This window comes from Hyla sarda, chromosome 12, assembly GCF_029499605.1.
Source record: "Hyla sarda isolate aHylSar1 chromosome 12, aHylSar1.hap1, whole genome shotgun sequence".
Taxonomy (NCBI): Eukaryota; Metazoa; Chordata; class Amphibia; order Anura; family Hylidae; genus Hyla; species Hyla sarda.
This window is the reverse complement of record NC_079200.1, coordinates 10705734-10777822: the sequence shown is the minus strand read 5'-3', so window position 1 is coordinate 10777822 and position 72089 is coordinate 10705734. Positions and strand designations below refer to the sequence as shown.

The 72089-nt window shown below is 43.4% G+C and overlaps 1 long non-coding RNA gene across 2 annotated transcripts; it reads left to right on the top strand.

Moving 5' to 3' along the window:
* Window positions 1–31822: 31822 nt before the first annotated feature.
* Window positions 31823–50887, top strand: LOC130296847 (uncharacterized). Of its 2 annotated transcripts, none has more exons than XR_008849307.1 (3): window positions 31823–31870; window positions 43384–43550; window positions 50389–50887. It is a non-coding gene; the product is annotated as an uncharacterized LOC130296847 (long non-coding RNA). The 2 variants fall into 2 exon arrangements; XR_008849308.1 differs by lacking the exon at window positions 31823–31870 and adding an exon at window positions 36902–36966.
* Window positions 50888–72089: the final 21202 nt, after the last annotated feature.

The following is a 72089-nucleotide window of genomic DNA, read 5'->3' as shown; positions in this document are numbered from 1 at the left end:
CCTGTTAGCCAATTTTTTTAAAGGGGTGTGGTTATGCACCAAAGGGGTGTGGTTATGCACCAAGGCCCTGATTTACTATTGTAAACCCGACATGTTTTGTCCAGTTGTGTGCCAGACGCATTGCGCCCGAAATTCTGTCTGCGCCAGAATAGAAAAAAAACGACTAACTCTCCATTTTACTGAGAAAACCCAAAAAAGGGGCATGACCGACGGGGGAAGTGGGTGTGGTCACCAAAAAGGGCGTGTGGCCCCGACATTTTCACAAAAACCCAACATATTTACTAAGGTTTCCGCAGAAAATGTGGTAGATTTGAGCTGAGAAAAACCCAACAGATCAGAGCAGGTGTAAAAAAAGCAAAATGTAGGGAAACCTTAGTAAATACCATGAAAAAAATTGTAGGGAATTAAAACCCAGTTAATTGTGGTGCACAAAGTCTCCCAGTTAATACCAAGTATACCTGGTATTTAATGATGTGCTATTTGCCCCAAATTTTCTAAAGACTAAACACACTTCTGAAAATGAGGGGCAGTTAACACTCTTTGAGGCACAATGACACAAGTTTTTGGATATTCCCCCTTGCACTAACAGATGCTGTCCATTGGTCGGCTGATTCTTGGTTCGTCAACGGTTTAGCTAAGAATATTTTTTTATTGAAGTTATTTCCGATTTCGATTGCTATTGTTTGCTTTGGCCAGCACTTTAAAAATAAAAGAATATTAATAAAAACTGACAATAATGGTGTAATTCATGCTGTCATCTAAATCTGATGTGTTAGTTAAGATCTTATGTCATTTCATTGTATCTTTCTCTAACTATATGGTTTAAAGCTGTTTATTTAGAAGGTTCTAAAATTTCTTAATCTCACCAGTAGTTTGCGACGTTCCAGAACTTCATGCCAGATGCCAATCCAATAGGGATTCCTTGCGCGCCTCATCTTTGGAATTTGGTTTGGAAGTAGTTCCACATTATATAATAAACTCTGGAGGTCTGTCAAAATGGGCAGTGTAGAAAAAAATTGGTAAATTCAGACACATGAATTACTTTCACCTAGACGTATGGTTAGCGCTGGTGTTTGTTGGTTTCTTAATTGGTAAAATCTTTTTATTCTGCTCTACTCCATCTAAACAACTAGCGGGTGTTTCTTTGGCCAGTGTTTTGCCTTTCTTCCTGGTGGGGTCAGTTTTAAAGGTTAACAGGAAATTGGCTGTTAGTGGGAATTGCATAGTGTTTTGGACTCGTTTAGACTTGCATAGTGTTTTGGAAATGTTTAGATATTCTGGGTTTAGATTAGTTGCCCATATCTAGTCACTCTAGTCAGAATTGGTGAGGCAACAGAGGTTGCATCTCTGGGCTTACAAGAGAATATGTATTGGCAGATGCCATTATAGTAGATATACAATTTATATTTGTCTGGTTTAGTTGTTTAGTAATATTATTTTATCTTTCTTTCAGGTGTCTGGAAACTTACTGCTTGGATTTTAGGTCACTCTTTCGTTTACTGGGCCTGGAAGAGAGGGCAATCTCAGATTTGCACCATTAACTTATCTTTGGACAATGAACGTTCTAATGTTTTTATGTTTGGTTACAAAGGTTTGAGATGAAAGGGGTTTTCATTATTAATTGTGTAGGAAGCAATGATGTCAACCTGTGTACCCATAGGTCTGATGATTGATAGATTTTTAAGATTAGGAAATCAGAAGGGGAGGGGTCCAGTTAAAGAGAAGTAAAAGGAAACCAATGGGAAATTAGATACTTTTTTTTAAATCATCTGATAAGTAACAGAAATGCTAAGGAGAAGTCGCCTAGATCCAGCTCTGAATTGACCCATGGCTCACAGTTCGCTGTACTAGAGGCTGAGGGTGCTGGAAATCAAAACGAAGGATTGCAGACCACCTCACCAGCAATGCTGGATGAAATACTATAAGAGGTTCAACAAAGTAATATCACCCTGAAAGACCTAATCACACAAATGAGTACAGTATCCACAAACATTATGCCGATCAGAATGGATCTTGCTTACAAGTAAAAGAGATCGAGAGTAAAATCCCCCAGTTAGAAGAGAAGATCGGCAATGCCTTGAGCCTGACGAGTAAAACCATACAAGATAAAAATTATTTTATTATATTATGTAATAATTGCTTCCTATGGTTCCAAGATGACTTGGGAAATAATGATTTACATTAGTTTTTAGGGAGCTGGATTAAGGAGCAAATTGTTCCTAACCCCCTTTCTAATTTATTTGACATAGAAAGAGCCCACCATCTGTATTGGCATAAGTTGTTTGCTGTAGAGATCGGGATGTCATTCTGCGGTATGCCAGGGAGAGTGAGGAATTACAGAGTTGAGATATCCTTCTTCTCTGACTTTTCTAAATAGACACAAATGCAGAGGGCGCCAATCAAGGAAATTAAGAAGCGCATGGCCAGGGCTGGTATCAATTTCTTGTCGATTTGCCATGAAAAAATGAGGATTATTTTTAAAGACACTGTAATATTTATGTTTCCATCACTACAGGAAGTGTCTAAGTGGATGGGGGGGGGGGGGAATTTTGGATAAAATATTTAATTGTTTGTTTTAGGAATGAGGGAGTGGGGTTTAGTTTGGTGACCCAGTTAAGAGTCCCAAATGGACAGGGACAATTGAAGGAAAAGGATTTGTTTAGGTTTATTTTGTTTTGCATTTTACTTTCTCTCTTATGATATAAAGCATTGTCCGAATTTTCACATGAGATGTTAGGAGATTGAAGAAAGGACAAAACGTTGTGCAATATTTTATTGTGTGAATAGACGCCTTTCAGCCGTGGTGTGTTTGATCAAGAAAATTTTGGTAAAACCGGTTAATTTAATCATGAAAAAAATGGGCATAACATATTCATTTGGCTCGAATTTTTCAGCTGGTGTCTCCTTTTGATACATGACAAAATTTTATTTTTGTTGAAAAAAGTTGAAAATGGATTATCGTTAGACATAGATTCGGGTTCCACTATGGTTCACTAGAAAGTGATTCTCGTATTCCCCTATAATGCCACTCCATCCCGAGAGCGATTCAAGAGCAATAAGTAGAATTTATGAATAAAAATAGTCTCAGTTATAGATCAAGGGAAACTTAACTTGTATAATGAATGTAGATCTAGACCAGTTGTTAATTAATATGGAAATTTGTAATGAAGTTAGATATGATTAGAAATCCATGTCTGATCATTCCCCCATGGTCCTGGTCATTGAAGCCAGATAGTAGGAAGAACATCAACCCTCATTGGTTTTACATCTTAGAAGATATTGATAAAATTAAGATCAAAATGGAAGAATTCTGGAGAATTTATAAAGGCACCAAGGATATTAGGATAGTACGGGACACTTTAAAAGCTTGTCTGTGTGTCCTGTTGTATAAAGAAATTAATAGACAAAGAAAAATCCTTCAAATAGAAGAAGAGGAGTTGGGAAAGGGAATAGAAAAAATAAAGGACAGTTTAGGGATGGACCCAAATATGGAGGAAAAGATGTAGAATAGACTTTTTTTTCTCAGGGAGTCGAAAAATATCTTGAAGGTGGCAAACCTAATAAATTGTTTTGAGGATAATTAGCAACCAAAAGAGCAGAAATTATATTAAATCTATAAAAGACTTATCAGAAGCTAAGGGAGATTGAGAAGGAAATAAGGGGAGCTTTTTTAAATATTTTTTTTTCAACAAATTCTCTGTTTTACAGGGCTGACAGGGCTGCTTCTCCAGATGGATGCCCCATCTTTACAGGTGAGGCCCCTTTTGGGAACCAGATCAAACTGTCAAGTAACTTTCAGCCAATGGTAAACCATGTGACCTTTATGCATTTTGCCCGTCTGCCAGGAGGGAAATTGACTCCGTGAGACAAAAGGGCAACCGATTGTTACATCTAAATATGACTGGTACACAATTTCAGGCCCTCTATTCATTGATCCACAACCTAGTGGTGAAACCTATTGACAAGGGGGTAAGATTGTGATGGGGCTAAGAGACAAGTACAAAACACATCAACCTATCAAACACTCACTAGGGACCCTAAGGGTATGTTCACACTGAGGACTTGGAGAGGAATTCTGCTCACTTTTTCCTCTCCAAATCATTCAGCAGTAAAATTCCCATTGTACAGAATTTCTGCCCCTCAGTTCACACTGAGAAATTTCCTCAAGCAGAGTCTGTGAATAATCTCTCTCTCAGAAAAATGCAAAATTTTCACGAAAAATGAGTGTAAACGCGATTTCCGTGGGAATTCCGCGCAAAATCGCTGCTAATTCTGCGCGAAATCGTTGCTAATTCTGAGCGGAAAAAAAATGTATTCCTCAGTGTGAACATACCCTTAGAGGGAGATTGAAGGTAAATTTACATCCACATTAGAGGAGGAACAAGCTCAAGGTCTCATCAGCAAGCATTTGAGTGATTGTTTATTTGTGACCTACCCTATAACTCCAACTCTATTTTGCTTTTCAAGATACACATTAACCTGTTATAAAGTGGCTTAACCACGTAGTCTGTCCCCTCTAGGTTTTCATGTAAGTCTTTCTGTTAAAGAAATAAAAATTAGTGTGAAGAGTTTGTGTCCCTTTTGCCGGCTGTGAAGGATTTCCCAGCTAAGGCCAACAAAGGGCAGGAAAGATCATGGAAGGACAGATCGGAGGAGGACAGATCAGAGGAGGACAGGCATCATCCCGTCCCCAGGTCTTTTAATAACTGGTCACAGGATTTCTTCATCTATGCTACTGTCATGGGTGAAAAGCACCCCTAGAAATACCCCCGGTTTGTTCCAACATGTGGAAATTATTTTAGACACACAAAAAATTGGGTGGTTTTGGCTGGTTATCTTATGATGAAAAGTTTAGACAAGAATTGGAAGTTTTTCACATCCTTAAACAAGGAATAAAATATGTAGGTTAAATCTACTGTTAGCTCAAAAACAGCTGGCCATCCAAAAATACTGAAAACTCTCCTGGGCTTTGAAAAAGGGTACTTGTTTTACATTTAATGTCGATGGCCAAATAATTGCAAATATAAGCATGAGTGCTCATTTTGTGGAGGGGTGCACCTTATGTCCCACTGCTTCAATATTGTGTGTCCAGCCCTCCACCAGGGAGGTTACAAAAAGCATTGACACCGGTATGGCTGGAGATAATGCAGCTGTGGCTCGCCCGTTACCCAGACAGGACGAAGGTAGTGCCCATAAAAGACGATCATTGGAGGCTGGTTATCAACCTCACATTCCTAAACAGGAACATGCTGAAAAAGAAATTCAAGATGGAAACAATCAGGTCTGTCATCACCCTTTTACAGCAAGGGGATTACAAGGCAACAGTAGACTTGAAGCATGCTTATCTTCATGTTCGGTCCTGCTATCCTATCAGGAATGAAACTTCACTTCCAGTTCACCTCTGCCCTTCGGGCAGGTAACCTTGGTTCTGGTAACCTTGGCAGCCTCTCAGAAACCAGGGCGCCTTCTTTATCCACTTACTTGGATGACTGCCTAATCAAGATTGCATCCAGCCACGCTCTTCATTAACATCTAGTCTTAACTATTGTAGTACTAGAGAGGCACGGGTTTATCCTCAACCACAAGAAATCTCATCTAATTCGAGCAACACAATGCCAATTCAAGGGTACACCATAGATTCACTCCAAATAAGAATATTCCTTTCAAAAGAAAGAATCAACAAGATCAGGATGGAGATATCCGCCATATGGGATTGTCACACAGTCTCCATGAGATCAGCAATGTCAGCTCTGCAGTTGGACAATGTCTGAACAGTTTTATATATATATGAACAAACAGGGAGGAACCAGGTTGACTCATCTGTCAGAGGAATATCACCTACTGATGTCCAGGGCAGAGGAACAACTTCTGGATCTCTGCACAGTCTATATCAGAGGTCGTTTAACTAACACAGCGGATTGGCTCTACAGGTGTCAATTGAACACTTCTACATCCGGACATCTTTCATATAATGACTGAGAGGTTTGGGTGCCCGGAAATTGATGAAATGGCAACCAAGGAGAAGAGGCAGGTGAAACACTTTTGGCTCAATATTTCAGTAAGATCATCCAGATTTCCTAGACGACCTGTCCATATCCTGATTCAGAGGATCCTTAAGAAGACACTAGAGGACCAAACCACAAAAAAAGCTATTCTGACCTTCTGGCCCGGAAGTTCGTGGTTTCCACTCATGAGAGCTGTCGTTATTAGAAGATTCCTCTACAGCCAGACATCCTAATGCTGACAGTAAAACAGAAGACTCTGTAGCCGTCACATCAGGACTCCAACACAATCGGTAAGTACTTTATCTCAGCTGTTGTCGTCCAGACTGCATCCCATGCCTGAGCGCATAAAGACACCCAAGCCTGGTTACAGGACAGGGAGTTACTAGACATATGGCGATGTAAACATGACATCGAAAAATACTACTTATTATTCAATACCTAATAATGTATATACACAAATAGACTATTTTTTTTCACCCATACACAAATACTGATTCAACAAACGGTGAAAGCTAGGAGAAAATGTTATGCAAATATTGAAAAACTACTCAACAATATTAAAATATGGGAAAAGGAGCAAAAAACAAATACAAACAAACTTGAAACATTACTTAAAACTGGGAGAACACTGAGTAAATCTTACAAAACTCCTTCAACAAGCAGTAAATAATTATCAAAATAAGAAAAAAGACCCAATAGATTAATGACAAATACAATCAAAGGACCAAGAAATAACACAATGCCCTATTTAGAAGCACCAGGAGAACAAATATTGTACAATAGGACAAAGAGGATGTGCTCAATACTTAATGCTTGTTAAAAATGCCATCTCAATAGTGAATAACCCACAACCAATAAAATAACATCCATTGTTGCGGATTATACTGGACTTGAAAAAGAGAAGAGTATTCCACATGTGCAAGAAATAAATGAGCTACAAGTAGTTACTCCGGCCTCGTTTTTACCAGAGATTTATGGCATCCTCCGGGGAGATGTCGCAAAGGAAATGACATTACACAACACAAGAGTATTCATCGTGTGTTCAATAATTACAGTAATGGGCCTAGGATCCCCTGTGGAGGACAAAATAACAAAGTCGAAGCCCTTAAGGTTCATGATCAGAAACTCCAAGTATCCAGGGGTGCCTGAAAAAGAAAAAGACAAACCCAATTGGGACCAAGTAAGCCAGAAAATATAAGGATGCTGATGTGTAGATGTGCAGTTGTCTCACTGCCGTTACTCACGGCTAGCAGGCCATCTTGGGTATACCTGGAAAAAGAAATATGCCCCACAACTATACTATACAGCCCTAAATGTTGAGCCTATAAAAAAAAAAGAGAGAGGGACGGAGGGGAATAGTCTCCCTTGTTATGAGGCTACTCACAGTCTCTGACGTCTGGTGGAAGGTTACACATACAGAGGTGCTCACCTGCAGTGTCAGGAAGACGCATGTGCCGGCTGTGCACGCTGTGTGTGCGTGTGTATGAAGGCTTCTGTCCTCACATCCCCCCGCTAGAGTTGCGCGTCACTCAGCTGTGCCCCTCAGTGATACCTCAAGGGGGCACGGCCATCTTATCAGTGATCAGCTAAAGTGTCTGCCGGCACAGGGGTACAGATCTAATGTAAAACATATGGTGATTGTGAATGTGTAACGTATAAAAGAGGTTTATGAGTGGAGAAGAGCGAAGTAAGTAAGAGATTAAGAGAATGAGTGTCTCTGAGGTGTAATTAATGATGATATGATCAGAACAAAAAATATAATAAATCATTTAGGTCAATGGGTCAAATAGATCCTAGGTTGCTAAACATGATAAAAAATAAAAGATACATAAAATTAAAGTCCCTGATAGATATATGAGTGAACCCCTAGAAAACAGGGATTATATGATTACATATTATGTACAGGGGCCAATGGCACAATTCAAGGCGACAACAGTAAGAAGTCCAACCGAGATACTGCACTACAGGGACATGGATACCCTGAATAAGAGATAATACTTAAATCAGTATATGATGTAGCCGCGCAACATTCCCAAAACCCCACAGGGAATCCCTAAAGGGGTAGTGAGGGGGGTTAATCTGGACCTAAATGACCTAGCCTGGCCCTATAATGATCTATTATCAGGACCTAGTGCTAGGCAGGGTGAGACGCCCTAAAAAGATGGCCTGCTCCAGAACCTCCTTTATACCCTCATGTCCTGGATTTACTGGTGACTCTAGCTCAGAACGACCCACTTAGGAGGTTCTATAGCTTCCTATATATCTCCAATAAGTGTGAGCCGTGAGAAAAAGGGAGGAAGTTATCCTAGGTTATCACAATATTTTTATTATTACAAAGTTGCTTTATAACTGTTATCTCGGCTATAGGTAAATTGTTTCTTACCTTAGACAAGGGGGGGGGAGAGGGTAAGAGCCCCAATATCACGTTATACAAGATCCAGAAAAACATCCATGCTATTCTAGTATCCTAGTAAGAAAATAAATATTCTCCCTATCCTTTTGGGAGACATATGGTAGAAAAGCTAAAACTTAAAGGAATTGACAGTAGGGCATCACCAGAACATGGGAAACCTGACCAAAAAGGATTGACAGACTGAAAGCTCTTGATTCTTCGGGTGGTGGTTCATGGCCGTTCTTGGTTGTTAAAGTGGTTTGCCTCAATAATTCTGATAACAAACAGCACTCCTTCTGCTAACTAGTTACACGACCTCATGCAGATTTTTCTTGTGTTTCATACAGGATTGTGAATTTTGGCGTATCGAATGTGATCACTGTGGGCTGTATCAGTTTTCATTTGGGACTAAATCACGGCTGCCCAGTGTATGTATCTTAATAGGATCTTATTACAGGCTCGGTACAACACCCTAGTGATTGCAGCAATTCATGCATTGTGACTGTAATCTTCTTTCCCTTATGAGGGATGAGAGAATTTTTTTTTCTGTTGGTATCATTTTTTACATATAGCTATTAAAGGTTAAGTCTTAGGAGGGCACAGGTTTCCTTTGCATTGTTAACATCACTGACTCGCCTTCCCTTCCTCTCTTGACAGCTCCATGCTTCAGCCCTATAACCACTTCGTTCGTGAGCACCTTCGCACTCCGGGCAGATATATGGAATATCATTCGTTCAAACTTTGTGGAGACCAGTGGTCATGGTCTACAACCCGCACGACCTCTTATCCTCCCTAAAAAGCTTTTTGCTTTCTCCTCTCCAGCAGTTTAAGCGGTTTCTCAAATTTACCAACTTCCCATGGTGGAGACTGCACAGAATCCTTCTCCGTTTGTGGCGGCTTGGGAGAAGGAACTTCAGACTACTCACTGAAGGTCGGACTGGGCTGCGGCCTTTACATTTATTTCAGTTGCATTTCTCACTAACTTGGTTCATCCACGCTACCTCCTACTTTGTCAACAAACATGTATTTACCAGGCAACATTTCTTTTTAACATACGATTTCAGTACATTACTTTTTTTTGTTTTTTTTTAACTAGCGATATGTCACCTGTTCATTTCTCTTTCTTATACTTTCAAGTTTTCGGTCTCCTTCATGCCACAAGAAGCTAAGTATAAAATACTTTCTAGATGGTATAGAGTACTTGTTGTGCTGCATGGAATGTACCCAGCTGCTTCTGACCTCTGCTTGCGTTTCGGTGGTGCTCCCTCCTTCCCATCAGGGCTTCTGTGGTGGCTCAAATCAAAGCTATCTCATGAGTTGAATATCTTAATGATCCCAAAGACGCTCCTGCTGCCTGTTCTCCCCATGTACCGCACGGCTCCCTCTAGAGTACTGGCACATTTTCTTTTGATGGCATACACACAAATTTCATCATCCACAAGCCGTAGCAGATAGCTTCATGGAGTACTATTCTACACTTTATAACCTGTCTATGGACAGTTCCACTCCACAACCGTGTGATTGGGATATTAGTGTTTTTCTAAGTCACATAAACCTACTACATCTCTATGTAGTAGCAAAGTATTACATTTCTACCTCTGGGTAAATCACTTGGACCCGATGGGCTTACTAATTCTTACTACAAAGAGTTTACTCACACCCTTCTCTCTCATTGTAGCTTTTTTTAAAGAAAAATGCTGTCCACTGATGTTATGCCCAGAGATAGTCAAGAGGCCCTTTTTGTAACCCTTTGGAAGCCGGGGAAGTCTCCTGATACCCCCAGCAACTTTAGGCCAATTTCACTTTTAAATGCTAATCTTAAAATATATGCAAAACTTCTAACATTCCAGCTGGACCCTCTTATCACATATTTAGTAGACCACGACTAATTTGGATTTGTTAAAGGGTATTAGGCCCATGAAAATACAAGAAGAGTGGTGAACTTGCTACATCACATGGACAGCCAGAGAATCCTGACGGTTTTTCTGTCCCTAGACAACAATAAAATGTTTGACTGTATCCACTAGTCATTTGCCTTCTTAGTGCCCCATGAGATGGATTACCCTAGTACGATATTGGGAGCATGGCCCTATATTCTGCCCCTAATGCTTAAGTGTTTACCAACGGTACCTCATCGCAGACTTTTTCCTTAAGAAATGGTAACTACCAAGTACCAGGGCTCACTCACTCTTCACCCTTACATTTGTGCTCTGCCCTAGCCCTACGAAGTCACCCAACAATACAGGGCTTACAGATTGACCATACTCAACTCATTTCCTTCTATGCACACAATGTAATATTAACCCAGCACAGTCTCTGGTGGATTCGCTTTACCTGATTGATAAATTCAGTGCAGTCTCATATTACAAATTAAATTCAGTCAAGTTGCAGATCCTTCCAGTTCACCTAGACCCACATTATATGAGATTTCTGCAGTCCCATTTCCGATTAGAGTGGAGAGAGGACTGTATCGCTGTTATGGAACTAAAACTGTCATGCTCTTTCTCCAAGCTTTTTGAGAATCATTACTCACTATTCCTAAAGGACTTTAGAAAATACATTGATAGGCTGGGAAGATACAAAATATGGACACGGGAAAGTATATGTGTGCTTTGAAGGGCCGCTGGGGGCTCATTTAAAGGCGGAGGTCCGTGAAAAGATTTGGAAAGGGGAATATGTAGAGATGTTTTTTCTTTTGCCCCTTGAAAAATGTAATTTGGTTCAGGTGAAGCCGGAGGATTAAAAGCGTAAGGAGGAGGAGGAACGGCGGCGGTACCGATTGATACCGCGGACGTTTTCCAACTGGCTTCCGGCGTTTGCGATCCTGGCCAGTGTGATTGGAGAGAAGGCGCCGGAACATTGTTCCGGTCTTTTTTGTTATCTCGAGGCATATAGAGTGTACGGTGGGACTGCTTGGCTGCGCTATGACGAGCAGTTTCGGCAGTGCATGGCGGTCAGGCCGTCCCTGCGGTGGGATCACAAAGATATCAGTCTTTGGATGAAGCTTATGGCGGCGGGGCAGCAGCCCTTTCGGGAGGGCGCCGGGGGTTCCGGTGTGGGATCCGGGCAGTTGGCAGGGGGAGCTAAGGGACTGTGGTGGCAATTCAACGAGGGGTCGTGTAAGTTTGGAACAGAGTGCCGTTTCAAACACGAGTGTTCCGGGTGCGGAGGAGCCCATGGGCTTGCCCGGTGTTTCAAAAGGGGTCTGGGAAAAGGTGGAGATTCTGACCAGAAAGGGGGAGACCCTGGTCATGGTGGAAAGAATGGCGCCTTTCCTCGACAGGTACCAAAATAGGGAAGTGGCGGCGCTCTTGAGGGAAGGTTTGTCCTGGGGTTTTTGGATTTCAATGTTACGGCGGAGCCGGTGAAAGAGGGGGGTGCGGAACTTGGTTTCCACGCGGGCTCAGCCTGGGCTGGTGCTGGAAAAACTGGGTAAAGAGGTGGCGTTGGGGCAGATGGTAGGTCCGTTTGATTCTCCTCCTTTGCCTGGGTTGCGGGTTTCCCCTTTGGACCTTGTGCCAAAGAAGGAGCCGAACAAGTTTTGCCTACCCTGTCCTACCCTGAAGGGGGGTTGATGAATGATGGGATTGACCCGGATCTGCTCCGTGTCTTTCACTTCCTTTGATGAGGCGCTGGTTTGGGTGAGGCGCTGGTTTGGGTGCGGCGGTATGGCCGGGGCACGCTGTTAGCGAAAACGGACATTGGGGCCGCATTTCGGTTGCTGCCAGTTCATCCGGACAGTTTTCCGCTGTTGGGTTGTTGTTGTGAGGGTCGATTTTTGTTGACCTTTGTTTGCCTATGGGATGTTCCATTTCTTGCGCATATTTTGAACACCTCAGCACGTTTTTGGAATGGGTGGTGCCCCAGGAGGCGCAGGTTCATTCTGTGCTCCACTATCTGGACGATTTTTTGTTTTTGAGTCCAGCGGGGTCAAGGGTTTGTGCGATCTTGTTGCAAGCAATGGAAAGCATAGCTCAGTGATTCGGGGTTCCCTTGGCTCCGGAAAAACAGAGGGGTCGGCGACGACGGTTAGTTTTTTGGGGATTGTTATCGACACGGTGGCCATGGAGTGTCGGCTGCCTGCCGATAAGTTAGCGGTTTTACAGGGTGAGATTGACCGGGCATGCAAAGTGTGCAAGCTGAGGCTACAGGGGTCCAGTCCTTGTTGGGCCATCTTAACTTTGCTTGTCGCATCATGCCTATGGGGAGGGTGCTCTGCTGGCATCTGGCGGCTGCTACTGGGGGTGTGCGCAGGCCGCACCATTTTGTGCGCCTCTCGACTGAGTTGCAGAAAGATTTGGGGGTCTGGAGAGACTTCTTGAGCAGGTTTAACGGGCGGTCAGTGGTGTTTGAGCGTCCGATCTCTAGTGGAGACTTGGAGCTGTACACCGATGCTGCTGGGAGCTGTGGGTTTGGGGCGTACTTCCAGGGGGGTTTGGTGTGCACGGACATAGCCTGAGGAGTGGAAGGCGGCTGGGTTGTTTAGGAATTTGGCGCTCCTGGAACTGTTCCCCATAGTGGTTGCGGTGGAGGTATGGGGGGAGGAGTTTGGGAACCAGCAGGTGTGCTTTCAATGTGATAATTTGGGAGTGGTGCAGGCCATTAATGCACAGACAGCTAGCTCCCCTCCGGTAGTCACGTTACTGCGCAGGCTGGTGTTGAAAGGGTTGGAGTTGAATGCTCATTTAGTGGCGCAGCATGTGCCGGGGATTCAGAACTCTGTCACTGACGCTATTTCTCATTTCCAGTAGGACAGGTTTCGAGAGTTGGTTTCGAGAGTTGGCTCCAGAGGTGGAGGATCGAGGGCTCCCTTGTCCAGAGTGGCTGTGGCAGCTGGTGTGACCTTGGCAATGAGCTTGGTTCAGCGGTCTGTGAGTGGGGCTTCTTGGACAGCGTATAGTCGTTGGTGGGTGGACTGGGAGGCTATGCTGGGTCAGGAACGGGATTGGGAGGCGGCAGTGTTATATTATGTGGGGTGGGCGATTAGTGAGGGCGTCTCGCCCTCGGGCATTAGCCGCCGGATGGCGGCTCTTGCTTTTTGGTTCCAGTTTCGGGAATTGAGTGATGTTACGAAGTCCTTTTTGGTCAGGTGGGCGTTGCGGGGTTTCCGCAAAGGGGCGGTATGCCGGGACTCGCGGAGGTCAGTCTTTTTCCCTGCTGGAACGGCTGGGGGGCATTCTGGCATCAGTGTTTTTCAGGGTATGAGGTGCGGTTATTTCGGCTGGCTTTTGCGCGGCTTTTGCGCTAGCCTTTTTTGGGGCTTTTGCGCTAGCCTTTTTTGGGGCTTTTCGGGTCTCTGAACTGGTGGCGCCCAGTCACTCGGTGTCGGGGGGTTTGTTGCGGGCTGATGTACGGCTAGAGGCGGGGGTGTTGGAATGCTGGGTGCGCAGGTCTAAGACAGATCAGCAGGGTAAAGGGGTGCTGGTGCGGCTGGTGGAGCATGGGGTTTCGGCCATGTGGCCGGTAGCGTGCTTCCGGGAATTTATGTTGGTGCGTCCTGGGGTTGAGGGCCCTTTGCTGCTGCATGAGGATGGGAGCTTCCTTTCCCGTTTTCAGTTTGTTGGGGTGTTTCGGAAGTGCTTGTGGGAGGTGGATTGTGAGGCAAGTACCTTTAGCTCGCATTCATTCCATATTGGGGCGGCTACGGAAGAGTCCCGTTGGGGCCTGACTCCTGAGGCCATTAGACGAATTGGGCGGTGGGAGTCTGAACGTTTTAGGCTGTATGTTCGTCTACAATTGCTGTAAAATTATTTTGTTGCTATTTTTCTGTTCTTCTTTTGTTACAGGTGTGGGATTCTGTTTAATCTGGATTGTGGAGCATTCCTACGTGGTTGGGGGTGGGGTTCATGCTGCTGTTTGGCCGAATGGGCGTCAATTGGGGTTCTCCCGAGCTGAGGCGCAGGTGCGGTGGTTGGGCAAAGGGGGAATGTTGTGGGTGGGGCTCTTGCCTCACATTTACTCTTTTGTCCACTTAGACAGGGCCCCGGATGTTCTGGTGCTGCACGTAGGGGGTAATGGGTTTGAGGAGGGGGACCTGGGTTTGAGGAGGTCCAGGGATGTTATGAGGGACATAAAACTGGTCTTAGGAGAGATCAGGTTTCCTTTGCAGTGATAATATCTCTGCCCTAATTCCTCTCCGTGGTTTTCTTGACGGCTCTGTGCTTGGGCCCTACAACCACTTAGTTCTCGAGCACCTTCACACTCCGGCCAGATATACTGAATACTTTTAACAGAAAATTTGTCATGCTCTTTCTCTGGGCTTTTTGAGAATCATTATACACTACTCCAAAAAATGGAATAGGCTGGGAAGATATGAAATATGGACAGGCAGGATAGAATCCTTTGAAATGCTGATTTTGCCAAAACTATTATAGTAATATGTAACCCTTCCACTACAATTACCTAACCTCTACTATTCACAGCCTAAATCCATGTTGTCTAGTTTTGTATGGAAAAATTCTAAGCACAAAGTTTCCCATGATATAGCCATAAATTCCTATATTTTACAGCATTGAGTAAATTCCTTTAATTTCGCTAAATTCCTTTCTAAAACAGATTTCATAATCCACAAAATAACAATTCCCATCCCACCCTAACCCACCCCTAAGGAAGCAAAGCGGAGGGGGGGAGTCAACTAGATAAATCTTGACTGAATCTTGAGACTAACTCTTCTTTCTGGTCGACCAACCAGACCACACCTTTTTATGCTATGCCTCTTGTCGAGAGTTACCCTTGGCCTTTAAGTATTCATATTTTTTTCCACTAACTTTAGCCATTCCTCCACCCTTGAACATTTATACAGAGAGCCAACCCCTCAAGATTAGCAGCTTAGCACAAAAAGTCAATTTCAGGTGCACTTCTCATCAAGACCCCTCCACTCAACCTCCTGAGCACAACCCCCCACACTCCTGATTTCTACATCCTGGCCAGGGTCACCTCCGTGTATGGACCTCTTCAAGGACAGAGCCTGCAGATAGAGCTGCTGCGTCTCCTCTCGTACATATTTCAACCCTGATACCCTGGGCTTTTGCACATTTTTATGGTATTGGTGATGATTTTACAGTGTTCCCTGGTGACCTTTTCTTCTCTAGGTATTGCTGGATTAGAGACCTGTGGGACAGAGGGTCAGGACTGTAACTAGAAGATCAATAAACCTTTTTCCCACCAAAACTGTCCTTACACACAGAATAATCTGGATAAAAGAAAATGTATGTAATAACTGGTTCTGTCCGCACCCGTAGGGTTAATGCTGTTTAGCCTTGTTGTTTATTCTGGTTGCTGTGGCTGGTCAGCTGACCATGCTGAGATCACACCTGTATAGCTGGCTATTTAAACCTGCAGTGTGCTTCTAGTCCTTGCCAGTAAAAGAACTTGTCTTTGAGTAACTAGCATTATTTGTCTCTAAATCTTGATATTGATCTTGTCTTTGACCTTTCTTCTGCTTTTGTGTATCAGTATCTCGCTATCTCCAGTTGCTGACTCGCCTAGTTTGACTCCAATTTGACAGTGTTTGTTAAGTTTTACTTTTGTTAGTTTTGTGTGCCTCCAGCTGTTTCCCGTATTGTATTTTATTGTTTTGACTCTGTCTGTCCCTGCACGCATATAGGAAGGGACCATCTTTGTGGTTGTGGACCCATTGTTTAGGATGAGTACGCAAGTAGGCAGGGACAAGTGAGTGTGGGCAAAATTAGTGCTGCACTCCATCCCTGCCCAACTTGACAATTTATATATTTTCTCCAACATCCCCAAACCCTATTCCAGTAACCAGAGATTATTTGGCAGATCCAAATGATTTAAGAAAAATCTGCTTCATCATATGAGCATCTGGACATATGGCCTCTGTAGTATAGCCAGATGCAACCAGACTCTTTGGAGGAAGATAAGTATTAAACAAGATCCTCAACTGCGTCAACCTGAAGTTGCTATTATTAGAGATAGTATTTTCATTCCTCAGTATATCCCGCCACTGATATATTCACCAATGCCACCAATTTTAGTTTCCAACTGCAGTCTAAACTTCGAATTACTAAACCTAGCAGTTTCACAACATAAGGACTTATAGATGTAAATTATGCATTGACCCCCCCCCCCCCCCCCCACTTCTCCCTTGTGTATCTGGTCAATTATATAGCGCTCCTGGATCTCAAATATCTTTTTCTTCTCAGTGCTAAAAAATGCCTAAGCCACTAGACATCTTGAAAATTGATAAAATATGATAATTTTAATCAAATATATTTTACATAGGTTCAAAGTCATCAGACTACCATTGTGTACTATTTGTGAGATATAATGAATCCCCCTTTCTTGTCCAAAAGGACCAGTCTGGGATCGTCAAAAATTCCATGAACATTTTATTGTTCCATAATCGGTTAAATACCGTAATCCCCACAAATTAAGTATTTTCATAAAATGTGTCTATTCTTAAATGGGCACAGTCAGATCCCAAAACTTTTTCTATGTTCTTACTGATGAAAATTAAAGTTGCCGGTCACATAAGAGCTCTGCTCTTTGCATATATCGCATGCGCCTACTAAGTGCTCATGTGATCATTTAGTTTTATAAAAATATTTTGTGTAATACATTTTTTTGTTTACATTCAGAAAAGGGGTGGGCGATTTTTAATCTATTTATATTTATTAATTGGGATGGATCAATACTGATCACGATACCTAAAGCAGTTGTGGTATATGTTCATACTAATCGGACCACTGGCAGCGAGATTACGGCAGTCAAATGAGTCTCCAACCAGCTCTGCCGATCTACTCCTATGGTCTGCCTTCTGGCTGTGTCCTTAAGGGGTTAAGGAAAACAGAAAAACCTTGAAAGTTTTCTACAATACACACAACCCTCCAGGCCAGATCCACATTTATCGTCTTATAATTAACAAACGGGTAGAACTATCCAGACAGGACACTTTAGTTCAGAAAGTGGAATGTGGCTGACATGCTGTCTATCAACACCTGAAAGGTATAAACCGGGGAAGAAACATCTTGAAAAGCAATTTGGAGCCGGAGCGTTCCGCTGGCAGAACACTTTGACAGATCTGAATTGAGGTGTTCAGATAAACAGCAAGAATAGTCTGTAATCACAAAATAACCCGGACGGCATCTGAGCCGCAGACTCCGCGTCCTGTCTCTTTTTGTCTTACACTTTCATTACACCTGGATGGAAAATCTTTAAAGGACTCATCGATCTGTAACCTTTAAATGTTCAATCTCTTAGCAAACGACGGCGATGTAACCTTTCATACCAAAGAAAGTGTGTAAAAAGTGTCGCAAAAACTTACTGTGGTCTTTTGTAGAGTCCAATATAAAACTCATGTGAGGAACGTTATAACTCAAGAAGGCAGGGATTTTTTTATTCATTTTTGCACTTTCATTTTTCCTTCTCGCTTCTAAAAGCCATAACACTTTTCATTTTCCAATTTAAGACCCAAATGAGCGTTCATTTTTGCACCACTACGATTACAATGATATTCAATTTAGGTTTATGGGATCACTCATTTTACCCCCAAATCTATAATAAAACCAAAAAATATTAAGGTCTCAGTCTGTGTTCCCTTGGAAATTTCACGTTAGTGTAAATGTTGCGTTTCATTCTTTAAAGCATGTTCTGAACCAAAATATAGTTTCTGCAAGTCATACAAGGTATTTGGAAGTTCTGAGGGGTCTCTGCCATCATCCACAGAGGGTTCGATCAATCAATCGAGTGATCCCTCTTGGCCAGTCTATGTAACGTCTGGCTTTGGCTGTACACAAAGAGTTAAATTACTCCAGTTGGGCTGGAGCTGCTGGGAGCTCACCTGTGTCATCTGGGTGTGGTTTTGAGCTCTGCTACCTATCAGGAAGGAAGCTAGGCCAGCATCCGTGAAAGGTTATACCTTAGCTGACACCCCCTTCTTACTGAATACCTGCTTGTTTATTGATCTTTGGCTTTTACCTTGACTCTTCTCTTGCTCTGCGTTTCTGTACTCCACTATCTCCTGGTAACGACCTTGGATAGACTGATATTGAATTGACCGTGTGTGTCTTAGTGTATCTGTTAATTTGTGTGCCTCCAGCTATCCCCCGACTCTGTCCGTATTGTTTTTTATTTTGATAATGCTACCCCAGCACTTAGCAGGGAGGTTTTGTCATTGTGGTTGTCGATCCGGCCAGGGAATAAGTAGGGACAGCGACCGTGTAACGACGGCGGTTGGCGACCACCATCGTGTACCATCTACTTCTGCCTACCTTAGCCGAACAGCTCTCCCTCCTCGTTGCGACTTCAGAATGTGGCTCCCGCACGGACTCATTTAGCATCTGTCTCTGGCACACCTAGTAGGGGCCGCAAGAAGCCTGTCTCTTTAATGGTTTAATGGTTCACTCCCTCTACAATCCCTGTTCAGCAGTACCTATTTAAGGACACTCTGCCCTGCCTTCCGTGCCAGAGCAAAATTGTTATTTTCCATAGCGAATTTCTGCTGCTTATCTGCTGACTCCGTGTGTCAGACTGTTGACCCCTGGTACTTTCCTGTCTCTCTCCTGGTACAGACCTCAGACTGCTAGACTACACCTTTGCCTGCTATTGTGCTAAAAACACCACCAGCACATGTGCTACTCAGCTATGCTATTCCCTGCTCCAGCTCTGTTATACCATCTGCCTGGTCAGCTTCTACTGGCCCTGCTGCTGTGATACTCCACCCAGCTTTAGCTAGCCCCAGCCACCTGCAAAAACAGATCCTTTCCTTTAAGAATTCTCTGGCCTGCTTTGGCCAGCTGCCTCTTCACCGGAACCACTTATGTGTAGTGACCTAGTATCTCCCTGCAGCGAAGAACAGTTTCCCCACCAGGAGCGGGATAAAGGGTGAAGACCTGGGAGATACTTAGACTCCGCTCGCGAGTCTGACCCAAAGCGAAACCGGTAAGTGGCACAGCGTGTCCACACCCGTTGGGGCATTACAGGCTGTGGGTGCGTTAGGGCTTCACTGTTCCCGTACGTGACAGTCTACGTGCACAATATTCCATATCAGAACAGTCAATTCAATGAAAATTGTAATTAGAACCTCTGTAAACTAACAATTAAAACCAAAAGGGTGAGACCACGGGGACCATCAAAAATAATCTAAAATAGGAAGCATGATGAGGAGGGAGTTTGAGGCCACAACACCAAGGATATGATAACCATACACTTCCCTGTAGGGCTATATGTAGTGGGACTACCTCTGCTCTCTCAGGGACCCTCACCATAAAAAGGGCAATCCCTTGTGATCAGGCCCCTCACTCCTCCTGTTTGAATATTTTTGTGTGTAATATTGTAATGTCTGAAACTTGTCTTTCTTTGTATCCTCAAAATTGTAAAATGTTGAAGAATCTGTTGGTGCGATAGAAACAAATATTATTATTATTCCCTATACCATAATATTGTTATTCCACATACCCTATAACATATTATTATTCCAAATACCCTATTACCATATATCCTATTATATGAGGATATGGGGAAACTATGTACATCTATTAGTGTTATTCGCCACACCAGTTATCTATTATGTGATGTGGTGGATTTATATGTGTTTTAATCTTTGCATTCATTGCTTTTATATATTGTATTGTATAAATTGCCCTTAATCTCTCTGCCATCATTCTAAAATAATACATCAAACCTGCAGGTGAACACAATATTATAACTTTATTACTTATCTATATCCTTTACATTAGATACATAACCAAATATCATCTGTAGTTTATACTGTCACCTTAGCTGTATCTTTTATAGAGATACATCTCCAATACGGTCTATACACCTTTAGTTACGGGCCAGCTGTATCATCAGCACAGGCCCTTGTACTTTTATATGTTTTATTGTATGTATTTTTTATTCCCCTTTAACACGAGCTCTGACTAGATCCATATACAGTAGGCCTAGAGATTGTACGCAGTTTCTAAATTTTAAATACTAGAAAGTTTGTTGTTCTGTATGCACGCCCTGAAACTTGCTGAGTGCGGTTTATACAACAATAAATAGACACTTGTGATATAAGTTATCACTTCCTGATTGGTGGATCCGGACACCTCACACAATGCAGTCGACATGTCAGACACTCAGCAAACAATAGTAAATCCTCCCAGTTATTCTACATTTGTTGCTTTTTTTGTAGCTAGGAAAATTTGTCATTTTTATAAAAAATCTATTTCATACAAATTGGTTAAAAAAATATAAATACATATTTTGAAAAATCTGCTGATATTTTCTCTGTTTAAGACTTCTGTAACTGTCATTTTTTTTTACATTGACAACAACGGGACACCTTATGGGACACCTTATTATAAGAGAATTTGCCAATTTTTAACCACAGTTTTCAGGGCATTTTTTTGCAACTAAAAAATACATGAGATGCTGGCGGAAAAAAAAAGGGAAAAAAGTGATAAAGGAGAAATGCAAAGAATGAATGCGAGGAAGAGTGAAAATGCGATGTGTGGAGCGGAAAAGTGAGTGTGAGCAAGAGAAAGGGAAACCTATTGATATGTATATGTGATAAAATACACAAAAACAGCAAAATATCACCAGGGTATATAATTGGGGTATATACACTGGAGATCAAAATAGAGAACAACACACAATTTCCTAAATGTCAAGGTCATAGTGTAGTCCTATGTGAATATATCCTAACATGAGTAAGATAGCAGTATTTTAAGCTTATTTTATAAATTTTATTTATGATAAAGCACAGAATAAAAATGTAAATGAGATCATTGAAAAAGAACACTGATCAAAATTAGAGAACACTTCAGATATCTGCAGGTAATTGGTGTTAATCTGGCAACTTGCCATAGCAAGAACATTTAGACGATTTTGTAATTATTATTATTATTTGGTAATTCTGTGATTTCTAGAATATTGCATCTTTACAACATCACAAACGTCGCCCTCGAAAGACAAATGTAAGCGAGGACAGGATAATGCAGAGAATCTCCATGGGTAATCATTTCAACACTGCAGCTGGAGTTGCTCACCAGTTCAGCACTAAACAGGGTAAGGAACTGTCTCGTCATACAGTGTCTCGACATTTAAGAGCATTTGGACTGAAAGCCCACTCTGCAGTGACCAAACCTCTCATTAGCAGAAAGAATCAAAAGGCTAGACTCACCTGAGGAGCATGTTGTGTGGACAGAGAAGTGGTCCAGAGTTCATTTTAGTGATGAAAGCAAGTTTAATTCATTTGGGTCTGATGGAAAACATTATGTTGGTCGACAAACTGGGGAAAGACTGAACCCAAAATGTGTAAAGAAGTCAGTGAAAGGTGGAGAAGGAAGTGTCATGGTTTGAGGAATGTTTTCTGCAGCAGGAGTTGGACCTCTCACTGCAGAGTGTATGAAAGTGTGTATCAGAACCTTCTTCAACAACACATGGTTCCTTCCTTGCGTTCATCACTCAATCAGCCAGCAATTTTCATGAAGGACAATGCCCCCTGTCACACAGCCAAACGGGTAAAGCAGTTCCATGAAACTGAAAACATTGAAACAATGAAATGGCTGCAAAGAGTCCTGATCTAAACCCAATAGAAAACCTCCAGAAAATCCTTTGTGACCGTTATGGCCCAGAAACCCACAACACAGAATTGTGGTTGAGACTGGAAGAATGGACCAACATCACACCAGAGCAGTGTGAGAGACTAGTGATGTCCTGTGGGGGTGCAGATGTGCTGAAGTTATTCAAAGCAAAGGCCTGTATACTTCCTACTGATTGGTGACTGTTGTAAGTCTCAGAAAATTTACTTAGAATCTTTCTCTATGCTACAGTCATTGCTGTTCTCTAATTATGATCATCACATAATAAAGGTTTTATGTTGATATACTTTGGTTATTTTGTAAAACACTGTTCTGATGGCATGGTGTGCCGCTTACAAAAAATCCTTCAAATGATGATCAATGTAGATTACATTATTTCCGAAAAAATCAGGTGTTCATACATACTGGATTCCCTCCCTTGAATAAAGCAATCCTCGCACTGTTGTCTTTAGTTCTGTGTGCACACGCCCTGAGTTCTTTGGTTTACATTTACAGAAAACATTTTTTGCCATTCCTCATGCAAAAAATACTTAATTTTCAGTATTTTTTTCTGACATTAGGTAATTTTTTTAGCCTTTAAGTTTTAAGGTCCTAGTATTTTCCACTTTCCAAAAATAAAATTTGATATCGCTGTGTGTGCATAAATGTACAAACTATTAAAATATAACATTACTGATCATGTACAGTTAACGGCGTAAACAAAGTGCACATCACATCCAAGGAAAAATGAAATAAAAAAGTCACATATATGAAAAAGTGGCACTGATAAAAACTACAGATCACAGCACACAAAAAAATGACCCTCATACAACCGCGTATACAGGAAAAAAAAGAAAGTTATAGGGTCAGAAGTGTTACCATGGGGATTGTTTTAATCATACTGACCCACAGAATAAACAGAACATGTCAGTTTTATCGTAAAGTGCACGGTGTAAGACAAAACCCTCCAAATTTGCAAAATGGCGGTTTTCTTTTTTTAAACTTCCACAAAATATTTATATGATTTTGCCGTATTTTATGATAAAATGAAAGGTGTTGTTGTGCAGTACAATTGGTTGCACAAAAATAGGCACTCATATGGGTCTGGGGTGGAAAAATAAAAGACATGTCTCTTAGAAGGCGAGGAAGAAAAAGCGAAAAATGCAAAAAATGCATTTAGCAATTTAGTGTTATTATTTGACTATAAATGGTCTCATTTCCGTTTGTGATCGTCCTCGGGTCTGGGCATCTCATCTCTTCACAACCTACAGATACCGACTGACTGTTTTTGACTCAACACTTCAGCACATGGTTCGGCCTTTCTCGGTGCACTTTTTGCGGTATTACAACTTAGCACAATTTACCTAGATGGGGTGAGCGACAATATTTAGCGTTTCCATGCACCAGTTATCTATTGTTGATGTAGTGGATTTATATGTGCTTTAATCTTTCTGCCATCATTGTAATATAACCCCACACCTGCAGGTGAACACAATATTATAACATTATTACTTATCTATATCCTTTACATTAGATACATAACCAAATGTCATCTGTAGTTAATACTTTCACCTCAGCTGTATCTTTTATAGAGATACATCTATAAAACGCTCTATACGCCTCCAGTTACAGGCCAGCTGTATCCTCAGCACATGCCCCTATACTTTTTATGTTATATTATATATTTATGTATTTCTTATCCCTCTTTGACGCAACTTCTGACTAGATCCAAATAAGGTGGGCCTAGAGACTCTGCCAATTTATTAATGTTTATATACTAAAACATGTTTGTTTATATGTATACACGCCCTGAAACGTATTGTGTGTGGTTTATACAATAAATTATAAGTTATCCCTTCCAGACTTGTGACTCGCACCATATATCCGGCCTTCTCACTCTGGACATCCGCATCATCATGAATATAGAAAGAATAGGGGTGGGGGTGGATTTAAAACACTTTTGTACTTTTTTTGGATATAGGTATGCGGATGGAATAATAAAAGAGTTATGGCTCTTACAAGGCGAGGAGGTAAAATTGAAAATGCAATAATGCATTTAGTGGTTTAGTGTTATTATTATATTATTTGATTATGAATGATCCTCACACTGTTGTCTTTGGTTCTGTGTGTACACGGTCTGAGCTCTTTGGTTTATATTTACAGCCCCCAAAAAATTTTTTAAAGGCTTAAACTTTCGGTCATTTTTTTCTGCCACTTAGTGCTTTTTTTCAAGTTTTTATTTGGATGTTTTTGTTTTGACGCTACAACGTATGCTAGTATTTAATTTGCAAATCATTCACTTTCTATGGTCTGAAAATGTACAAAAAGATTTAAAAAAAATGTTGTTTTCTTTATGTGCAAATGGCTGAAAACTGCAGGAAAACTGCTTTATTTTACAGCCATAGAATCACAGCCATAAAACTTTGCTGAACAACAATAACAAGCGGTGTTTCAGCTGAAAACATGATGTGAGACATTTGAAAAATAAAAGGTATATTTATTAAGGGACATTTATCAATGTTTGCTTATGTATTCTTTATAGTAATTTTTTCCTTACTTTTTTTTTTTGCTTATGTGCGACTTATTTATCATCTGGTTTCAGCCTGTTGATAATTTTCTTTCACATAAGCAATTTTTCCTTTTTTACTTTGGTAGTAGCTTTTTCTGCTCCATGTTTGTCAATTTTGTCAATTTTTAACCCTGTTGCGACTTTTTTTTGCGCAGTCGCAGTTAATAAATACCTGACTACCCGTAGTCCATTTTAAAATTATTACTACGTAGTTAATTTTTGGAAAACTTGCTTTTCTCCCTTTCCAGTCAAAATGTTGCACGAAAAATCGCGTAGTCGCAGTTGCGACAATTTTGCGACAATTATAGTAAAGAAAACCTGACTAAACCCGTTGATAAATGTCCATAATTATGTTTATTTTCCAGGGAAAAAAAACTCCATACTTTTAGGGCTGGACATGTGGGGACATAAATAAAGTAATATTTCTAAAAAAAAATAAAAATAAATAAAGCTTTTTTAAATGTGAATATGCACCCCCACAAAAATATCCAAATTCCTCCTTTCTCCATTTACAATACAATAGAAAATAAAATATAGTGTACAGCCCCATATACAGTAAAACAAAAAAATATTTACTCAGAATAGGGCACTTTTATACAGACTAATTTTGTTTAGAAAGCTTGTTTTTTGTTTTTGTTTTATTTAAGTAATGAAATAATAGTAAAGCGTGTAACCATGGGGATCATTGTCGCACAGAATAAAGTGAACCTGTCAGTTTTATCATAGAGCGCACTGTGTAAGCACAAAAAAAACCAAGAAAAACTGCAAAATTGTGGTTTTCTTTACCATTTCCACACAAAATATTCTATCGCTTTTGTCGCACATCTTATGGTAAAATGAAAGGTGTTTTTGCAAAGTACAATTGGTTGCGCAAAAAACAAGCCCTCATATGGGTCTGTGGGAGGAAAAATAAATGACTTATGGCTCTTAGAAGACGAGGAGCAAAAAGCAAAAAACGCTAAAATGCATTTAGCAATTTAGTGTTGTTGTTGTTATTATTATATTATTCGACTATAAATGGTCTCATTTCCGCATGTGATCGGCCTCGGGTCTGGAGCGTCTGATCTCTTCACAACTTACAGACACCGACTGTTTTTGACTTAACACTTCAGCATGTGGTTCGGCCTTTGTCCGTGCACGTTTTGCGAGGAAAAAAATGAAAATGCAATGATGTATTTGTTAGAGTTATTATTCTATTATTTGACTATAATTGTCTCATTCCTGTATGTGATCAGCCTTGGTGTCTGATCTCTTCACCGCCTACGGATTCCAGAGATTAGCGGCGTTTTTCACCTCCTTTTCACCTGAAACTACTTCAGCACATGGTTCTGCCTTTTTCTGCGCACTTTTTGTGGTATTACAGCTTACTGCCATTTTTGTAGATGGGTTTGAGCAGCAATATTTAGGATTTTCATGCACAGAGGTGCCGCCAACCGTAAAGGAGCTTCAGGGGTATGCTGGGAGTTGTAGTTCTCTGAGGATGCTGTAATTACATGAGGAGATTCTTGGGTTTTCGGAATATGATGTTAAGTTATTGCAGGTCTGTAGGTAGAGAACACTGAGCACAGTACTGGTCCTGTCACTTCATAACATCACCCTATTATCTCCCTGATCTATTTCACCCTATTATCTCCCTATCCTCTAGACACTATATGCTGTGTACACGGCCCCCGGTTACATGAGCGCTCAGTACAGATCTCTGTACAATTAGATCGTCTTCTCCTATGAATATTAGGTCGCTCTCTCCCTTATACAATGCCCATTAGTTGTTCTTGGTAAAATGGCGCCATTTCCCCCCCTCACACAGCGGAGGAGCCGCCACACACGTCTGTCCCTTGCGGCTCCTAATTAACAACTGCGCAAGAAGAGAATGGCGCCCGTCACGTGATCCTAAGACTCGCCCCTTCCTCCTCCCGGCCCCGCCCCTCCCCTCGGCTCCCATTGGTCCGGTGAGTAATAGGTAGAAGAATATGTCTGTAGTTGTACTGTCTATACATAATCTATTCTCTATGGTCTTTATAGCTATTATCTATCTGTAATATATATATTATCTATTATCTACCCTCTATCTATATATCTTTCTCTCTATCTATCTATATATCTTTCTATCTACCTCATATCTTCCTATGGCAGTGCTTTCCAAACAGTGTGCCTTTTTATGTCCGGGCATGCTGGGACTTGTAGTTTTGCTGGAGCTGGAGACACACTGTTTGGAAAGCACTGCCATAGGTAGATATGAGGTAGATATATATATATACTATAGAAAACAGAGCCCAGTGGGGCCTAAATTGCTGTGAAAAAAGTGTAAAGAAATCTCCCCCTTTTTTCAAATAAAATAATGTGAACAAAATAAACTTTTGTGGTGCTTACCTATCTATCTCATATCTATCTATCTTCTATATATGTCATATCTATCTATCTTCTATCTATCTCATATCTATCTATCTTCTATATATGTCATATCTATCTATCTTCTATCTATCTCATATCTATCTATCTTCTATCTATCTCATATCTATCTATCTTCTATATATGTCATATCTATCTATCTTCTATCTATCTCATATCTATCTATCTTCTATATATGTCATATCTATCTATCTTCTATCTATCTCATATCTATCTATCTTCTATATATGTCATATCTATCTATCTTCTATCTATCTCATATCTATCTATCTATCTATCTCATATCTATCTATCTTCTATCTATCTCATATCTATCTATCTTCTATATATCTCATATCTATCTATCTATCTATCTATTTCATATCTATCTATCTTCTATATATCTCATATCTATCTATCTATCTCATATCTATCTATCTTCTATATATCTCATATCTATCTATCTATCTCATATCTATCTATCTTCTATCTATCTCATATCTATCTATCTTCTATATATCTCATATCTATCTATCTATCTATCTATCTATTTCATATCTATCTATCTTCTATCTATCTCATATCTATCTATCTCATATCTATCTTCTATCTATCTCATATCTATCTATCTTCTATCTATGTCATATCTATCTATCTTCTATCTATGTCATATCTATCTATCTCCTATCTATGTCATATCTATCTTCTATCTATGTCATATCTATCTTCTATCTATGTCATATCTATCTCCTATCTATGTCATATCTATCTATCTTCTATCTATGTCATATCTATCTATCTTCTATCTATCTCATATCTATCTATCTTATATCTATGTCATATCTATCTCATATCTATGTATCTCATATCTATCTATCTATCTCATATCTATGTATCTCATATCTATCTATCTATCTCATATCTATCTATCTCTCATATCTATCTATCTATCTCATATCTATCTCATATTTATCTATCTCATCTATCTTCTATCTATCTCATATCTATCTATCTCATATCTATCTTCTATCTATCTCATATCTATCTATCTTCTATCTATGTCATATCTATCTATCTTCTATCTATGTCATATCTATCTATCTCCTATCTATGTCATATCTATCTTCTATCTATGTCTTATCTATCTTCTATCTATGTCATATCTATCTCCTATCTATGTCATATCTATCTATCTTCTATCTATGTCATATGTATCTATCTTCTATCTATCTCATATCTATCTATCTTATATCTATGTCATATCTATCTCATATCTATGTATCTCATATCTATCTATCTCATATCTATGTATCTCATATCTATCTATCTATCTCATATCTATCTATCTCTCATATCTATCTATCTATCTCATATCTATCTCATATTTATCTATCTCATCTATCTATCTATCTATCTCATATCTATCTATCTATCTCATATCTTTCTATCTATCTCATATCTATATCTATCTCATATCTTTCTATCTATCTCATATCTTTCTATCTATCTCATATCTATCTATCTCATATCTATCTATCTCATATCTATCTCATATTTATCTATCTCATCTATCTATCTATCTCATATCTATCTATCTCATATCTTTCTATCTATCTCATATCTCTCTATCTCATATCTATCTATCTCATATCTATCTCATATTTATCTATCTCATCTATCTATCTATCTCCTATCTATCTATCTCATATCTATCTATCTCATATCTCTCATATCTATCTATCTATCTCATATCTCTCATATCTATCTATCTCATATTTATCGATCTATCTCATATCTATCTATCTATCTCATCTATCTATCTCATATCTATCTATCTCATATCTATCTATCTATCTCATATCTATCTATCTATCTCATATCTATCTCATATCTCTCATATCTATCTATCTATCTATCTATCTCATATCTCTCATATCTATCTATCTCATATTTATCTATCTATCTCATATCTTTCTATCTATCTCATATCTATCTCATATCTATCTATCTCATATCTATCTCATATTTATCTATCTCATCTATCTATCTATCTATCTCATATCTATCTATCTATCTCATATCTATCTATCTATCTCATATCTATCTATCTCATATCTCTCATATCTATCTATCTCATATCTCTCATATCTATCTATCTCATATCTCTCATATCTATCTATCTCATATTTATCTATCTATCTCATATCTATCTATCTCATATCTCTCATATCTATCTATCTATCTCATATCTCTCATATCTATCTATCTCATATTTATCGATCTATCTCATATCTATCTATCTATCTATCTATCTCATCTATCTATCTCATATCTATCTATCTCATATCTATCTATCTATCTCATATCTATCTATCTATCTCATATCTCTCATATCTATCTATCTATCTCATATCTCTCATATCTATCTATCTCATATTTATCTATCTATCTCATATCTTTCTATCTATCTCATATCTATCTCATATCTATCTATCTCATATCTATCTCATATTTATCTATCTCATCTATCTATCTATCTATCTCATATCTATCTATCTATCTCATATCTATCTATCTATCTCATATCTATCTATCTCATATCTCTCATATCTATCTATCTCATATCTCTCATATCTATCTATCTCATATCTCTCATATCTATCTATCTGATATCTCTCATATCTATCTCATATCTATCTATCTATCTCATATCTATCTATCTCATATCTATCTATCTATCTCATATCTATCTATCTCATATCTATCTCATATCTCTCTATCTATCTCATATCTATCTATCTGTCTCATATCTATCTATCTCATATCTATCTGTCTAACTGAAAAACCCAGAGAAGCAGCACAGCCGATTCTGCAGATATGTAGGTGGCCGCAATCCAAAACAGCCTTGGTCCAGGGCTACTTAGATACAAAAAAACAAAGAGAATTGCAGCACTTCAAGCAAGATTTCAAGGTGAAAAACAACTGATCTTTATTCCATCCAAAGTGCAACATTTCATCCAATGCAACTATTTTCAGGCCTGATGCTTGAAAATTATAGACTGAAACTATTCACTTTGGATGGAATCTACCTATCTATCTCTCATATCTATCTATCTATCTCATATCTATCTATCTCTCATATCTATCTATCTATCTCATATCTATCTATCTCTCATATCTATCTATCTATCTCATATCTATCTATCTCATATCTATCTCTCATATCTATTTATCTCTCATATCTATCTATCTATCTCATATCTATCTATCTCATATCTATCTATCTCTCATATCTATCTATCTATCTCATATCTATCTATCTCATATCTATCTCTCATATCTATTTATCTCTCATATCTATCTATCTCATATCTATCTATCTATCTCATATCTATCTCATATCTATCTATCTATCTCATATCTATCTCATATCTATCTCATATCTATCTCTCATATCTATCTATCTATCTCATATCTATCTATCTATCTCATATATCTATCTATCTCATATCTATCTATCTCATATCTCCTATCTCATATCTATCTATCTCATATCTATCTATCTCATATCTATCTATCTATCTCTCATATCTATCTATCTATCTCATATCTATCTATCTCATATATCTATCTATCTCATATCTATCTATCTCTCATATCTATCTATCTCTCCTATCTATCTATCTATCTATCTATCTATCTCATATCTATCTATCTCTCATATCTATCAATCTATCTCTCATATCTATCTATCTATCTATCTATCTCATATCTATCTATCTCTCATATCTATCTATCTATCTAATATCTATCTATCTCTCATATTTATTTATCTATCTATCTCATATCTATCTATCTCTCATATCTATCTATCTCATATCTATCTCTCATATTTATCTATCTCATATCTATCTCATATCTATCTCTCATATTTATCTATCTATCTATCTCATATCTATCTACCTATCTATCTCTCATATCTATCTCATATTTATCTATCTCTAATATCTATCTCATATCTATCTATCTATATCATATCTATCTATCTACCTATCTATCTCTCATATCTATCTCATATTTATCTATCTCTAATATCTATCTCATATCTATCTCATATCTATCTATCTATTTATCTATCTATCACATATCTATCTATTTCATATCTATCTCATATCTATCTATCTATCTATTTATCTATCTATCACATATCTATCTATTTCATATCTATGTATCTCATATCTATCTATCTCATATCTTTCTATCATATCTATCTATCTCATATCTATCTATCTCATATCTATCTATCTCATATCTAACTATCTCATATCTATCTAACTCATATCTATTTATCTATCTATCTCATATCTATCCCATATCTATCTATGTATCTCATATCTATCTTTCTATCCAAGGAAATGATCGCAGCACACAAAGTATCTTTAATGGTGTGTTTACACTACGGAATTCCACGAGCGGAACTCCACGACGGGAACTTAACATTAGTGTGAACGGGTCTTCCGCGAGACCCGCTCACACTGTGGAATTTCAGCGGCGGACAATTCCGCTGCTGAAATTGTTCCGCGCAAAGAAAGAACATGTTAATTCCTTGCGCGGATTCCCCGAGCACTGCATAGCCGTCAACGGTGACGGCTCAGTGCCCCGTGGCCCTAGTGCCGAAGCAACCTCGGCGGCGGCGGCTGCCAGGGGGAATCTCCGCTCGCGGAATTCAGCAAGCGAAGATTCCGCAGTGTGAACGCACCCAAAAGGTGGCGGGGACAGGAATATCTGCTTGAATTGAAGTGGATACATACACTTGATACTTTGAATACAAAATTCTTGAATGTCGAATTTAAAACTTATCCAAAAATGTTCAAGAGATAAATATTCCCTTTTTTTTTAATTTTTTTTTTTTATAATTTTATATTCTGTGTTTTTCAGATTTTTTTATTCAAAATGGAGGCTATTTCATCATTGAGCGGCATAACAGGTTATTTACTATACGTCATGAGAGAAATCAGGATCAAGTCGGATTGGAAATTTTGTTATTATTTTATTTTTTTATCTTCTGTTTTTGGGATCCAGTCAGGTATGGTCCTGTAAGCTGATTGGGTGATGAAGCTGTTTCAGCACTGATCGGAACGGTGGAGTCGGCGCCGGGAGCTTGTGACGTCACGCCCCGCCCCCTCAATGCAAGTCTATGGGAGGGGGCGTGACGTCATGAGGGGGCGGGACTATGACGTAACGATCTCCCGACGCCGACTCCAGCATTCGGAACAGTTTGTTCCAAACGCTGAGCAGTGGAGTACCCCTTTAAGCTATTTTCCATAGCCTCAGGGGTTAAAGGGGTGTTCCAGGCAAAACCTTTTTTATATATATATCAACTGGCTCCAGAAATTTAAACAGATTTGTAAATTACTTCTATTAAAAAATCTTAATCCTTCCAATAATTATTAGCTTCTGAAGTTTTCTGTCTACCGTATTTTTCGCCGTATAAGACGCACTTTTTCTTCCCCAAAACTGGGGGGAAAAAGTTGGTGCGTCTTATAAGGCGAATACACACCTATCGCGGCGGTCTCTGCGGCCATCAATGGCTGGGACCCGCGGCTAATACAGGACATCACCGATCGCGGTGATGCCCTGTATTAACCCTTCAGATGCGGCGATCAAAACTGACCACCGCGTCTGAAGGGAAAGTGACACTAACCCGGCTGTTCAGCGATTTCACTGCGGCGTCCCGAACAGCCCGACTGAATAGCCAGGTTAGTGCTTACAGGACACCGGGGGGACCTTACCTGCCTCCTCGGTGTCTTCTCCGTTCAGGGATCCCCTGTATGGCCGGCGCTCTCCTTCCTCGTCATCACGTCGTCGCGTACGTGCGTCGGCGTGCGTAACGACGTGATGGCGGCGACGGAGAGCGAGGATACCCGGCCGGCAGCAGAGACGTTCCAGAGCGACGGGGACGCGGCAACAGCGATGGAGCGATATCCAGGGCAGCGGTGACGGGTCCGGAGCGACGGGGACACCTGAGTATTACCTCCTATGCAGTGGTCTTCAATCTGCGGACCTCCAGATGTTGCAAAACTACAACTCCCAGCATGCCCGGACAGCCAACGGCTGTCCGGGCATGCTGGGAGTTGTAGTTTTGCAACATCTGGAGGTCCGCAGGTTGAAGACCACTATTATGTTCAAAATCTTTATTTTTTTAGATTTTGCCCCTAAAAATTGGGTGCGTCTTATACGCCGGTGCGTCCTATAGGACAAAAAATACGGTAACTGCTCAATGATGATGTCACGTCCCGGGAGCTGTGCATGATGGGAGAATATCCCCATAGGAGCTGCACAGCTCCCGGGACGTGAGTCATCAGAGAGCAGTTAGACAGAAAACAACGACTCAACTTCAGAAGCTAATAACTATTGGAAGGATTAAGATTTTTTAATAGAAGTAATTTACAAATCTGTTTAACTTTCCGGAGCCAGTTGATATATATAAAAAAAAAGTTTTGGCCTGGAATAACCCTTTAACCCCTTAAGGACGCAGGACGTAAATGTACGTCCTGGTGAGGTGGTACTTAACGCACCAGGACGTACATTTACGTCCTAAGCATAACCGCGGGCATCGGAGCGATGCCCGTGTCATGCGCGGCTGATCCCGGCTGCTGATCGCAGCCAGGGACCCGCCGGCAATGGCCGACGCCCGCGATCTCGCGGGCGTCCGCCATTAACCCCTCAGGTGCCGGGATCAATACAGATCCCGGCATCTGCGGCAGTTCGCGATTAAAATGAACGATCGGATCGCCCGCAGCGCTGCTGCGGGGATCCGATCATTCATAACGCCGCACGGAGGTCCCCTCACCTTCCTCCGTGCGGCTCCCGGCGTCTCCTGCTCTGGTCTGTGATCGAGCAGACCAGAGCAGAAGATGACCGATAACACTGATCTGTTCTATGTCCTATACATAGAACAGATCAGTATTAGCAATCATGGTATTGCTATGAATAGTCCCCTATGGGGACTATTCAAGTGTAAAAAAAAAATGTAAAAAAATGTAAAAGTAAAAGTAAAAAAAAAGTGAAAAATCCCCTCCCCCAATAAAAAAGTAAAACGTCCGTTTTTTCCTATTTTACCCCCAAAAAGCGTAAAAAACATTTTTTATAGACATATTTGGTATCGCCGCGTGCGTAAATGTCCGAACTATTAAAATAAAATGTTAATGATCCCGTACGGTGAACGGCGTGAACGAAAAAAAATTTAAAAAAGTCCAAAATTCCTACTTTTTTAATTCATTTTATTAAAAAAAAAATTATAAAAAATTTATTAAAAGTTTTTTATATACAAATGTGGTATCAAAAAAAAGTACAGATCATGGCGCAAAAAATGAGCCCCCATACCGCCGCTTATACGGAAAAATAAAAAAGTTATAGGTCATCAAAATAAAGGGATTATAAACGTACTAATTTGGTTAAAAAGTTTGTGATTTTTTTTAAGCGCAACAATAATATAAAAGTATATAATAATGGGTATCATTTTAATCGTATTTACCCTCAGAATAAAGAACACACGTCATTTTTACCATAAATTGTACGGCGTGAAAACAAAACCTTCCAAAATTAGCAAAATTGCGTTTTTCGTTTTAATTTCCCCACAAAAATAGTGTTTTTTGGTTGCGCCATACATTTTATGATATAATGAGTGATGTCATTACAAAGGACAACTGGTCGCGCAAAAAACAAGCCCTCATACTAGTCTGTGGATGAAAATATAAAAGAGTTATGATTTTTAGAAGGCGAGGAGGAAAAAATGAAAACGTAAAAATTAAATTGTCTGAGTCCTTAAGGCCAAAATGGGCTGAGTCCTTAAGGGGTTAAGTGCTGCCGCTGACATTGCCCGCTTTATCAATGGACATTACGAATCACTGAAGGTGTATACGCATGCGCTGACTTTGTAAATCGCCATCTCCATGGCAACGCAGACACGGAGTTCTGATAGGTACATGCGATCCGATTTCCTCCTGACGTAGACCCAGGCCTTTTTGCCTTGCGCCTGCGCATTTGTTTTCCACCCACGCTAATGTGCTAGTACTGTACAGATTGCCAGTTTCGGTGGTGAGTGCCCGCCCATAATCTAGCATTATTAGTGTTAATTAACTATTGTTTTTAACCTTCATTGGATTTTAAATATATCATGCACTGTTTAATTGTATATTTATGCACTTTGATTGATGTATATTGCACGAGCTGTATTCTCGGCCCTCTGATGCACTTTGAAATATAAAATATTAATTGTATTCACTATATGGAATGTTCAATTGTTTAATGCAATGGGGATTACTGTATTTAGGAACCCATGTATCACTCAGTTGTTATGCTTGAAAAAGGCGGTGAGAGACCGCAGAACGTCGCACCTTGCTCTGCTGAGGATGGAATTAAAGGGGTATTCCAGGCAAAAACTTTTTTTATATATATATATCAACTGGCTCCGGAAAGTTAAACAGATTTGTAAATGACTTCTATTAAAAAATCTTAATCCTTCCTATAGTTATTAGCTTGTGAAGTTTTCTGTCTAACTGCTTATTGATGATGTCATGTCCCGGGAGCTGTGCATGATGGGAAAATATCCCCATAGGAACTGCACAGCTCCCGGGACGTGAGTCATCAGAGAGCAGTTAGACAGAAAACAAAAACTCAACTTCAGAAGCTAATAACTATTGGAAGGATTAAGATTTTTTAATAGAAGTAATTTACAAATCTGTTTAACTTTCCGTAGCCAGTTGATATATAAAAAGAAATTTTGGCCTGGAATACCCCTTTAACACTGCACTTTATTGGATACTTTGTGTGCTGCGATCTTTTCCTTGGATTGAAGTCTGGATTCCCTGACCAGGAACCATATGATGGCGTGCACCTATACGGTGTCCTTTTTAGGACATCGTCAGTCATCAGACGTAACTCCGTCCTCCGTCAGGTGAAACGGCGTCCCGCCTCCTCCCTCGGGCCAACCTCCGTCAGGCGTCAGCCGCAGCTCCCTCCTCCCTCCTTTGTCATCCTAAACTCAGTCATCCCTCAGACGAAAAACTTTCCTGCCGTGTAGCAGAGCCGAGTCAGTGTCGGCTCTCTGCTATACGGGTTCTGCTGTACACGCTATTCAATGTCGGTTCTGCTATACCGACTCTGTAGCACATGTAGTGTCTGTAGTAAACATGTGCAAGTTTCACAGTTTCGACTCTGCTATACATGCTGTGTAGCGTCGGCTCTGCTATGCGGCAGGAAGTTGTGTCTGAGGGAGAATCGTCTGAGGCATGACGGATTTTTGGATGACAGAGTTTCGGATGAGGGAGGACTGAGTTGTGGCTGAAGGATGATGGCGATTGGTTTGAGGGAGGAGGCGGGATGCCGTTTCACATGACGGAGAGCGGACGGAGTTACGGCTGACGACTGACGGCGATTGGTCCGAGGGAGGAGGCGGGATGCCGTTTCACATGATGGAGGACGGAGTTGCGGTTGACGACTGACGGCGATTGGTCCTAGGGAGGAGGCAGGACGCTGTTTAACCTGACGGAGGATGGAGTTATGGACACCGTACTCCTAAATACTATATTCCGTGGGAGTGGATGTGCTGTTCTTCTGGACTTTTTTATCTGTCTATAAAGATGAAGAATGTTGCATCCACCATATACTAGCGGATATAGGGGGAGATTTACAGTATCAAAACCTGTGCAGAGGAAAAGTTGCCCAGTTGCCCATAGCAACTAGACCGCTTCTTTCATTTTGCAGAGACCTTGTTAAAACTGAAAGCAGCGATCTGATTGGTTGCTATGGGCAACTGGGTAACTTTTCCTCTGCACAGGTTTTGATAAATCTCCCCCATAATCACTATTGCTAATGCATAAACATACTGACCTAAATATGTGGTGGGGGGGTGTGTGATGAGGGCAGATGTTGTTACCCTAGGGGCAGATGACATTAACCCCTTGTATTCGTGACGCCAGGGTGTGGTTTAGCCTATAACCACCTGAAGGTAATAATACCGCTGGATGCTGGGCTAGACACGGGGGCAATGAAGACTCCGACGCCAAGTTACGGACAACGGTAGCTTTACTGAGGGTAGACAGATGGTAAAGTCTATACAGTTCAGCCAGGACCCAAGGAGGTGACCAGTGACTCAGAGACCTTAAGGGCTTGCTGGGACTTGTAGTAGGACTGGACAATTGAATGCAGACCGCGCTGACTTGACAGATGACAGGGACGGACTTGACTCATAAAGCTGTGACTTTATCTTACTTGACTTGATGGCGGCTGCAGGACTGGACTTTGAGGTCTCCAACACTCTGGACACACACACTAGACGACTGCACTGGACCTCAGCCGACGATAGAGAAGCTCCACCCAGGGCTTATATGGGGGAGACTAGCAGGGAGCCCATAGGTCACTCTTGGGGTCACCTGGTCACTGGTGCCTCCTGGGTAACAATCACATGACAAGTCACATGGTATAACTCTTAAACAAACATTACATTTTATAACACTTTACATGGTAAAACATATTTACAATGAGGAAACAAGTGCATGGGGGCCTAGGGGATACTGAAGGAGGCTGCCTGACAGGACAGCAGGAGCACAGGGTAACACCTCATGTACTGGGCCACCACAAATATATACCGTGTGTGGTATTCAATCCAGTATAGGGAAAGATATAAACAAAATGTGTATGTAGTTACCGAAAACCTTAAAAGCATCAATCACAGGTAATAATAACATGTAGTAAACTTGTATGTATATGAGGAAGAGGTATATACATATGAGAACGTACATAAGACGCTTAGTGTGCACTGAGCCCAAAAAGCTACTACCGTAAGTTACAGTAATGTGGCAGTACTAAGTGGTATATATGTAAGTAATTGTTATAAACACCGATAAGTCAGTATGAGATCCAATCTCGAATTGTTGGGGCCAGGCCGGCCTACAGGGCACCAAGATATATATCCAGTATGTCTCCCGATTGAGGAGTTTTTGGTTCATATTGCCCCCTCTGACAGATAGGGTAACACATCACGGATACGGAGAGATCTAGAACTGGTCCCTTATTTTCTAAGGTGTTGACTAAGACTAGATCTATTTACTACCGTATATATTTTTTGTGCTGAAAACGCCCCCCTCGGCTTATACTCGAGTGAAATCTCCGCCTGTCAATCCCTTCATCAGTGGTCTTCAACCTGCGGACCTCCAGATGTTGCAAAACTACAACTCCCAGCATTCCCGGACAGCCATCGGCTGTCAGGGCATGCTGGAAGTTGTAGTTTTGAAACATCTGGAGGTCCGCAGGTTGAAGACCACTGCGGCCTTTGTCATCATCCAGACCCCCCCTTTTGTTTTCTACTCACCTCCCCTCGGTGGGAAGGAAGGGTGAGCTGGTCCGGGCCATCTATGCTGCAGGGACCGTCCGGTGGGGAGGGTTAGTCGTTCCGGGATGTCCATCTTCACCGGGAGGCCCTCTTCTCCGCTCCGGGCCGGCCCCGGCCTAGTGACGTTGCCTTGACAATGATGGTGAAGATGGACAGCCCGTAACGACTAACCCTCCCCTTCGGCATAGATGGCCCGGACCAGCTCACCCTTCCTTCCCACCAAGGGGAGGTGAGTAGAAAATTAAAGGGGGGTCTGGATGATGACGAAGACCCCATTGGTCTTCAACCTGCGGACCTCCAGATGTTTCAAAACTACAACTCCCAGCATGCCCGGACAGCCGATGGCATGCTGGGACTTGTAGTTTTGCAACATCTGGAGGTCCGCAGGTTGAAGACCACTGAGGGATTGACAGGCGGTGATGATGAAGGGGGGGGATTATGACGGCGTGATGATGACAGGGGTGTTAATAACGGGGGTGATGATGACAGGGGGGGATGATGACGGGGTGAGGATGACCGGTGATGATGACGGGGGTGTTAATGACGGGGGTCTGGATGATGACATGGGGGGGGGGTTGATGTATTTCCCACCCTAGGCTTATAGTCGAGTCAATAACTTTTCCTGGGTTTTTGGGGTGAAATTAGGGGCCTCAGCTTATATTCGGGTCGGCTTATACTCGAGTATATACGGTACGTTGTTTCTTATATCTATTCAATGACCTCAAAATGGAGTTTTTAGAGAATTACTGGTGTGAGGCATATATTGCATCTCTATGAATAAAGAGAAGTGGAGTCAGCTCACCCTTCCAGTAGTAGATGCAGATACAGGACAACGTTCAGTAGAAGCGCGGTTGATTACTGAGCCAGATCCCAGTTGAGCAGATAGGAGAAAAAATCTAATTTCCAGCTTCCATAAAAAAGAGTACATTTTATTTCAATCCTTTAAAAAAGCGTGCACAAAATATAAAGGTGACCCCATAAAATCCAAGGGAAACGCAGACGCGTTTCGGTTTTTTAATAAACCTTAGTCATAGCAATATCGCTATGACTAAGGTTTATTAATAAACCGAAACGCGTCTGCGTTTCCCTTGGATTTTATGGGGCCACCTTTATATTTTTGCACGCTTTTTTAAAGGATTGAAATAAAATTTACTCTTTTTTATGGAAGTTGGAAATTAGCTTTTTTCTCCTATATGTTGCAGCTCGCAGATGTTACAAGTAGCTACATACACAATATTAGTCATGTGACAGTTTATAGAACAATTTGTGGTGAGGGTGTTATGAGGGCAGATGTTGTTACCCTAAGGGCAGATGGCATTAACCCATTGTGTTCGTGACGCCAGGGCGTGGTTTATCCTCTACACCACCCAAAGGTATACCGCTGGATCCTGGGCTAGGCACGGGGGCAAATAATGACTCCGACGCCAAGTTACGGAACAACGGCAGCTTTACTGACTCAGACAAGTGTAACAGTCTATACAGCTTGGCTAGGCCCAAGGAGGTGACCAGTGACTTCAGAGACCACAAGGCATGCTGGGACTTGTAGTGGACATGGACAATTTGATGCAGGGCCACTTTACCCTATTTGTAGCTTACCAGGCTTTGACTTGGACCTGAGGGGTAGTGGACTTGTGGATCCGTGGCTGCGTGGTAGACTTTAGGCCTCTTTAGGACACCAGACACTCTCTCCAGACCTCACTGTAGCTCAGCAAAGACTCAAAGAGAAAGATCCACCTAGGGTTTATATGGGGAAGACTCTGGAGGGGTCCCATAGGTCACCCTGTAGGTCACATGATCACTGGTAACTTCCTTGGTTGTAATCACATGACAACAACACTTAAAGGCATAGAACAATTATGTACATTGCATTGGATAACACATTATTTAACTATTCAGGGCACACAGGTGAAGGTGAGGCCCAGGGGTCACGGAATGGAGTCTGCCTGACAGGGCAGCAAGGGTACACGGGTGCAACTCCTGTACTGGGCCACCACAAATTCATGTGATGAGTTTTATTGATTGCTCAGGACACTATTGTGTTACTTATGGACAAGAGATAAGAGACAATTTCTATGGCTGCACCTATAATTTCCATTTTGATGGGACCAAATGGTTTACTTTTTAGACAGGTTCACATGGCGGTTCTCTCCGGTCCCAATATTCTCCTGGTATTGCTGCTAAATGGTTCATACTAACAAACTGATGCAAAAGGATGCAAACTGATGCAAAAGGATGCCATTTGTCTGTTATTTTAATGGACAATTAAAAAAAATAAAGGACAAATGGCATCCTTTTGTGTCAGTTTATATCCTTTATTGTCCATTTGTGTCTGGGGTTTTCTTTTTCTGTCGGCTACTTCCCGGTTGCTCACACCTCTTCTGAGCATGCTCAGAAGTAAAAATGGATCGAAACGGATTGAAAAACTAATGCAAAGTGATGACATTAAAGGCTCATCTGTTACCTATTGACTTCAATGTAAAATTTATGATATCCATTTATTTTCCTGATTTTTTTGGAGAATGGTTTTTGTAATTTGTGTAAACTGTCTCCTATATGGAGGGAGAAACCTAACCTCAGATACTTGGTTTAAAGGGGTACTCTTTTTTTTTTATCAATTGGCGCCAGAAAGTCCAACAGATTTGTAAATTAGGAAAAAAAGGGGGTACCATAAGCCTCTAGACTAATACCATAAAATGGTACATGATGATAACCACATTTTGGAAAGAACTGTGCTTCACTTTATGATAAGAACATTTATTTATAAAATAATTTCAAGGGGTACATTAATAACAACCTCCTTTCACAGGGCCCTTGTGGGGAGGTGTTAAAATATAAACAGAATGGTATAAAACAGTAAAATATTAATGAACCGCTATATAATGCTATAAACTGCTAATCCGACATTTGATAAACCGGCATGAATAGCTTCTCATATGGAATGAATTGCAGTCAATGTCCGTGTATGATGGAAAGTTCAGATTAAGGTGCAGAACACCATTTATAATTACCAGCTCCTGCAGATGAGAGTGAATCGTAGTATATTCGTGGTATGGCGCCGTATCACTGGACGTCTGAGGAGGCAGGTGGTGTATCTCGTGGAGGCTGCGTTGGCAGCCCTGGCATGCGCTGCAGCGACTGGCCTGATTGCCACAGGCCTAGGGGAAGTCGCTTATCTCAGAGGTAGATGTTCCTGCTCCGGAGATGGAAGGAGAAGCAGCCTTGTGGAGAGCCCCTCGGCGTCTGACGTCAGTCAGGTAGGTGATTTCGGCAAGATGGAAATGCTGGATTTGCAGATGGTACAATGCTGATTTTGCAGATGGTACAATGCTGATTTTGCAGGATTCTTAGGGCTTAAAGAAATAGCATCTCACTTTCGGCTGGTATTAGAATGTGGAAGCTGCGGTTGTTGGATTGCGGTAATGCCGCGGCAATTTTTATCTCCTCTAGACGCGTTTCAGGGTACTTTAAATCTCGACCCTTTCCTCAGTAGAGATGACATCCCATCATATGGGCATATCCTGTACTAGGTTACCCCCTCATACCTACGTGATACCAAACACGTTATTAACATCGTTGAAAATTTGGTATGGGAGGAAGATTTTGGGTTGGCAACCTGCAATATAGTAGGTTTCTAAATACATCTTTACCCCCGATAACCCATGGACCTAACAGGTTTCTGTACTTGGTGGACATGAGTCCATCAGCTGGCCTCCTGTTGCAATGGCGCAACCATTGGGATGCAATCACAGGGTCGCCTTGGGAGACAGGGGGAGCCCTCGGCAGCTGAGGCGGGATCCCGGTTGTGATTGACAGCTGGGTCCCACATAGAAGGAGATCAGTAGGATGTATGCATGCATCCTATAGTGGGAAGGGGTTAAAAAATGATGGCTCCTAAAAGGCGAGAAAAAAAAATGAAGACACAAAAAAAGGAAATTGTGTCCTTAAAGGGGTACCCCCGTGATCTTCCACGCCGCACCCCGTTAGAATCAGCCCCCGGAGCGTGCTCGCTCCGGGTCTGATTACTAGTGATAACGGGGACGGAGCATAGTGACATCACGGCTCCGCCCCCGTGTGACGTCACGCTCTGCCCCCTCAATGCAAGCCTATGGAGGGGGCATGATTATCCTTTGGATAGGGGATAAGATGTCTTAGCGCCGGAGTACCTCTTTAAGGGGATAATGGTCCTACGGACATGTAAGCATCAGCCAACGTCATTCCAGCATGCACGGGCAGCCAAAGGCCTTGTCCAGATCAGTTTCCTGCCATTGGGGTATGGTTGGGAGGCTTCCATATACATAGGATCAGTGTTTCCCAACAAGTGTGCCTCTATCTGTTGCAAAAATTGCAACTCCCAGCATGCCCGGACAGTCGTTGGCTATCCAGGCCTGCTTGGAGTTGTAGTTTTGCAACAGCTGAAGGCACCCTGGTTGGGAAACACTGGACTAGTTCATTTCCAACTGACTCTTTTAAGGGACAGGTAGACTATAAGCCCCACTCAGCCCTCTAGGCCAGTGTTTCCCAACCAGGGAGCCTCCAGCTGTTGCAAAACTACAACTACCAGCATGTCAAGACAGCACAATTCCTGTTTGTATTCTCCATAGGATCCACACTGTCCCTTTAAGATAAATCAAGGCTTTACTCGCATCTCAGCAACCTTTGACTGTCGGGGCATGCTGGGAGCTGTAGTTTTGCAACAGCTTTAGGCATCTTGGTTTGGAAACACTGCCTTAAGAACACATCTAATTTTCATTTTTGCATTTTCATTTTCCTTTTTTACATTTTCCTCCTAGTCAGACTTCCTGCCTTTGGGGTATGTTTGGGAAGCCGTCATATACACCAGATCACTGTTTCCCAATCAGGGTGCCACCCACTGTTGCAAAACTACAGCTCCCAGTATGCCGGGACAGCCAAAGTCATGTGTGCTTCCTCCAGACGTTCCACACTGTCCCTGAAAGGTAAAGCAGGGCCTCCCTCTAATCTCATCAGCCTTTGGCTGCCTGGGCATGTTGGGAGTTGTAGTTTTTCATCAGCTGGAGACACCATGGTTTGAAAATACTGCCATGAGAACACATCTAATTAAAATTTTTGCATTTTTTTTCTCCTAGCCAGACTTCCTGCCTTTGGAGTACAGTTGGGAGGCCTCCATATACACCGGATCAGTGTTTCCCAACCAGGGTGCCTCCAGCTTTTAAAATAAACTACAACTCTTAGTACACCTGGACATCTACAGTCCTGTCTGTCTCTTCCAGAGGATCCACACTGTCCCTGAAAGGTAAATCAAGGCTTCCCTCTCATTTCATCAGCCTTTGGCTGTCATGGCATGCTGGAAGATATAGTTCTGCAACATCTGGAGGCCCCCTGGTTGGGGAAAAAATGGTCTATCTCCTTGCCAGCTGGCGGCTATCACAGCACGAGGTCACATGTTCCAGAATGCATATTAATGCGCAGTGCTATAGATCTCACTGATGGATAATTGTAGAATATCTTTACTTACATTTAATACAGAAATGCAATTTCATAAATCCCCCCGATACTCCAACCCCGGTATCTCCGCGGCTTTAATGGAGATGATTTTTATTGCAGAGCACAGATATTTGACAGGAAAATTAAGTTTGTATTCTTACTACTCCGAAAGTACAAAAACTAATAACTGGAATGGAGCCTGGGAATTTTAGGAAGACGTGATGTGAAATAAGTGTAGGTATTACTAACTACCTCTGTTCTTCGCGGCGTCCGCATCCAGGCAGGCGTCGAATTGAGTAGAACCTAATATGCAAGATCTGATTAGAACTCCTGGGGACGCGCGGAGTACTCCGTCTGCGGTGAATCGGATGCCGCGGTTGATTTCATTCCTAGGCAACGTAAACGCCGGTCGACCCACGGCACGCTGCAGGTGGCAGCGACAAAGTACGCAGGGAGATGTTCTACACACAAACCCATTTTGGACGACAACCAGACATCGCGGGGTTGGCAGTTATTTCCATTAATCATTTATTATGTTGAAAAAGGAAATCATTTAAAGGGGTACTCCGCCCCTAGACATCTTATCCCCCCTAAGGATAGGGGTTAAGATGTCTGATCGCGGGGGTCCCGCCGCTGGGGGATCTCCCTGCTGCACCCGGCATTCGTCTGGTGCAGCGCTGGAGGCTCGTGACGTCACGGCCACGCCCCCTCCCATAGACGTGCATTGAGGGGGCGTGGCCGTGATGTCACAATCCTCAGCCCCGCATCGCCAGTCATTCGGCAAGGAGCGAACTTTGCTCCGTGCACCGGATGTCTGGGGTGCCGTAGCCAAAATTGCGGGGGTTCCCAGCGGTGGAACCCCCGCGATCAGACATCTTAGGCTAAGTCTCCACTTGTTTTTTTGTCCTGCGTTTTTAGGGATTTAAAAAATGCCTGAAAAATCGCAAGTGCAATCTACTCTGCGTTTTTCATGGCGTTTTTTCTTGCGTTTTTACCGGCATTTTTTTCATTTGTGTGGAAATTGCACCTTGGCGGTTTTTTTTTTTGGTACCCAAAATTTGTTGGGTACCAAAAAAAAGAAAAAAAAAAGGATGCAGCAGTTATGGAACATTTTTTATTAAACGCAATGTATATATTTTATAACCCAATTTTTATTATTTTTTAATAAAGTGTGTGTTTCACTTTTTTTTCTCTATTTTTTAGGTAGTACTACTACTCCCAGCATGGAACAGACTGTTCTGTGCTGGGAGTAGTAGTACCTGTAGTAATAGACAGATCGCCCCGTGTCTCAGTCCTGACACCCGATACGATCGTCCATTATATAGCACAGATGCCGCTGTATACAGCGCTCACATCTCTGCACTATACTCCGGTCAGTGATGTCATTCATATTTCCCACCCAGAGCTGTGATTGGCCGGATGGTTGCAGCCAATCACAGCTCTGAGGAAAAGATGAATGAGTGAGTGGCCGGCCCGGAGTATAGTGCAGAGCGATGTATACAGCCGCCCCATCTCTGCTATAGACAGGACGGTCACATCGGGTGTCAGTAGTGACATCCACTGTGATGTGTCCTTAGGCAGGCACTACTACTCCCAACATGGAGCACACTCTGCCTCATGCTGGGAGCTGTAGTATCTGCATGAATAGACAGATCGCAGCGAGTGTAACTTCTGACACCTGCTGCGATCTGTCTATTAATGCAGGTACTACAGCTCCCAGCATGAGGCAGAGTGTGCTCCATGTTGGGAGTAGTAGTAGCCGCAGTTATGGAAAGATCACGGCGGATGTCACTCTTCCTGACACCCGCTGTGATGCTCCTGTATAATGTATGGATGCGGCCGGCGCTCTTCTATGGTCCCCTGCACTGCCGTATATATACACATGTTCCTATTTCTCACAGAGAGCTGTGATTGGCTGGAACCATCTGACCAATCACAGCCCTGCGGGAAATATGAATAAGTGTAAATATACGTCAGGGCAGGGGACCATAGATGAGCGGCCGCCGCATCTATATATTATACAGGAGAATCGCAATGGGTGATCTGTCTATTTGTACAGGTAGTACCGTATATACTCGAGTATAAGCCGAGTTTTTCAGCACGATTTTTCGCCCTGAAAACATCCCCCTCGGCTTATACTCGAGTGAACTCTCCGCCCTCAGTGGTCTTCAACCTGCGGACCTCCAGAGGTTTCAAAACTACAACTCCCAGCAAGCCCGGGCAGCCATCTGCTGTCCGGGCTTGCTGGGAGTTGTAGTTTCGAAACCTCTGGAGGTCCGCAGGTTGAAGACCACTGCGGCCTTCCACATCATCCAGCCCCATCTCACCCCCTTTAGTTCTGTACAGTACTCGCCTCCGCTCGGCGCTGGTCCGGTGCTGCAGGACTGTCCGGTGAGGAGGTCGTCCGGTGGGATAGTGGTTCCGGGCTGCTATCTTCACCAGGGAGGCCTCTTCTCCGTGCTTTGGTCCCGGCCCCGGAATAGACACGTTGCCTTGACGACGACGCAGAGGTACGTTCATTACCAACTTTCCTCTGCGTCATCATCAAGGCAACGCCTCTATTCCGGGCCCGAAGCACGGAGAAGAGGCCTCCCCGGTGAAGATGGCAGCCCGGAACCACTATCCCACCGGACGAACTCCCCACCGGACAGTCCTGCAGCACCGGACCAGCGCCGAGCGGAGGCGAGTACTGTACAGAACTAAAGGGGGTGAGAGGGGGCTGGATGATGTCGAAGGCCGCAGTGGTCTTCAACCTGCGGACCTCCAGAGGTTTCAAAACTACAACTCCCAGCAAGCCCGGACAGCCGATTGCTGCCCGGGCTTGCTGGGAGTTGTAGTTTTGAAACCTCTGGAGGTCCGCAGGTTGAAGACCGTGATGATGACATGTGGTGATGATGACAAGGGGATGATGAAGGGGGTGGGATTATGACAAGGGGATGATGAAGTGTGGAATGATGACAGGGGGATGATGAAGGGGGGGTGTGGAATGATGACAGGGGGATGATGAAGAGGGGGGGGATGATGACAAGGGGATGATGAAGGGGGGTGGGGATGATGACAAGGGGATGATGAAGGGGGTGGGATTATGACAAGGGGATGATGAAGTGTGGAATGATGACAGGGGGATGATGAAGGGGGGTGTGGGATGATGACAAGGGGATGATGACAAGGGGATGATGAAGGGGGGTGGGGATGATGACAAGGGGATGATGAAGGGGGGGTGTGGGATGATGACAAGGGGATGATGACAAGGGGATGATGACAGGTGGTGATGATGAAGGGGGGATGATGACAGGGTGATGATGATGAGGGTGTTAATGACGGGGGTCTGGATGATGACAGGGGGGGATGATGTATTTCCCACCCTAGGCTTATACTCGAGTCAATAACTTTTCCTGGGATTTTGGGGTGAAATTAGGGGCCTCGGCTTATATTCGGGACGGCTTATACTCGAGTATATACGGTACTACTCCCATCATGGAACAGTGTGTTCCATGCTGGGAGTAGTAGTACTAACTAAAAAAAAAGTGTACAAAAAAAAAGCAAAAAAGTGAAAAACACACACAATACATTTTTATAATTGTCGGCTACATTTTTATTTCCCCGCACACATAAATTGATCCCTGTTTAACCCCTTAAGGACCAATGCAAATAAACCTGTACGCCCCTGAAAGACCAGGCCTGTTTTTCAAATCGGGGATGTCTGTCTTTATTAGAGAATAACTCTGGTAACATTTTGCCAATCACGATAATTCTAACATTGTTTTTTTGTCACAAGTTGTCCTTCATGTACATAGTAAAAGTAGCCGATATCATTTGTAGTTTTTTTTTACAATGCAAAAAATTATGAAATTTTTACAAAAATTACGATTTTTTGCTATTTTAACACTAATAGGGTGCATATATTTATACTTACTGACCAAATAGTTTATGAAACTTATAGTTTCAGATGTCTACTTTATTTTGACGTCATTTTTTTGTTTTTAATTAACATTTTAAATTAGTTAGAAGCCTAACAATTTAACTTGAAATTTAGAAAATTTGAAAAGTACATCTTTTTTTATGTGCTATGCAAGGTTTGCAGAAATTAAAAGGTAGTAGAACATAGGAACACCCCCCCCAAATGACCCCATTTTAAAAACTAGACCCCTCAAGGTATTCGCTAGGGGGTACAGTGAGTATTTTAACACCATAGTTTTTTGGCAGGAATTATTACAAAGTCAGTGTTAAAAATTAGAAATTTGCAATTTTTCACAAATGCATCATTTGGGGGGCATATTTTTTGTACATCACTTCTGATATTGAAAGAAATGCACCCTATATTTTATTTAGCTGCTTGTCCCATGTTCGGAAATACCCCTGCTTTGGCCATATATGGTTCCTTGGCCGCGTGGTAGGACTCAGAAGGAGAGGAGCGCCATTTGGCTTTCAGGGCAGAACAGTACCCCCACCCCCACAAGTGACCCCATTTATATACCGCACCCCTACAAGTTATTGGCTGGACCAGGGACCTCTCTGATTGGTCCTTGGTCGGCTGGCAGTATAACGCGTCTGTCTGTGACAGTTAAGGCTCCTGATGGATATATCCGCCATGTTGTGGGAATAAGCACCCGTTCATGGCGAATATATCCATCACTGCTGCGGCTGGGTAGCTCAGTGTGTCCGCTCATGACTGCTGGCGGGAAATCCGCCGCTATGAGTGTACACACAAAGCTACCCAGGCGCAGCAGGGAGCTCATTACCGTGACTGCTGCATAATGTGTAGGATCACGTGGCGGACATCCGCAGCATATTACATGCTGCGGATGTCTGCCAATGCGATCCTACACATTATGCATTTTTTTTTATTAGATTCATTTAATAAATGTATTTTTAATATATATATATATATATATATATATATTTTACACTTTTATTACATTTTTATTTATTTTTACACTTTTATTTATTTATTTATTTTTACACTTTTTAATGCTTTGGAATACTTCGTATTCCAAAGCATTGCAGTTATATGCTGCCTGTTCTCACTAGCAGGCAGCATATTAGGATGTGCCTCTGGCACGTCCTACAGGCAATACCCAGGGCAGACCTGGGGGTCCTTGTAGGACCCCCGGCTGCCCAGGTATGCAGCAGCACCCCGCGATGCTCCGGGGTGCTGCAGGAGAGACAGAGGGAGCCCCCTCCCTCTGTCAGAACTCCTTACAGCGCGCGGTCACTTCTGACCGCGGCTGTAAGGGTTAAACTGCCGGGAGTGAAGTGAACTTCACTCCCGGCAGTGCGGCAAGTCCCGGCCAGCTGCGGCCACACACAGCACCCCGCAATCGCGATGCGGGGTGCTGCAGGAGTGACAGAGGGAGCTCCCTCCCTCTGTTATAACACTTACAGCCGAGTCCCTGCCGCGATCTCGTGGGTGCACTGGGCAGCACCCACGAGAATAATGGACGAGTATAGACGTCCAGGTGCGGGAACGCCCGCCAACCTGGACGTCTATACTCGTCCATGGTCGTTATCGGGTTAAAAAGCAATAAAACATTTTTTTTTTTTTAAATATACATTTCGTTAGATACAATTTTTTCCTTCACTACTGTATATTTAAAAAAAATAAAATTTTTATGGGACCCTACGAAATTTTATTAAAAACAGGTATCTCCATCACTTTTTTGGATCGCTTAAGTCCAAAAAAGATTAAAAACCGCCTGCAAAAACGCCAAAATTAAACTCCACATATCGTTTTTCTTGGCGTTTTCTCACTCCCATAGACTTCTATTGGAGCAAAACGCAACAATTTTGAGAAAAAACACCGGTTTGAGGGACATACAGCGTTTTTATTTCAAAACGCAGAGGAGCTGGAAAAAACGCAAAAAAGTGAAAAAACGCCAAAAGGATAAAAAAAACCGCCAAAGTGAAAAAACGCCAAGTGGAATTCGAAATTTGCGATTTCTCATTGATTTACAGATAACATCTGGCCGCAGCGTTTTTTGGCCCAAAAAACGCCATGCAGCAGAATTGGCGTTTTAATTGGCGTTTTGCCGGAAAAAAAACAAGAGGTCTAGGGGCGGAGTACCCCTTTAATCTACTGCATTAGAATAATGAATTAGTCATGTAGATAGAAATGCTTATCTATTCAGTCTTGAAGGCCGAATGACCGCCGAATAAATTAAAGGGGTACTCCACTGGAAAACATTTTTTTTTGTTTGTTTTTTAAACTGGTGCCAGAAAGTTAAACAGATTTGTATATTACTTCTATTAAAAAAAAATCTTAATCCTTCCAGTACTTATCAGCCGCTGTATGCTCCACAGGAAGTTCTTTTCTTTTTGAATTTCTTTTCTGTCTGACCACAGTGCTCTCTGCTGACACCTCTGTCCATTTTAGGAACTGTCCAGAGTAGGAGAAAATCCCCATAGAAAACCTCTCCTGCTTTGGACAGTTCCTTACATGGACAGAGGTGTCAGCAGAGAGCACTGTGGTCAGGCAGAAAAGAAATTCAAAAAGTAAAGAACTTCCTGTGGAGCATACAGCAGCTGATAAGTACTGGAAGGATTAAGATTTTTTAATAGAAGTAATTTACAAATCTGTTTAACTTTCTGGCACCAGTTGATTAGAAAAAAAATTACCCCTTTAATTATTTCTGCTCTCTGTTTAATAGGTGCTTCCTAAAAGTGTGTTTGAGCTGCTGCCATTGGAAAGTCAAGCCCCGCTACAAGGATAGGCAGCAGTACCGGAAGGATGATAAGTACTGGAAGGATGCCAGGGGAAAGCACAGGAGACATGGGCCGTTCTTGGACTCCATCGCATGTATCCACTGGGTGACAATCTGCCTCGGGTCCTGATCCATTGCCATGCCGAAACCTTCGGGAGACTTGATGCATCACAACAATGTCCGTAGTAAATGGAGGGATGGTTCATATAGTTTACCACGTCTCACCAAGTGGGGATCCTGCCCAATTTTCTAGGATACCCAGCTGGTGCAACATCAAAGCTACCAAATTCAAGTAGAATTACAAGTGCTGGCGCAGCACACCACATACAAGTGATAGTGACTAGTGACCAAATTCCGTGGCTACAGCAGATAAAATGTGTGTTTACCAAGTCCAAGTAATGTTTTATTGCACTCAGGTTCAATAAAGTCTACTGTGGTTTTCCAAGTCCTGTCTGCATTCTCCAGAGGATCCACACAGTCCCTTAAAGATAAATCAAGGCTTTCCTCTCATCAACTCAGCAATTTTTGACTGTCGGGGCATGCAGGGAGCTGTAATTTTGCAACAGCCTGAGGCACCTTGGTTTGGAAACACTGCCTTAAGAACACAGCTACCGTAATTTTAATTTTTTCCTCCTAGTCAGACTTCCTGCCTTTGGAGTATGCTTGCGAGGCCTCCATATACACTGGATCAGTGTTTCCCAACCAGGGTGCCTCCAGCTGTTAAAAACAACTACAACTGTTAAAACAACTATCCTGTCTGTCTCTTCCAGAGGATCCACACAGTCCTTGAAAGGTAAATCAAGGCTTCCCTCTCATTTCAGCAGCCTTTAGCTGTCAGGGCATGCTGGACTTTATAGTTTTGCAACATCTGGAGGCACCCTGTCAGGAACAAATGGTCTAGCTCCTTGCCAGCTGTCTGGCAGTCTGACCTCTGGGACCCCCTGCGTTCTACTGCACAGTGCTTTGGCTCTCCTCGTGCATGGAGTGGGGGTCTATGCCCCCCTCTGCATCTCTATGGGACAGCTGGAGATACACGAGCACGGTAAAGTAGATCACAGCGGAGAGCAGACACTTATCCCGTATCCTTGAGGCAGCTTCACTGAAGTAGTGGTAAGTGGAGACTATTATCTAATTATAGGGTTGTTCCACTCTGCCACCCGACACTACAACCCCCATCATACACTACAAGCACAACACTACTTCTGGCGTCACAGACCTGCCAACCTTCCAGCAGGACTGGTGCAAGGAATTTTGTCAACATAGGCAAAAGCTAATTTTGCTGCCCCCCTGACTCCACCCATTGCCCCGCCCTTTGACATGCCCCGCCTTACTACTGGGATGACACTGGAACAAATCTCCTCCTGGCTGAGCGAGTGGTTTGGATGCTGGTTGTCAAACTCTCTTGTGGCAGGCAGAGCAGCACCCCCCATCAAGAGGGCGCTCTAGGCGGCCGCCTATTATGCCTATAGGCAGAGCCGGCCCTTCCTGCCAGTATCCACCATATTATCATCATCCCCCCCCCCCCCCCCCACCACCACCACCACAATACCATTTGCCCTGCACAGGACTCACACAAGTGCTAACAGTGCCAGACCATGTATAGATTCACCCTTATTGACAAGATGAATTCTGTTTTCCAGTTGTCAATTTATTTGGGCAATGGACGTTGGAGTAAAGAATTGGTGGAATTCCATGTCGTGCACATCCTTCTGATATGCATAGGGGGTTAATAATTATATCTCATACACAGCACCGTCCTGGCAATAATCATTCATTCTGTATAGAGAGAAAATAGGGATAAAGTGTAATGTAAATTGACTAGCACGGCAATTACCTGTTTTCATCTGTAAATGCGCCATTTACTTAAATTAGTCAGTAATTCCACTCATCAAAGCAGCCGAACCTACTAAAACGTACCGATTCCTCCGTAAATGTAATCATCATTGTACACGCAATTGTGAAATTATGGGCAGATCTCCCCCGTCATTATTGCGCACATTCTGAGATCAGATCCAGAGCTAGGTCTGGTAGAATTCTCATAACAGGACTTTATCCATTTGTGAAGGTCTCTTTAAAGGGGTTCTCCACCATAAGGGGATTTTAGTATGTACCTGGCAGACAGTAATGGGCATGCTTAGGCTAGGTTTCGCCTTGGGTTTTTTTCTGGCAGTTTTTGGAAAACTACCACTGCAGTTTTTGAGCCAAAGTCAGAAGTGGATCCATAAGGGAGGAGAAGAGTAAGTCCTTCCTTTATATGTCCTATTCCTTTTGAATACACTTCTGGCTTTGCCTCAAAAACTGCAGTGGCGGTATTCCAAAAACTGCCCGAAAAAAAACCAAGTGGAAACCTAGCCTTAGGAAGGATCTGCATTTGTCTTGGAGCTAAATGGCTATGTTGTGAGATTACCATAGCACTGTGGCTAGCTTTATGTGGACTGGTATTTCCTGTTTGATTTTCTTTTTTTCACTACAAATCCCATAATTCCATTTTCCTCCCTCCCACACATCAGCCACCCCACCCATTGAAACATAAATGAGCTGCATCCATTCAAAAGACCTGTGGTTTTCAATCAGGGTGCCTCCAGCTTTTGCATTAGTTACAGATTGATCTCTCTCCCACCAAGCGATCGCTCCATCTATTGAAGCAGACTGGCTCCCTGTCATCAGCTGACTAGTGATCTCAGGTCTCGGCCGCATTGCAACCTAGGAAAAATCTTAGACAACAGTCATTTTGTATGCTGTTAAAAATAAATATTGGGGTGAAAATCACATAAGAATTGTGAGAAAACCGTCACACACAGGTACAGACACTATATTATGAACTACACTAACTTTACAGCCCCTGTAGCATAGTCAAATAAAAAAAATTCCTGGAATACCCCTTTAATCTTAGAGGGGGACTCCGCTCCTAGACATGTTATCCGCTATTCAAAGGATAGCGGATAACATGTCCCCAGGGAACACCCATGATCTCCATGCATGGAAGCCTGGGGGTTCTGTGATCGTGACATCCATCACGCCTCTTTCCATAGACATGAATGGAGGGGGTGTGGCGGCTGTGATCGCCATTCATCCAGCACAGAGCGGTGTTTTCCCCATTCACCGGATGATTGGGGTGCCGAGGGGGAGATCAGACATGTTATCCCCTATCCTTTGGCTAGGGGATAACGTCTAGAGGCGGAGCACCCCTTTAGAAAGAAATTGCCCCTCACTGCACAGTCTTTAGGTTGTTTCCACTGTGTACGTCGTGTTGTTCACTCCACCATTATTGTATTCGTGGTGGCCCAGTGCAGGCTGTGCCTGCTGCTGCACCCGAGTGGACTTGGGTGGCTGCAGTCCTGTAAAGTCTTCTGGACAGTACAAAATGTGTCTATAGTGTTGAGGGCCTATGTCCCTGTGATGTCTACATTGCATTATGTGCATATTATGAGGGTATTGTAGAGAACAGGGGGGAACGTTTTGCTAAGACGGGAGGCATTGCTTTTGCAAAAGGTGTGACTGTTAAGAGCACAGAGCATGGTCACATGTCCCACCCTTAGTTAATAGCTGTCCTGCCCCAATCCCCCTTGCCCCTGATAAGAGGAGGAACTGTGGTGTCAGGGTGTGAGGTGCAGGGTAGATGTAGGGCAGATGTTATTAACCCCTTCTTGTCGGGACACCAGGGCGTGGTTTAGCCTTAACCACCCGAAGGTAATTCAGGGACTCTGCCTGACAGGACAGGAGGACAGTACGGAGCCACATCCCGTACTGGGACATTACAAACCCCCCCCCCCCCCCCTCCACTTAAACTCACCCTTGACACCAGTCCTGGAGGGCAGAGGAGCGAAAAAGGCATTGCAGTCCTGGGGCATTGCAATTAACATCCATATCCAGGCTGTAGTGAACACAATGATGAAAAGAGTCTTTGTATAAATCTCCATACATGCTCTGACAACTGGTAACTTTATAACCGTAGGACTACTGGAAAATATGGACCATTTATCTATAACAACATACTTATAGCTATTTAAGGAACATGACTCGATAACATTACACTTGACTATAATACACTTTATGCAACTGTTGACACAATATAAGACGGATTGGGCTGCCGGAGGCTTTTTACCCAATGCCTTGGTTACCGGGGTCCCTTGGCATAACACACTTCTCCCCAGAGCTATTTGATACGTGCATAGCAGGTTAAAGGTATACCTTCTGGCCAGGAAAGCATCCTGAGCAGGAGGACACAAGAGAAAATACACCAGAGACATGACAATTCATAGAGACATCAGTGTGGACTGTTTTAAGGTTAGTGCTACAGCCCTTGTGAAATGTGTTATACTAACGGATACTTGACACTTAATCTTTGTATCTTGCTGGCAATTGGCTCTGTGTAGACCTTTGGGACCTACACAGAACCACTTCTTGTGAATCAGGAACACTTCCCTCTTCGGGAGTTCTTGTCATGACTGGAGTTGTAGGGGATTTGGAGCTGGTTCTGGACTATCAGGACTCGGGTTGGCTTGCAGAGACACTGGATACCTAGAAACCAGGGTGCAGACTGGTGCCAATGGAGACAGACCTGGAGCTGGTGAGGCGACTAGGGTTGGTTGCATCTGCCCCTCGGATGTCACGATACAGAAGACTGTAGGTTGGCTGGGAGAGAACATGGGGACATCCATGGATGGGTGGATCCCTTCCCCTGGCATGTACTCAGGGGCACGTACTCTTTCATGTAGGCCAGAATCTTCTTGACGGTCTGATACATGCCTTGCGTGACCAGACGGTGTCTTTCTTTAATAGGTGGGCTGTCGCCAGTGATAATTCTGTTTAGGATCATAGACCTATGCCAAAAGTCCATGGGGTATTTACTGAAAGCCTCGTGGTACCTTTTACCAATGTGGATGACTTCCTTGACCTGATCCCTTGGGGTAGTCTCATCTCCTACTTGGAGTTGTGCCCACCAAGGCTCAGGAGTACTTGCACCGGATCCTTCAGCTACTTGGGCCGCACGCTGTCGGGCCACCTTGCGTTCTGTTAGGATGTCCCTCTCCTCTAGAAGATACAGCTGGGCAACTGGGGTGTACTTAGGTAACACAGTAGCAGCTTCAGACAGATTGACTAACTGGACTGACTGAACTGACAAGGTTTCTCGCAGCTCGTACAAGGGCATGTTCTTCCAGCTGCATAGGCTCCAGCAGGGCTTGATAGTCCTTGTCCCTTACTCAAGGACATGCACGGCACCAGATGATGGTCTTTGTGTTGGGTTGTAGGTTCACAGACCTGATAGCTTGGACCCATACTCTGGAGTTTTCACCTTGTTGGTTTTCAAACTTTAAACTGGCTGGCCTGAAGGAGACATGTATGGGAGAGAGGCATGCAAGGAATCTACAATTTCAGAAAAACAGTTTTTCATGATATTCATCCCCAGTATAAACTCAGCAGACCCTTTATCAGACATTATCAGTACATGCTTCCTCAACTGGATGAGTGGCTCCCAATATCCATGTCTGGGTATTGGTTTCCTGTTACCTGCCACTACTCTAAAACCAACATCATCGGGTTCACACAATAAACTGTCATTCCAGTGCGTATAGAAAACATTTTTAGGTATAGTAGACACTTGCGACCCTGTATCTATCAGCCCCTCCAATCGTTCAATGTCCTGCTTAACACTCTGTAATTCTGAGGATGTAGTAACTGGCAAGGTAGGTGGCACTGAGGCGAGGGCCGGTGATGGGGGTGGTACGGGCCTAGCTACTGCACCTAGTGGCTCTGGGACAGGTGCACAAACTTCCTCTGACTCAGTCCTGGACTTTATGACTTGAATAGCCAGTCTCTTAAAAGCTGGGAAGGACAGACTGGGGTTTTGGATTTCTAACATTCTCAACTGGGCTTTGTCCCATTTATTATGACTTGTTGTCCTGCTCGGGAGTTATGCCATCTAGTTTTTGAACAGTCTCTAGGGCATTCTGTAGGGCTATGGTATAAGCTCTTAAAGTCTCACCTGGCTTTTGTCACCTCTCATACAACCAGAGATGTACCTCTGAGGGCGAATGTGACTCAAATACCTGGTAGAGTCCTTCAAAGATCTGCTCTACAGTCGTATTCTCAGAGGCGGGCTAGGTGCGGACTTCCTCCAGTGCTGGTCCCTGTAGTTGTCCTGTGAGCGACTGCACCTGTTGAATAGGAGGGAAAGAATAAAGGACAAACAAACTCTGGATCTTCTCCTTGAAATCCCTCAGGGTGAAGGGGTCTCCATTATAGGTAGAGAGGACATGAATACCGGTGTTGATGCTGGAACAGCCAGGTTGTTGATGTGGACTGCAGGCAGGACTGGCAGCATTTCGGCTGCTGGGACAGCAGCTGATCCAGCTGCTGGAGATGAAGGGGGACTGTCGCCTTTTTGATCTGGAGAGCTGGGTGCTGACATCTTGTAGACTTTTTGAGTACACCGTCACTTTAAGATGAGTTGAGTGTGCTGTTGCTTTAAGAGTAATTGAGTGCGCTGTCTCTTTAAGATGCTTGATGAGGTGCTGCAGCAGCTTAGTCTTGACTGACGAGAACACTCTGGGTGGCGCTCCCCCACTATGTGACAGGTACCCAGTAATGCTGCTGGGCACGCTGCTGGCTACCGGAGACTTGCTAATGATGATCGTTAGTATATGCAGAGTCTGTGCTGCAGCGTGTGCTTGACTGGGGACAGTGGAGCCGGACGCAGCCGCCAGAACCTCCAATATGGCTGCGCCCCAGGAACTTCCTCTTGTGGTCCGGTTGGTAAAGTCTTCCCCTGTGCAACACGGGGCGGATCTTTAGTTCCTCCTCGTAACACTAAAGAGGCTTCACCGCTGGGGACTGACGGGGCAGAGCTGCCAACACCAGACTACGTTAACCCTTTCAGGTACTGACTTCTTACACTCCACAGTGACACTTAAATGGGCACTGTCACCAACGTAATTTTTTGATATGTTGTAGTACTTAATGAGGGAACGGGGTATGCGGGGCGGGCGGGGGGGGGGGGGTTCGGGAACGGGCTAGTGCCGTAGCGGGGGGGGGGGGGGGGCGTTGAACGGGCTAGCAAAAAAAAAAATAGGATGGTGGGAGCTACCCTTTAACAGTCTTTCCTTCACCTCTGTCTCTATTTCACAAGCGCTGCTAGTAACACTTTGCTATAACAACGGTCCCGTACACTTTTTCTGGCGCAAATTCTGTCGCCTGGGCATGCAATTTTTACAGACAATTTCAGACACAGTTCAGACTAGGGGGGAGCACTTGTGGCTTGTGGTAAATGGCGCACACCCGTAGCCTGTATCCTGGCATTGTTCTCTGAACTCAAAGTATCCACTGGATGCAGTTCTGCCTAAGGTCCTGATCCAGTGCCATACCAAAGCTTTAGGCTAGGTTCACATGGTGGAATTTCTGGGCCGAATTTCTGCCAGAGATCGAGCCGGCGGCACTAGGACCGCGCAGACTACATTGCCGTCCCCATAGATGGCAATGCATTTCTGAGCAGATCGACCAAGAAATGCATTACCGTCTATGGGGGCAGCAATGCAGTCTGCTTGGTCCTAGCGCCGCTGTCTCAATCTCCGGAACAAAATCTGCCCAGAAATTCTGCAGTGTGAACCTAGCCTTAGTGTAATGTCCTTTCTTTGTTTTTGCATTTTCCCGTTTTAAGCCCTGTTCAGGCCTTGTTTTTCATGCATTATCTGTTTTCTGTGCTTTTCTTCCAGGCGTGGAAGAGTTAAGCCTTTCACACATGCGCTAGGCAGGTATGGCTATATATCTCCAGCTCAGTCTGTATTCTAGTTGCTGGTTATTGAGTGTAATAAAACTATGTCTGTGTGTGCAATTCACTTCCATGTCTGCTTGAGCATGCACCTTGTATTTATCCTATGATATAGTCTGACTTTTAGCCATGGTTAAAGGAGTAGTCCAGTAGTGAACAAGTGGTGAACAACTTATCCCCTATCCTTCTAAGTTGCAGATCGCGGGGGGTCCGACCGCTGGGGCCCCCTGCGATCTCCTGTACGGGGCCCCGGCAGCCCGCCCGAAGGGGGCGTGTCGACCCCCGCACGAAGCAGCGGCCGACACGCCCCCTCAATACAACTCTATGGCAGAACCGGAGCGCTGCCTTCCGCAATCTCCGGCTCTGCCATAGCGATGTATTGAGGGGGCGTGTCAGCCGCCGCTTCGTGCGGGGGTCGACACCCGCTATCTGGCCGGAAAGCCTGGCCCCCGTACAGAGAGATCGCAGGGGGCCCCAGCGGTCGGACCCCCTGTGATCTCAAACTTATCCCCTATCCTTAGGATAGGGGATACGTTTTTCACCACTGGACTACCCCTTTAAATAGTCTTGTTTATTGACGGTATTTAGGATTCTATGTCCTTTCTGCTTGGTCTGTGTTCACACTGTCTGAGTCTAGTTTAGTTTTACCTGAGCTCTGTATTTTATATTCCAGTTTGGTATCCTGGTTCTGTGTCCCAGTGTGAACAGTGTCTTATATTTATATCCTGTTTGGTTGATCTGATCCTTTGTCCTTTGTACTTGTACCTGCTTGTGATAGTTCTTAGTAACTTAACTGTTCAGTTTAGTGTTTTGGCTCTCAGTTCTTCTGCTATCCCCTTCATCTCCTGGATTCTGCTGTATACTCCTATCATGAAGAAAGAAAGTACGGAGGGTCCAGCACTTCGTTGCAAGCAGCTTTATTGAAGATACATCATACCATAAAAACGACCGTCAGTCAAACATGTTTCGAGCGCTTGCGCTCGAAACATGTCTGACTGACTGTCGTTTTTATGGTGTGATGTATCTTCAATAAAGCTACATGCAACGAAGTGCTGGACCCTCCGTACTTTCTTTCTTCAATATTGGATGCCTTGCCGGGCACCGGTCCAAGCACCGTACATCAGGGAAGGTGAGCTGGATCACTCACTTGTTTATTGCATACTCCTATCATGCCTAGTCTTGTTCATTTTATCATCTCTGCCGTTTATCTTATATCCGCTTTAGTAAACTGTTTGTTAATTCACTATATTCTGTTCTGTTTGTGAGTTGATATTCTGCCCTGTTAGTATTTGTATTGTCTAGTAGGTTTATGTTTCTGGCCTTTGACCGACTATTGTTTTTTATTTGTTTTTACGCCACTGCACTTTAGCAGGACCTGCTCCCAGTTGTCGATCCATTGTTTAGGATGGATGCGCAAGTAGGCAGGGAGAGATGTTTTAGGGTCAGTTTAGGGCTCACTCTCCCTGTCCCCCCCCCCCCCCCCCCCCCGGTCGGTCGCTGATATTGAGAAGACTTCACCTGGAGAGCGCCAAAGGTAACATGTCACAGGAATTTCCAGAACGAAGTAAGTTGAGGGAAGTTTATATAATTTACCATGGCTCATGGCCGGTGAGTGTCCTGCCCAATGACTTAGGAGGCTGAGTTGAGTGAATCAGGTCCGGGGTGAGTATGAGGCTCAGTGGGTGTGAATAAGATATTAAGGGGCATGAATTATGCTCAGGAGGTGTGCCATACCGAACCTTCCGAAGGGGGTGTGCCATATCGAACCTTCAGAAGACTTCTTCTGGATGCACCAAAGGTGACAGGTCACAGTGACGTCTATAAAGAAGTGGAGGACATTTTATATAGTATACAATGGCTCACACCTTGTAACCCTGTGTCCTGACAAATTACTTAGGAGGATGAGTAAAGGTTCAGGGGGTGAATATGAGGCTTAGAGAGTGTGAATATCTAGAAAGCAATAATCAGGCCATATTATATTGTAAATATAAAGCTAATGGGGCATGAATCAGGCTCAGGGGTTGTAAATAAGAGAATAAGGGGGGTAAATAGGCTCATTGGGTGTGAATAAGAAGCCAAGGGGGCATGAATCACGCATAGGGATTGTAAATAAGGGGTAAAGGGGTGTGAATCAGACTCAGGGGGTGTAAATAAGAGGATGGGGGAGGGGGGTTAATCAGACAGTGTGTGTGAATAAGAAGCTAAGGGGACATGAATCAGGTATAGGGCAGGTTCACACAGATGGATGCGCAGCATATTTTACACTGCAGATCCACCAACGATGGACCCTTACATACTGCCTCAAGCTGTGCCTGCTTGGAACAACAATCCGATGCTACGTGCAGACTCGCTGCAATGTGTCAGTCCCGCGCTCATGCGTGGTGTACTCGCACAGATTGCGGCCGCTCCCCCTGCTCCCTGAGCTAGGCTGAGAGCAGCCGCGATGTGCACGAGTATACTGCGCATGCGCGCGGCGACTCGCACATTGCAGCTTGTCTGCTCATACCGAAAGATTGCTGCTATGAGCAGGCACAGCTGAGGCACTATGTAGTCCATCGTCAGCAGATCCGCAGCGTGAAATACACTGCGGATCCGTCCATGTGATCCTACCAATAGGGAGTGTAAATAAGAGTATAAGGTAAGTGAATCAGGCTCAGAGGATGGGGACTAGAAGCTAAGGGGGCTTGATTGGCCATGGTTGTCTGAGAAGGGCATTTGAGTTCAATTCATTGGGTACAAAATGGTCTCTAACCCTTCAAGGATTTTTTCTTATTGCAAGTTTTTTAGGGTCCTTTATATGGAGAGATCCATGACCAATATAACGCTGACGTAGCAGATCGGCATTTAAAGAGTCTTTTACATGGCTCAATCACCTTGTGGCCCTGGCTGCAGGCATTATCCTTGAATAGTTGGTGTGGTCCTTCCCTTACATCATCCTGACGTTGGTGTGTTCATTTACTTCCAGTGTGTGGCCCAGGAGAAGCTGTCCCCAACCTTGGACTGTGTATAGGATAACGGTGCCCTGGCATCACGAACTGATCAGGTATTCTTACTAACACCCTGTGGACACCACACACCCTCAGGGGTATGTGTGATTTTTAGTGCCGAAGAATCTCAGGGATCTATAAACAAACAAGTAATTGCTCTTTCGTTGGCTGTTCGCTGGGTCCATTACCCTGTTTGACAGACAACTCCAGATTCTATGACAAACTTGGGATAAACATGTAGTAGGTGAATCTCAAGTTCTAGTCTTCAAATGTTTCCATTCTTCGTTTTGTTGACATGAAACATATTTTTGTGCCATGACTGTGTTTGATATGTACATGGTGATATCTCCCAGGACTGTATTATTATAATTACCAGGTAGTTTACGATCCCCTTTCTCCGGTGCTAACATTTCCGTGGTTGTCCTATAACATTTAGTCGCCTGGGCTGATTATTCCTCAGTCTCTCTATGGACGAGCTAATCAATATGTAAAGACTGCAATTAGCTTCCATGGAAACCAAATGCTGCAATCTAGGGCTTCACTTTCAGGAAATTTAGATGTAAATTGTAATGTTTACCAAAGGTTGTCCTTTTAAGCAATTCCTCCTTTGAAGAGTCGGGCCCAGAAGTCTTAAAGGGGTACTCAGCCTCTAGACATCTTATCCCCATCCAAAGGATAGGGGAAAAGATGTCTGATCATGGAGGGTCCGGCCAATGGGACGCTTTGCGATCTCCAGGCCGGCACCCCGGCGTTTTGAACATTTACGTTCAGGCGGCCGTGTCATGCCACGTCCCCTCCATTCATGTCTATGGGAGGGGGCATGACGTTGTCATGCCCCCTCCCATAGACATGAATGGAGGGGGCGTGGAATGACATCATCATGCCCCCTCATGTAGACATGGATGGAGGGGCGTGGCATGACATCATCACGCCCTCTCATATAGACATGAAGGGAGGGGTGTGGCATGACATAATCACGCCCCCTCATGTAGACATGGATGGAGGGGCGTGGCATGACATCATCACGCCCTCTCATATAGACATGAATGGAGGGGGTGGGGCATGACATCATCACGCCCCCTCATGTACACATGGATGGAGGGGCGTGGCATAACATAATCACACCCTCTCATGTAGACATGAATGGAGGGGATGGGGCATGACATCATTACGCCCCCTCATGTAGACATGAATGGAGGGGGTGGGGCATGACATCATCACGCCCCCTCATGTAGACATGAATGGAGGGGGTGTGGCATGACATCATGATCATGGCTGCCCTAAATTTTCTAAACACTGGGGTGCCGGGGAGTCCCAACAGCCAGACCCCCCACAATCAGAAATCTTATCTCCTATCCTCTGGGTAGGGGATAAGAGGTCTAGGAGCGGAGTACCCCTTTAATACAGTTTTTTCAGATGGCTAGAAAAAAACAACAACATGAATTTTGAGATGGCAGCGATTCTGCTGTGTCAGGTCACTGGTGATTCATAAAGCCATTGTGCTGGAAATACTTGAGATCTTTTATAATTACGAATCTCTTTGATACCATTCCTGGTCTCGTCAGACAATGAGTAGATGCTGCCTACACAGGATGAAAAACATATTTATTTAAAGCAATATGTCATTTAAAACAACTTTTCATATGTTGCTCAGACATGTTATGGGCGAGTTCCCACACGGCGTATACGCAGCGTATTTCACACTGCACAAAATTTACGGTAGCAGCGGGAAATATGCTGCGTATTCCTTGCTCACTATACACACAGGACTTTCCGGTGGCAGCACTATGCGTGTAGTGAGTTTTGGAGGCGGGGCCGTGTGCCGGCGTGACTGTGACGCGCGGCTCCGCCTCCAAAACTCACTGCACACACAGGGCTGCCGCCGGAAAGCCCTGTGCGTTTAGTGAGCAAGGAATACGCAGCGTATTTCCCGCTGCTGCCGTAAATTTTGTGCTGCGTCAAATACGATGCGTATACGCCGTGTGGGTGGCCAGCAGATTCGACCTTTTTTTACAGAGAAAAGGTCAGATCTGCCGGCCATCCGGGGAGTAAAGCACAATGCCGCTTGTTTTCCACACAGGGGGTCTCAGGAGTGAGACCCAGTTTGCTTTATGATTTTAAATATGTCTAAACAACATGTCAAAATTTCAACAGTGACCCTTAAGGGTATGTTCACACTCCGTAATTCCTGCGGCATTCCGCTCACGGAATTCCGCGGGAATTACGGAGTGTGAAAATACCCTTAAGGGTCACTGTTGAAATGTTGAACAGAATTACGTGCTGTGAACATAAACATCAGTGTGAATGGGTCTTCCGCGAGACCTGTTCACACTGCAGAATTTGTTCCGCGCAAAGAAAGGACATGTTCATTCTTTGCGTGGAAGTCCACGAACACTGCATAGCCATCAATGGTGACGGCGCAGTGCCGCGCGGTCCTACCGCCGAAGTATTGCGGCGGCGGCTGCCAGAATGGAATCTCTGCTCGCGGAATTCTGCAAGCAGAGATTCCGTTCATTATCCGTTGTGTGAACATACCCTTAAAGGAGCCATCCCAATAATCATTTTCATGCTGAAAGTCCTAAATAGCTATTAATAGCCGTTTTAAAGTAATTTGCAGTGCAGTGGATTGTTTCTACCACATAAAAATAACATTTTCATCATTTTTTGCTCCCATGTGTAACCCCCCCAGTGCTGGTTCTTAACTGGGCTATTCTGGCAAAAATAAGTAGCTGATCGCAGGTGGGTCCAACCACTGAGACCCCGGCAGGAGCTTTGGGACCCCAGCTATCTCAGTGAGGAGAGCTTGTCATCTACCGGTAGACGGCACGCGCTCCATTAAAGGGGTACTCTGGCAAAAATACATCTTCCAAAGGATAGGGGATAAGATGTCTGATCGCGGGAGTCCTGCCCCTGGGAACCCCCGCAATCTCCGGGAGGCAGTGTCAGCGAGGAGCTTCCGTGTTCGTGATGTCCCGCCATGCCCCCTCCATTCATGTCTGTGGGAGGGGGCATGACGGCTAGTATGTAGCCGTCACGCCTCCTCCCATAGACATGAATGGAGGGGGCATGGCTGCTGTAGTTGCCAGTCATCCAGCACGGAGTGGAGTTTGTTCCCTGCACAGATGACTGAGGTGCCGCGCCGGAGATCCCCGACGATCAGACATCTTACCCCTATCCTTTGGATAGTGGATAAGGTGTTTTTCCCCAGAGTACCGATGATGCCCAATGATGCCCAATGATGCCCAAGTGCTGAGCACCGATGATGTCCAAGTGCTGAACTCGGGTCTTTTCAGTGCTCCCATAGAAATGAATGGAGGGCGTGCCGGCCGCAGCACGCGCTCTTCACTCCAGGTCCCGTCCAGGTGATTGCGGGGGCCCCAAGTGATCAGCAACTTATCCTCTATCCTGGTGATAGGAAATAAGTTATTTTTCACCGGAGATCACTTTTAAGAGGCCAACTACATTAATGTCAAGCGGTGAACAATAGCATCAGTTCCTTCATGAACCCAATATGGAGCTCTTCATTATCTAGTAATAGAAAAGTAACAGGAGTTCAGCTCCCACAGTTCTGGTATATAGCTGGAAAGGAAATACACAGTGACCTTCACGGAGAACTCAACAAAGTCCACCAGAACATGTCCAACTATAGATGGCCTTTCCGTTTGCCAGGCTACGAGCTCTAAAACGCCCAATGGACTTGAAAGGCCGGTCGGAAATTAAATCTGGGATTATAATCACCAACTAATCCTATTTCTTATCCCCCACTGGTCATTCTGTGGCAGTGGAGTCTACGTACAGCAGCTGTTGTTTATAGGCTACGATGTAAAGGCCTCAAACTAACTTGTATGAAACTTTTTTGGGGCCCTAAATAGTTCATTGTAATAATTTCTCATACGAAAGGACTTATATTGTAAAATAGGTATATTACTTTAAAGGGGTGCTTCGTTGCTCAGCGTTTGGAACAAACTGTTCCGAACGCTGGAGCCGGCACTGGGAGCTCGTAACGTCATAGCCCCACCCCCTCATGACATCACGCCCCACCCCCTCAATGCAAGTCTATGGGAGGGGGCGTGACAGTCGTCACGCCCCCTCCCATAGACTTGCATTGAGGGGGCGGGGCGTGACGTAATTTTTTCACTCATTATGAATTTTCTTACCATGTTTCACACTTGTATATATATATATATTTTTGTATACCACATATATATATTTTCACTCTTTTTTTATATTGCACCAATATTTATATATATATATATATATATATATATATAAATATATTTTATGTATTATATTGTATATATTTCAATTATTATACTTACCTGTATCTAATTGCACACCCATATATTTTCACTATTTATGATATTTTGCATACACTCACATACACACATTTGTTTGCACCAGCATTATCATTATTATTGTTTACCCTTATTATTCATTTATTACTGTTTTCCCATTGATACACTGCTGCTTATTTGCTTTTTTTTTTTTTACTATGTACATCAGGCTGTCGGCTATTTGCATCCATGTAACGTCCCTGTATAGTCTGTGGAGACTAAGTCCTTCTTTCTCCCATGTGCGCATGCGCCGGTCCCCAGTGCTGCGGCCTCCGGGTGTCGCGTCTATATGAGCACCGGTCACGTGACTTGTCATGTGATTCCGGTGTCTGACGCGATACCCGGAAGTACCGCGGCGTTCGGCGGCCCGGTCGCTATGCGCCGATCCTGGAGGAGGAACAGACTTATCACTCAGGTGTGTGTCATATAAAATTGTAAAAGAATACTCTGATTGGCTACCCCGTTGTTACGCCGAGCGCTCCGGGTCCCTGCTCCTCCCCGGAGCGCTCGCAGCGTTTACCTGCTCGCAGCGCCCCGGTCAGACCTGCTGGCCGGGAGCGCTGCGATAGTGTCCCTAGCAGGGATGCGATCCACGATGCGGGACGCGCCCGCTCGCGGTTCGCATCCCAGCCTGCTTACCGGACCCGTTCCCTGTCTGTTCAGTCCCGGCGCGCGCGGCCCCGCTCCCTAGGGTGCGCGCGCGCCGGCTCTCTGCGATTTAAAGGGCCAGTGCGCCGCTGATTGGCGCATGGCCCAAATTAGTGAATTCACCTGTGTCCATGTCTATAATACCTCACTTCCCCTTTCCAGCATCGCTGGATCTTGTTGCCATTGTGCCAGTAAAAGCGTTTCCTTGTATGTCCCAAGCCAGTGTTCCAGACCTCCTGCCTTTGCCCCTGACTACGATCCTTGCTGTCTGCCCTGACCTTCTGCTACGTCCGACCTTGCTCTTTCCTTATCCCTTGTACCGCGCCTATCTCAGCAGTCAGTCGGGGTTGAGTCGCTATCGGGTGGAACGACCTGGGGGTTACCTGACGCAGCAAGTCCATCCCGCTTTGCGGCGGGCTCTGGTGAATACCAGTAACCCCTTAGATTCCGTTCCCCTGGTACGGCCCACGTCATCACCCCACTGACACAGAGGATCCACCACCAGTATCCTCACAGTACCCGGATCCTGACACCCATGTATTTATACCATCATGCACTGTTAGGACGCCACCCCCAGGACGAAGGTATCACCGAAACGATCGTTGGGCTGGCGTCACTCCTGCTTGGTTCTGCCATTATATTTCTACATTTGCACTTTGGTATGTATGCTGGTGTCTGCTTATGTTAATGCACTTTATGGAAGCTGTTACAAGCCCCTATTATGCACTTTAAATTTGCTCACCAGTTATGCACATTACCTATTGTTATGAATTGATGCACAAGCAGGTAGTGTCGCCCCTTTTTGTCTAATCTCCACCAGCGGTTGTAGTTTTTCTCCCCCTTTTTCATGTTTTATGAATTGTATGTTTTTAATATGTACCAATAAAATCATGTATATTTTATATTTCAATTAAATGACTCCTTTGCGCTTTTTTTGATTATCTTGTCTTGTGGAGATCATATATGAAGCCGTAGTCATCTTAGTATCTCTGATAACTTTCGGACATCCATGATGTCCTAATGATATAATACAATTACTATTGTGCATTTGCTGCTGGTCACGTTTATACATTATCTAGTAATAGAAAAGTAACAGGAGTTCAGCACCCACAGTTCTGGTATATAGCTGGAAAGGAAATACACAGTGACCTTCACGGAGAACTCAACAAAGTCCACCAGAACATGTCCAACTATAGATGGCCTTTCCGTTTGCCAGGCTACGAGCTCTAAAACGCCCAATGGACTTGAAAGGCCGGTCGGAAATTAAATCTGGGATTATAATCACCAACTAATCCTATTTCTTATCCCCCACTGGTCATTCTGTGGCAGTGGAGTCTACGTACAGCAGCTGTTGTTTATAGGCTACGATGTAAAGGCCTCAAACTAACTTGTAGGAAACTTTTTTGGGGCCTTAAATAGTTCTCTGTAATAATTTCTCATACGAAATGACTTATATTGTGAAATAGGTATATTACTTTAAAGGGGTACTGCGTTGCTCAGCGTTTGGAACAAACTGTTCAGAACGCTGGAGCCGGCGCTGGGAGCTCGTAACGTCATAGCCCCGCCCCATCATGACATCACGCCCCACCCCCTCAATGCAAGTCTATGGGAGGGGGCGTGATGACTGTCACGCCCCCTCCCATAGACTTGCATTGAGGGGGCGGGGCATCATGAGGGGGGGGGCTATGACGTCACGAGCTCCAGCGTTCGGAACCGTTTGTTCCAAACGCTGAGCAGCGGAGTACCCCTTTAAGTTACTATTATAAATTACGATGGTTCGTATACATTGTAGGACTGGGGAAGTGTAAGGATATGATGACCATGACTGGTACACTGGTATTATCAATACATGTCCAAAGGTTCGTCAATAGTATATGTGGTTGTAGGACCACCAACTTTTGAAAACTTTTTTAGGGGTCTATGTGCTAGGACCCCAATCAGTTACGTAGTATTAAATGGGTATTTCAATCTTTTACATTTATGGCATTATGGGACCTTCAACTACTGGGATAATGCAAGTCACGGAGGTAAATTGTGCAACTGGAGGTCGAGTGGGTATTATGAAGATGGCAATGGTGGTCACACCAAATGGTCACTCTTTCAGTTGTTACAGTGGTAGAAGTGGCTCCACTGGTCCTCTCACTCTCCTCCAGGTTGGCACACTGAAAGCGGGCTACACTGATGATGATGATGGTGGTGGTAGTCTCTCCCCAAGGGCACTCCTATGTAGTACTGAAATGAAGGAGTGGAGAAAAAGCATTGGCAACAGGCGCTCAGGTATCCAACAGAAACAACACGACTAGGTTGCAGAGGTGAAATAAACAAACTTTATTGAAGTATGATAATAACGCGTTTTGGGGTTATACGCCCCTTCTTCAGATTAACAGATGTACATTGCCAATCTAAAGAAGGGGTGTATAACCCCGAAACGCGTCATTGCCGTACATCAATAAATGTTTATTTCACCTCTGCGACCTGGTCGTGCTGTTTCTGTTGGATACCTGAGCGCCTGTTGACAAGGCTTTTTCTCTACTACTTCATCTCAGTATTTCTACAGGGCACCTGCTGGCTGTTCCCTGGGACCTTCTAGGCTGCACAGGATCCACATTCTACTTCTTACCCCGATACGGGGTGATATGCTTATTTTTAATAGGCTCATAGTGAGCGGCAAATCTATAAAGCCCTTTATAGGGAATCTCCTCTCTGCTTTGGGGTAACGCACAAGGCGCCGTCCTCTGGTCTTCCGTTTTTCTACTTCTACCCAGGCTCCTATGTACTAGGCCGGCAAGCACAGCACAGGCACAGACCAGACACAGGGATGATGAAGAAGTAACAGTTTCTTTACTCCAAAAAACCTGGGCTAAATTCGTTCACAAAAGATCAAGATAATGTATCCTAAGATGGTACCTCAAAACATTGCCTGGTGTAAGGAGGCACCGATTGGAATAGAAACACAGAAACATTTCTATGGGTGCATGCACGCCACGTTTTTGCAATACAGTTCTCGTATCAGGTTTTTGCTGAAAAACGGATTCCTCAAAACCTGACTAAACTGTGCGCACAAATTTCAACCCGTATACAGTTAAAAATAACGTATACGGTTTGAAAAATTATGTCCGGTTGCATCAATTTTTTAAAGAAAAAAACGAATACGTTTTTAACTTTTCACTCCATTTTGAATAAAGTTTCACTTGTTTGATTGAAATCCCCCCCCCCCCAAAAAAAAACCTGTGAAAAGTAAAAAAACGCATGGTGCAAACCGGATGGAACCGTACGCACATACGGTTCTGTATGGCTCCCATGTTGAAAAAAAAAAAAAACGTATACGGTTTTATACGGTTTTTCACCTGGACTGAAAAACGTGGTAGTCTACAGTTTTGGGTACGGGGAAAAAATTGACAAAACCGTATAAGAGGCAAAACGGACTAAACCGGATGATGTGTTTGACATACGGTTTACAATGTTAAGTCAATGCGTGCGGTTTTCTATACGGTTCAGTACAGTTTTTAACTTGAAACTGTATATGGGTAATGTATAACAAAAACGTGGTGTGCATGCACCCTATGTGAGGTCCTTAAAGGGGTACTCCTGTAGAAAACTTTTTTTTTTTTTTAAATAAACTGGTGCCAGAAAGTTAAATAGATCTGTAAATTACTTCTATTAAAAAAATCTTAATCCTTCCAGTACTTTTTAGGGGCTGTATACTACAGAGGAAATTCTTTTCTTTTTGGATTTCTCTGATGTCATGACCACAGTGCTCTCTGCTGACCTCTGCTGTCCATTTTAGGAACTGTCCAGAGCAGCATATGTTTGCTATGGGGATTTTTCCCTGCTCTGGACAGTTCCTAAAATGGACAGCAGAGGTCAGCAGAGAGCACTGTGGTCGTGACATCAGAGAAATCCAAAAAGAAAAGCATTTCCTCTGTAGTATATTGCCCCTAAAAAGTACTGGAAGGATTAAGATTTTTTACTAGAAGTAATTTACAAATCTGTTTAACTTTCTGGCACCAGTTGACTTAAAAAAAAAAAAAAAAAGATGTTTTCCGCGGGAGTACCCCTTTAACAGTCTATGCTCTCCTTTTAGCCTTTGAACAGTCTATGCTCTCCTTTCACATTTGTCAGTGAGTGTTGAGACCCCGACTGATCAAAATGAGTCAAAGAAGATCAAGACAGCAATCCTGCACTCACCGCAATGGTACGAGTCCCTCGGCTCCTCTCACGGGACCGCCAGCAGGCAGGCAGACAAACACAGCGTGGGGCGCTCTGAGCGCCCCACGCTGTGTTTGTCTGCCTGTCTGCTGGCGGTCCCGTGAGAGGAGACGAATGACTCGTACCATTGCGGTGAGTGCAGGATTACTGTCTTGATCTTCTTTGACTCATTCTTAAAGGGGTATTCCAGGAAAAAACTTTTTTTTTATATCAACTGGCTCCAGAAAGTTAAACAGATTTGTAAATTATGTGTAAAAGAAAGAAAATGTGTGCAGCTCACAAATCAAAAATCCGAGGATATAGTTGGTTATATGCCAAAACCCCAACGGCCGGGAATAAATACCGTATTTATCGGGGTATACCACGCACCGGCCTATAACACGCACCCTCATTTTAGCAAGGATATTTGGGTAAAAAAAGTTTTTTACCCAAATATCCATGGTAAAATGAGGGTGCGTGTGTGCGCGTGTATACCCCGATATACCCCCAGGAAAGGCAGCGGGAGAGAGGCCGTCGCTGCCCGCTTCTCTCCCCCTGCCTTTCCTGGGGTCTAGAGCCGTGCTGCCGGCCCTTCTCTCCCCCTGGCTATCGGCGCCGCTGCCCGTTCTGTCCCCCTGACTATCGTTGCCTCCCCCCATCCTCGGTGGCATAATTACCTGGGTCGGGTCCGCGCTGCTCCAGGCCTCCGGCGTGCGTCCCCTGCGTCGTTGCTATGCACGGTGCGGCGCACTGACGTCATGCGCCGTGCCGTGCAGCGCATAGCAACGACGGATGGGACGCACGCCGGAGGCCTACAGCAGCGTGGACCCGACCCAGGTAATTATGCCACCGGGGATGGGGGGAGGCAACGGGGCAGCGGCGCCGGCAATGGGTGCCGCTGCCCCTTCTCTCCCCCTGTCTATCGGCGCCGGTACCGATAGTTAGGGGGACAGAACGGGCAGCGGCGCCGATAGCCAGGGGGAGAGAAGCGGCGGCAGCAGGGCTCTAGACCCCAGGGAAGGCAGGGGGAGAGAAGCGGGCAGCGACGGCCTCTCTCCCCCTGCCTTTCCTGGGGCGGTATCGGCGTATAACACGCACATAGACTTTAGGCTAAAAATTTTAGCCTAAAAAGTGCGTGTTATATGCCGATAAATACGGTAATATATAAAGAGGAATATATAACCGATCCTTCTAGGATTTTACCCCAAAGGATACACAATGAATTCCAAAATACTATAGAGATACTTCAATTTATATAAATTTTATTAGACATATATAAAACAATTATATGAAGTTATATAAAATTACTCTAATCCTGGCACAGATATGATAAAGGTGAATGTTCCACTGGGCCCTAGTGGTATTAATCGCCTAAAAAAGGAAGACTTTGTATTCTGGCAACCATAAAATATATAAAAAATTAATAAAAAATTCAAAAATTATAAAAAATACCAGTCTGGAAAAAGATAAAGATAATGATAATATCTTTATCTTTTTCCAGACTGGTACTTTTTTTTATAATTTTTGAATTTTTTATAAATTTTTTATATATTTTATGGTTGCCAGAATACAAAGTCTTCCTTTTTTAGGCGATTAATACCACTAGGGCCCAGTGGAACATTCACCTTTATCATATCTGTGCCAGGATTAGAGTAATTTTATATAACTTCATATAATTGTTTTATATATGTCTCATAAAATTTATATAAATTGAAGTATCTC